This window comes from Bombus vancouverensis, chromosome 7 (genome assembly GCF_051014615.1).
Source record: "Bombus vancouverensis nearcticus chromosome 7, iyBomVanc1_principal, whole genome shotgun sequence".
Taxonomy (NCBI): Eukaryota; Metazoa; Arthropoda; class Insecta; order Hymenoptera; family Apidae; genus Bombus; species Bombus vancouverensis.
The window spans coordinates 1231687-1301005 of record NC_134917.1 but is presented as its reverse complement, the minus strand read 5'-3'; the positions used below and the strand labels follow the sequence as shown (position 1 = coordinate 1301005).

The 69319-nt window shown below is 42.1% G+C and overlaps 1 protein-coding gene across 1 annotated transcript; it reads right to left on the bottom strand.

Annotated features, from left to right (window-relative positions):
- Positions 1 to 22923: 22923 nt before the first annotated feature.
- Positions 22924 to 67701, bottom strand: LOC117158234 (retinal homeobox protein Rx1). Its single transcript, XM_033336901.2, has 5 exons — positions 66675 to 67701; positions 48208 to 48440; positions 26612 to 26709; positions 25775 to 25953; positions 22924 to 25437 (listed from the first exon to the last, which is right to left on the bottom strand). Exons 1-5 carry the CDS (start codon positions 66847 to 66849, stop codon positions 25274 to 25276), a joined length of 849 nt encoding a protein of 282 aa, XP_033192792.1. The 5' UTR covers positions 66850 to 67701; the 3' UTR covers positions 22924 to 25273.
- Between the last annotated feature and the right edge of the window lie 1618 nt (positions 67702 to 69319).

Here is a 69319-nt window from a genome sequence, read left to right as displayed (position 1 = left end):
TCGGTGCTATTAAATGCACACCTTGTTTTGTTGCAACTTTCTAACAACTTGCTAAAGCGACTATCGTATTTCTACTTTTGCATGTTTTATAAAATGATCTAGAACGTAAAACAAAACAGTAATTAATGTGTTAGAACAATAATTATGACTTAGTATAGGGACGTTTTTGAGGAAAAAATTTTAAGCCGAAACTCCTATAATCACAGAAGCGAAAGTTAATAAAATCAAATCAATTTTAGGCTTCGCGAATGCAAATACGTGATAATTTATCTTTGACTTAAGTAAAATTCTAAATGATCTCGAACTAGAGAGATTAGATCCAAGAGATTGACAGATTTAATTAACTCGTTTTCCTCCATTAATAGATTAAAAATTGCTTTTATTACAAGCAATCAAGACAAAATTTGAAACATTATATCTGTAATATTAGTACACAACCTCCAAATTAATAGTAACGAGTTGGGATTTATTCCTGGTTAAATCGTGGTCCATTAATCCAGCTCGATTAAGAGCGCAAGAAGTTATTACAGTAAATCAAGACGTGCTAAAAGGTTGTACCCTGATCCAGTTTAAAAAGGATCGAGGTTGATTCCATCAAAGACACTTTTCATGACGAAAAAAAAAAGAAAAGAAAAAAAGGATGGAGGAAGGGAAAAAAGAAGGAAAAAGAGCGGAGGAAGAGGGGGTCCGACCGATCGGATGCTCTAGCTCGTTGAAAAGATCAAAGCTCACGGCATTCTAATGGATCGTGGAACGAGGTCTTTCACACTCGATCAATTTTCTCGAATGAGGCGGTTTTCGCGGGATAAAAGGTGCATCAAGCCATGCACGTATACGACGCGCATCGGGGGTCCCCCATCGTCTCCCATACGAGGCCGTGAGGTGTCTAAACGCGACGAAATTTCATAGATCCGGAGAACAAATTTTACGCCATGTATCGTGCTACGCGTTCTTCGAACCAATCTTCGATAGTTTATAACTATTTTATCGCGTTACTAACCCGATTGCTACCGATACTTTGCGATCAAAGGAAGACTGTAACAAGAAAAAGTGGAGAAGATATTACATCAAGAAATACGTATTGGGTCTAACAGGCAAGTTTCACAATGTGTACGCCCTTCATCGTTATTCGCCGAGGGAAAAGTGTGCCGGAGAGAAAAAACGACTTTGGCGTATTTTATATGTAGTCATAAATTAATCGTACTATTAATTTCCAGCAGGCGGCGTGCAATCTAATAAAGCGTGAGACACGAAAGGCTGCGGGTACACTTTGATAAACCATCCGTTCCCCGTCTCTCGGTTCGCCTGTAATATTATATTACATTAAGCTGATTATCTGTGTCGCGCGGTTGTACATACTTTTTATCAGCCGGCCTTAGATCGCACCGTAATTCACTCGTTTCTTTTTTTTTCTTTTTTTTTTTTCAAATGCTCGCTACCCAACGTGGAAAAATCGGGTTACGCGAAAAGTCGCTCTGATTCTGCGGTTTGTTCGCGCTGTGTGTATTGTTCCATATTGGTCGATTTAAATGAAGGAAAAAAACCAAGATCTGCGGTCCCTTATATGATAATCTAGTAATTTATGCAACTAATTATATCATTGAACCGATACGTTACAAGTTGTATGTCAAACTTCTTTTTTCCAATTGCGTAATTCCGCGTAAAATAGGCCAATCGAAAAATTTGTGATTTATAAAATCTATAGATACAGTTTCGTTTATTTTATTATCGAACATAGACTATTACGTAAGAGAATTTACTGGTAAGTATCGGTTACCTAGACGTAACTTATGAAATCTCGTTATTATCCAAATTATACGAAAATATCTTGTTATTTGATCTTGGTATCACGTTAGAATACGAAAGTAAGACGTTACGCTATTTGATTAACGCTTCAGGTTCTGCTCTTCAGAGAATGTTTCAAGAAACGGAGAAGAAAAGAGGAACGTCTCGCTGTACCCTGATCCCTTTCTTTTGCTAGCGAAGTTATTGACCGTCGTCTTGTCCTCCACGAAACTTAGCTGGCTATTAAAAAATCGAAGACGTCCTAATGCGTCGTTTATGTCGTCGAAGAAACACGAAGGCCTGTCGATATCGAGGAAACCGTCGTTTCATCCCTGAAGAATTCGCGGTAAGAAGTCGAGCGACATTATCAAACTCGGTAGCCCTAGAGCGGTAGTCGCGGCAAGGTAGAGACCTTGCAAAGAAAGATGAAGAGAGACATCGAGCAAGGACCCGTACTGTACCGTATCCGTTTAGTCCTAAAGTGCTTTTACGGCCGTTTAAGGGGCGGGTTTAATGGCCGTTTAAGGGGATTTCGGTGGATAATTAGCGGTACTGGATAAAAAAGAAGCGTCGTCCTGGTATGTACGCGCCTCTCGGTGTGAAAAGCCGCGACAAAGGGGGTCGGTTACACGATTACACGGAGGCAGGGGAGCACGGTGGCGAATTCTCGTTGACGATTGGTAGATCCAGCACGAATTCGTCGTTCTTATTGGCGGTACAAAGGCGCTGACGATCGTCTGGACTCGAAAATACAACAGGCTCGTCCGCACGGAAGCGTGGAAGGAGATTTTTCGAGGGCCTTTCTCCTCAATGGGGTCCTATGACCGACCTCCTGCGGCGCCGCGGCAGATGTAGACACCCGGTATATATGGATATACATCGTCTCCGGTGTGTACGTCCGCATATATACGTCGTAGGGTCGTATAATAATCTGTTCGCGCAGTGTTTGGCCACAGAAGTATCTTTTATTGTAATTTCAGTCGTCCCAAAAGGAGATCCCGAAAAAGGGACCCCTCGAGAGGTGTAAGCTTACAAGCTTCTGTCTGGTCTCTAGCGCCCGTGCTAAATATGCCCAAAAGGAGCGAAGGAGAAAGCAGTCACAACGGCTGATGCCGAACTAACCGGTCAACACGAGAAAAGATGCACTACTTTTACGCGCTTTTTGTTTCGTGCCACTAGGTTTCGCGTGCTTCGTTTCAGCGTTTCGATACAATATCTAGCGGACGATTTGCGATACGAACATTCTGTTACATGAATGTACAGATAAATAAATGTCCCTTCCGGTTACGCTATAACGCGATCACGCTTTATTTAACTCAACTATAATTTTTATCCAAGATCTGATTACCTTGCAACATTCGATAACGTTCGTAACGTGGATATCGTTCGTGTTTATTAATTTCCATAGAATTTCTCCTTGCTACTTTTATCGCGTTATCAGCTTACCTTTTTAGGTAGGTAAGAATCGACGTCATTGAAAACCTTACTTAATACACTCCGTCGGCTAGCCCTTAAACCCTTTTGTGCTCGAGCAGCGGCGCTTTGAACTCGTCGAATTCGTCGAGAGAAATCGAAAGTATTCAGGAGCTGCCATTCCTCTGCCACCACCCCCGACCCAACCCTTCGCTTCAGCCACCGTTCGCTATCGGAGATCGTTTCAAGATTCGTGAACAGACAAAATGTAGGACGAGGCAAAATGCGGCAACCGGTCCCGTGTTATTGATTTCATCTTAATCAGATCTCAATATCTCAATTACGTTTTGAGCCGGGCTTTCCCATTTGTTTGCCGGAGAGATTTTAAAGCCAGGGCCCATTGTCTGCACGCCACCCCTGAGCCTTCTGCACGGGCTTAACTTTTCATTCTCCTGTAAATTGCAGGTTCTGTATTATGGGTATGGAGCACGGGTGTAAATCGAATGAAACAATGGAAGCTGCCGTCTACTGCGATCCTCGAATCCTGATTATCCGCCTAACGTGTCGTCGAGAGAGGGAATTTAATTTTAGCTCGAATCAGCTGTCTGTCGTCAATTATTACCCCTTCTTTCCGGTTTTTTTCGGAGTAAGGATGGGCTACTTATACAGTAACTCTCGATTCTGATCCCTTCGCTCCATGTTTTCTGCCCCATGTTCCGAAATTCGGGTATTCTCGCTTCTATGAGCTAGACGATCGATCGATGAGCTATAAGTGGCATCGATAACACGATTACAGAATCATCGAACGATCACCGAACATTAGTTTCTTCGCGAGTTCTCTTTCGAATCTTTATAACTTTTCTGCGAACGTTCCAACCTGAAAGATACGATTAACGAAAAAATTAATTTTTAACAGTAATTCCACAAGAGACGAACCTTGTTCCTAGAAATTCTTCCAACTTAAATATTTTAAAAGTATTGGATATTAGACGTACGAACTGTCTAAATTAATTTGGTGCTTTCTTTAAACGAAATTCAAGCTTCATTTATGAATCATGTAATATAAACTCGATTAGCTATAGCAGGAATATTACATTATACGATGTCCTTTTGCTTGCACAGTTAGAATAATAAATTAATAATAAAGAGTAACGAAGTTTAGAGAGAATTTAAGCAATGATTAAGATTTACGCAATTTAACTTGCAAATAGGAAGGAAATATTATGAATAAGGGACTTGTATCCGAGTTGGAAGATAAAAATGTGTAACATCATATCGTAATAATACAAATTTGAAGAAAATTATCAATATTAGAGAAATATCGATCACAACGTTTTGTTACAATTCGTTTTTCGGCAAATTTTCTCCTATTTGCAGCTTTATTAAATTGCCAGGCATTCTATCGAAAACATAGAAAATCTGAATAGTAACAAGCAGTGACCGCGATGAAACGGAGAACGCCAAGAGCGTAAACCACGGAGTAAAGTAGGAGTAATTAATGATCGCGGGATCGTTCCGGACAGACGGTCGCGTCTGCGGTCTCGACGCGGGATTAACGAGCGGCTATTGTTATTTAATTGATTCCTGAATCTGTCCACGGTTCCCAAACTAATATATATCGCATTCCACGGACTAATAATACATTATAGGAAACGTAGGATTGGCCTTTGGGGGAAAGGCGTGCACACGTGCCGACACGTGCTCGCGTTATGCACGACCGGCAACATTCTCATCCTCCGCGATCTGCCTGTCCTTTTATTTAATTAGCGCAACTTCATGAATGCGTCACGCGTTCGCATTAGCCGCCGCTCCATTTCCTGCCAATTTGACGGATCAACGACCAACCAATCTGCCAACTATCCCGGCTAACCAGTCGCTAATAATAACAAAATTGATCGGCCACCGCGCGTTTAATATTTTCTTTCCTCGATATCCTTTTCAGCTAAATATCATAGGTTATTTGAAATTCTTCTTCGCAAGCATAAATCCGTTTTGGATAAATTTGATCGTGTCTAACCGATTTCCTATTTACATTTATTAGCATTAATATTCATCAGCTACTCGATATCGTGCATAATCAATGCCTACTTGGGTTAAATTCCACGTAAATTGGATGAATTATATTATGCACGATCGATAGGTGGTTATGAAATAAATTCCTGTAAATTAAACGAATTACAATTAAGCATTAACGTATAATACGACGGAAATTCCTACGCTCGACGAGCCTCCGACATAAACTGCAATAACATTCTCGTAATCAGAGTTTATGCTTCAAGTAAATCTCGGAAACCACTACCAACGTCGATCTACCAAAACATCATCAGAAACCAATCCTCTGCTTCGAAAATCTCCTCTCGAAATACCGGCAAACCTTCCAAAGAACCGTGTTATTAAACTTTCCGTACGGCCGATAGAAAGCACGAGGCAGCGATCGCCAAATGTAATAACTCGGTTCCGTGATCCTCGCGGTGGCAATTTCTCGCGGTTCGTCTTCCTATCGCTACTTACAGAGCAGAGTGGGCATACCTACCTACCCTTGCGTGAATCTGTGTCCCGAACCAAACGCCTTTTACCAACAGAATCTGCCAAGATTAAGGATGGATTGCCTATCAAGGGGGAAACGTTTGTCGAGGCGTCCATGGAATTTCCTTAAAAAGCCGCATCAACGACACGCGCGACTCACGTTGGACGAGGAAGCGCGCCACCGCATAGGTAGTTTCATCGACGAAGAACACAGGATAGCGCGAAGATAGACAGGAACCGCACATAGGCGGACGCGGCGACCGCGGCAAGTTCCATTCACGCATACACTCGCTCGCAAACAGATTCCCGGCTTGAGTCGAATATATTGAAATAATCTGGGCAAATACGACAAGTTCGGTTATGAAATTTGCCGAAGGGCTTGTGAGCTCTCTGCTCCTGTCTCTGCCTCCGTTCCACCCGCCCCCTCGCCGCTCCCCATCAACCCACCCCCCCTCCCTCCCTGGCATCGCACCCTTACCTCTTGGTCCCTTTACCACCCCCTCCAAGTCCCTTTTCAGCCTCCTCCTTCCTCCCTTGCTCTTTCAGCAACCTCCAACTACCCCCGTCACTACGGCATCGCGAATCTCCCCGACCTGCTTCAAGTGATATTTGCTCAAAATCGGTTCAATAGCAACTTGGGTATTCGCCTGTTCCTCTTATACGTTTCGGGTACCCCCTCACATATAATGTCTACGCGGCTATCTATGTATACGTATGTGTACGTAGATATCCGTAGCGTGTGTATGTATGCGAACGCGAGCGAATATGGTTTGTCGATGGGTACGCCACCGCGCCGCCTGCCGTTTCGTCATCATCGCAAACCAAGCGAATCGTCGCGAATAACCGCACGTTGCCCCTTACCGAGGTTTTGATACTATGCGTCGAAAATCAGTTTTTCAAGTGACTACGAAGATAAAAGAAGACAGAGGAATATCGAAGAGTTGGGATAATTTCTTTGAACAAGGACGCGTTTCTTAACGATTCTTGGCGAGAACAGGGACAGTTGTAATTTCTTCGGTCAAACGATACACGAAGGAATTTCGATGAAATTTCGATGGAGAATATAAGAGCAATTGAGGAGAGAAGTGACGTAACAAAATTTATTACTTTTCACTTGCTTTTTTTTATCGATGATGGAAGATTAATGGCGATGTCTTACGTGTAACAATAACTGAGCGCGGATCATGTATAAACGTGCGAAACGGCGAACGTACGTGGATTTATAACGCGCGTAGTCAAGCAGAAATCGAAACCTTTGATACACGGGGTGGGACAATTAAACGCTAAACTACCCCTCGAGGGCACGAGCGCACCCCTAATGCGCTCTTTATGGCGACTTAATGCCCCTAATATTGCATGCGACCCTTGTTTATACCAGTTCAGCGCTTCCCATTTTCGTCCTGTTTTCACTTACGTACGTACCACTACATACACTTTGCGTCGTTCGTCTACACGCGCACGGAACATCCGTGTATCCACGAATAAATCCAGGTTCTTCTTCCATAAACTCCCTGCCGGATGACCGGACTCGGTGATACACGGTATCGCCCGGTTCATTCCACTTGGCCGAAAAGACTTCGCTTTTAACGTCTGCTAATGAGCTTCAATAATAATAGTGTAAGCACGAGTAATTACAAGCAACGTGAAATTTGTATCGGATAACTGCGGTCATCGCGAGCGCTGGTGTGTTCTGTCTGAACGTTTAACATACCTACAACAGGCTTTCTAGGGAAAGCTTTCCTTACCGCAGATGGAAAACCACGAAATATTTTAATCATATGGGCCGTCGTTTTCGTATTAGGAAAAATATCCGTTGTTCCAAAAAGAATGTGCCGAAAAGACAAGTTCTATTGGATTACTGTATTTTCTCGCACTGCCATATTTTAACTCAACTTATTCCAATGTTAATGCCTTGTTAATAATTAATTATTGCGTGCACTGCTTTCTATAATCGTATTCTTTCACAACATTTTTGAAATCCCTTGGGAAAAATAATCCAATGGTATGTCTGTGAAATATGTAAAACGAGAATGAATTTCAAATATTATAGTTCTTATATATTTAGTCCAATAGTGACATAATCTATATTATCTGTTAAATTCTCGAAGAAAAACTGAATGTAGTATAAATCAAAGACATCACCGTGATAAACGACACATAATGTATGATACGTAAGCTGCTTAAAGCCAGCATATCTTAAACAGTCAAACAATGAAATTACTTTCTCGCTGATTCGACCTATTTCAAGAAGATATGCACTTATCTGATATCTCAGCATCTCACAATTACCTCGTCAGAGACTTTACCAAATGATAATATTCTTAATTGGCGGAGGCCAAAGACCATCGTCTTCCGCGAGAGTAGAGCAGTCACAGTCGAAATTCGATAAACATACCCGGTCGGAATCAATGATTCCTCCTGTGCGTCACGTTTGTCCAGAGGGAAGATTCTCGCAAATACAGGGTTGACATCGAGAGACAGGCTGGTTAGAAAGGGGCGGCCAGTGAGAACTACCCTTGTGGAAGCCTCTGAGAACCCCTGCCGTGTGGAGGGAGGGCTGCATGGGAAAAATTGATGTTGTGTTTGTCGTAGAGATCTACCAGTCGAATAATGTGTAACGCGGCCTCCTCTATTGAATCGTAGCTAATATATCTGTCACCATTTCCGGAGGCTGTACGTCGATTTGACGTGGCCCGCGGGACCTTGGTATCTTAATTAAATTATGCCAAGTTACGTATTATAAGTTCGAATTGTGTGAGATGAAAGGCAGGAGTGGATTCGGCTTGATCGATACTTGGAAGGTGCATCCCATTCAACCGTGGTTGGATGGATCTTTCCGTGAAAATTAAACACGGCGCATCGCTTAATTGAAAAGCGAGCAAGACCTTCCCCCGGCTAAGATGGGGCCGCCTACAGAAGTATTTAAGGACTTCTTTGGTTAGCACTGATTAACTCGGACGCGCGTCGATATACGCCCTTGTTCGTGTCTGCCTCGGGTCAGCGTAGAATGGATTCCTTCATCATCTCTAAATGAAGAATTTATAGGAACTTTTTCCCCGGTTCCCAACCTTCGTCGAGTAGTTTGAATTAAAAATGTGGAATCACCAGCGTTTCATAAAATTCAAACAAAATCAACTTAGAATGCCCTTGTCGATAGTTTAGCTTCACTATTGACCCGCGATACTTATTATAAAGATAGTCAGCTTGGAATTCCTCTATCTTGGAACAAGCGTTCTAATTAAAAATTCATCGAACTAAAAGAAGTTGCTACTAATTTCGAATCGATGACGATTAGTCGGAGACTCGGTAGAAGCAAGCACTTGCAACGGTTCCTCAGTCCCAGGTTTTTTTTCTGCCACTTCACATATCAATTGGATTTGTCTTTTAGTTCTAATTGGCACAAAGATTTGTCGATACACGCCGATGTTTCTGATTTAATGTTATAATTTAAATAATTTAATATTTATTTTAATCGTTTAAAACAAAGGACGGATTTCTTTATTATCTCTGAATTAGGTACTTGCTGGAACATTTCGCTGTACCCGTGAGAATTGTTTTCTTTTTCTTTTTGGGGAATTTACAACATTCGTTAAAGACGAAATCAAACCGCTATTTATTCCCTTTTAAAATTATTTTCAACGTTACTATACGTAAATTATTGACAGTAAAATGGTAAACGACGGAAATCTGGCTTTGCTGTCATTAAAAAACCAAAATAGTACCTAACACTTTCACAAAGAGACGTTCGCCTCATTGAGGCGCCGTTTAATTGAAAAGTGAAAATCGAGCAAAAACCGAGTCGAACCAACGAGGGAAGAGACGAAATCGACAACGTTTCGTAGAGAAAGGATTCCCGTCAGGAAGGATGGAAGATGTTTGAGGATTTTTTGGTTGATCAGGGCGCGGCGTCACTTTTACGTAACTCGCACTCGTTAAAACCGTCATACGAGGAAGCTTACAAAGCCGTCCGACCGGGTGCATTGATTTCCGGCTTAAAACTTAAGCTCCCCGGCTGGCAAAACTAATAACTGCTCGGCAAGGTCCTCTCTCCTTTTTTCTCCGGCGTTAGAGGATTTTTTAGCTAGTAATTTTTGATCCTAGATCGGACTTCGAACGGTGTCGCTTCTTTACCGCTTCATCTGGATCGATCGATTGATGGAAATTGAACGTATTAAATTATTCGCCGGGCTAATTGCCACAATCATTTTGGTTAACGTCTAATTTCGCGTTCTTCGATCATTATTTTTAGCAGCTTTTCATTCCGTTTTTGTCGCATGATAATTGCTCTAAGAACGTTTCGATACGGATTTGTACCTTTATGAACATTGACAGAGAAATAAAACTCGAATGAAAAGATGTCTTATGATAATTCATAAATTTCTGTGTTCTCGGTAGTAAACGGCTTCAGTCTAATCGTGATACTCATTTGACGAATGATTTAGATATACGTATGAATCACGGTGGAGTTTAATTAAAATGTCCGAAACCTTTCTCCAAAAAATGTCAAAACGCGAATCAAACACAAGGATATTTAAAAACAGAAAGGCGATGTTTCCAATACATTGGAACGATTGTCGACGATCATCGATGTAATGTTCTTTAAAAAAGAATTCTAAGGCGTTAATGGAGGCAGGTTAATTGCTGTCATACAGACGAGGGATGATCGATTTATTCAAATATTTTTGGGACCGATGCGAGATTACAATCGGCGGACAGGTATCGCGTTTTCGATTGCACGTGCGTCATCGAATTTGCATCACAATTAATATTCCATGATTCCATCAACTTTTCGTTGAAACGCGTGGATGATTAATATATCGTTCGTTCACGCACCCGTACACAACGAAGAAGTCGCTCATCATGCGTTTTACGATTCGATACATTATAAATCACACGCGATGTTTTTCCGTTTCACTGACCCCCGTGCGCGCGCACACCTACTTGATAAGGATCGTAATTACTCGGGTACGACGCTTCGTCTAAAAAATATATATTTTTCCATTTTCCTTTTTTTTTTCTTTTTTTTCGTCGACACGTACGAAATTGTTTGATCATCGTTATTACCATTTCATGCTCGTGATAAGTAATGGCTTGCATTTACGATCGAGATACAACGGAGGATCTATTAAAACGATGTTCGCGCACGCATTTTATTTTCTGGAAATACAAGAAAAGTCGGCTAATTCTCAAAGAGATTATTGAGTCGAGAACATTTTACAAAACGTTTATAAACACCAAGTAATTCCGTTGAAACAGTCGGAACTGGCTAAGTAACGGCAATCTAATCACTGCGTCGTATATCGTACGAAGAGAACAATATGCAAAGTTCTAATCTCGTGGCCAGTTTAATCGTATTACCCATAATTTACCGAACATCAGTTTCGCGGCATAACCATAATCGTGTCACCCGCAAATAACTCGTTTCCAAATTCATATCGTCTGATCGATAACTCACTCTAGTCTCTGCTTCTCTTCCTCGATTACCGCTATCCGAAAAAGAAAGTAAGCTCATCGTTTTGACGCGAATTGATCATTTTTCTCCCACACTGATAATTCTAGCGTTAATATCGCAAATCGTACTTATGCATCTATGTAGTATATATTATATCAAGGATATAAATTTCATTACGTGTGAATTTGATTCAAGCCGTAGCAGAAATTTCAGGAACGAAGATCAAAAAATATATCAAACGCGATACCTCGAAACGGAACGAATGAAATGTTACAATTCAACGAATGTCTGCCCTTTTCCGACAAAACTTCTTGGTGTATAGCAGTTCTGACGAAGGCAACCGATTTCGAAATCGACAAACGACTGGGTTTCGCGCGGCGCGGCGCAGACACACAAACGCATCACGACGAAGAAGGTGCGTGTCAAGTGGTGGCTGGTCCACCCCTGGCTGGTTTCGAGATACTCGTCGGTAAACTTCAACGTTCTTTGCCGCGATTTCTCCGCGTCTATCTCCGCCGGTTCCACTCTCTCGATCTCCTCGCGTACCTCGAACCCCCACCACCTGACTTGCTTACTCTCGTTCGTTCGCTCTCTCTATTTCGAGAGGGTCTCATTTCTCTTTTAAGCCGCGTACAATGCGGCAAATGAACCGAATTTGCGAAACTCAGGGATCCAGGGAGCGGCGAATGGCCCTCCACAACGGTCTTAGTGGCCTGTCCGGGCTGATCTGCAGGCGTTAGAACTAACACCATTCAAGGTGTCACGGAAAAAAGAGGTTGTGGGTCACAGGTACTTACGAAAAATCCCTCGAGATCCTGAAGAGTTCATTACCGGTACCTGGCTATGCGCGGGCGTCTCTCCTCGTCGAGGGGATATCCTTGCAGAAACCTCTGAAGCGGACGCCACTGCGGACTCTTTCTCACGGTAATTCCTCCTTAAACGCGGATCCCGCTTCAGCGATCCCAGCCATTATCGTTCCGCGTTGACTTCGATTCTCCAACAGAACCGTTTCGAGAACCGTCGCGATACAAACAACCTTTGGATTGTTCGATGGATTTGTAAACGACCATGGTTCGTCATTCGGAAATGGGCGAAGAGCAGCAGCTAATTTGAACTAGAGACGTTCCCGTAAGGTAATTCGAGTAAATGTTTTCCAATAGATCAAGAAATTCTATTTATCATTAGAATGGAGTAAAACCTGTACCAAAGATAATATTAATTAATCTGTCTATTAGACGTTCGACTATACTTGTATTATGATCGCTTCTTATTAGTTCGATCTTTACGATTGGTAATTCAAGATTTTAGGCCTGTTGGAAAAACTCGTTTATCGAGATTAATAAATAAGTTAGTCCGAGAAGAATAATATTCACAGAAACGTTCAGTGAAGTAATTATAGTACGCAAATGGATTGTTAATCAGTGGAACGATATATAAATGATAATACATAACGCAACGTGAAAGATATGTTTTTTTACTCATATACTTTATAAATTATTATCAACATTTCTAAAAAAATCATAACGAAAACGACAATAAATCTATAAATTTCCATGAAAAATTACGAATTGATCGTTTTAATCACTCTAATAGTCCCACGGCCAATTGTTAATTATGGAAACAGGGGAAAAAGGGAACTTCGATCCGCGTCTCCTCCTCACATCTAGGAAATTTCACGCGTGGCTGAATGACGAATACGGGTTTAGCATGGAGTATCGAGGACCGACGAGAAATCGACGGGAAAGAAAAGAGGCGCCGCGGTATTTTCGCCATTAGAGAGCGGCCGGGAAGCAATTCAATGGTGCGTTTACGCGGCACGAAATTGTTGGGCTAGTATTTGCGAGATTAATGAGTTTCATAACGTGCTAACGACATTCACGGTCAAAACGAAAAGTAGATTACGCGGCTGAATTGGAGGAGGGAAGGATGTGACGCGGGCTGAAAATGGCGTGGGGGTGGAGGTGGCGGCGGTGCCCCCATACCAAACGAGGGAAGGAGGGTTGGAACGCGTTACGTTTAGCCATCTGCGAGTTTTGGTGACGATGATTTTACTTGATGAGGCCGCTGCTACTATTGTCAAACCGTTCCCCTGGGTGGCACTCGGAATTTTCGAATCGTTCCGTGACGATTTAAACCACCGCCCGTACCAGCCAGCACGCGACCGTTATAATGCGGACATGGATCGAGCGTAAGCCGATCTTCGAGATATCCGTCGACCACCTTAATCCTGTAATTACGTTACGTAATAACCATCTGTACAGAAGTTAAAAACTTCTAGAAGTATTCACGTAAAAATTCTAACTTGATTGTTCGATGCACGTATTAGATTCGAAAAAGATTCTCCATTCGTTGCTAAATAATAACGATAATATACGAAACATAAGGCGATTCGCGAATAAAATGCGGTGATTCGGAAAGAACGATGAAACGATTCCTATCTGCGCGCGCGATTCCATGATTTTACCATGCGTCGGGCACCGACGAGACAGCCGAAACAAAAATCGCTCGGCGTTCCCACCTCCATCCATCCCTCGCACCCCCTCAAAAAAAATCAGAGTGCAGAGAATATAGAGAAAAGCACGGAACCGGTCGGAAAAACGTGTTGCGTACAGGTCAGAACCGCCTATGAACGACGACGTCAGCACGTTACTCGCGTTCTCCTTCTTCCCCCAGTACCGGTTCGCGATCCTTTCGTCTCTGTCATCGGGCGGACGCACAGAGAGGACACACAGAGGCGCGCAACACGCGCGCATTTTTTTCTCTAATCTAATCTATCGACAATTTGACGGGCGAAAAACTCGCCGCCATTTTTGCAGCACCCACCGCCTCCCTTCTTCTCCTCTTCTATCACCCATCTACTCTACTACTCGCTCGCGCCCACGAGCCTGCACCCTCCAGCCACCCCCATGGTCTCTCCTACCACCCCCACATGGCGCGGCGTAAAGCTATTAAAATTCATAACCCCGGACATACGCCGAGGGGTTAAAACGCGTAGCGTTCTACGCGAACAGGGGGGGAGGATGAAGGAGGTGGAGGAGTAGATGTAGCAGGAGGTGGTGGTGGCGGCGGCAGCGGTGGAGGAGGCGCTGGTAAAAGGAGGTGGGGTGGCCAGGTGGGAGTTGGGCGGTGGGCCAAAAGGGGTGGCGGTCGGGTGGTCAGGGCTCAAAATGAAGTAACCGAATTTGCGGACTCGTGCTCCATGCCTGTAGCAAAACAAGAGACTCCGTTGCCCTGGCAAGCCGCCCGCGGCTGGATTTTGAATATGCATTGCTTCCCAGTGCAGTGTCGCATCCATATACATGGGAACACGTCTTTGTGCTCGTGTTTTATGGATATGGTGGTGTAGAGCGGAGAACCGAGCGGGATGAGAGCAAGATAGATAGAAAAGGAAGGAGCGGCAAAGAGGGAAGGGGGGAGGGAGGGTTGGTTATGTCCGGAGAACGGGCAGACAATGGGGCCCTATTGGATTATACCGACCTCTTTGGACTGGCCGGGCGGTGCAAATCTCTATTAAAAACTTCGAATTGCAGGCTCTGCTCGCTTCGCGTCTGTGTTACGTGCAGCGGTCCACCCGTGACGAACGTGCCCTTACGTCGATCGTTCGTCGTCCAAAGAGACTTCGTTTGGTCTGCTAAGAGCCAAGGATATCGATGAGCCTAGTCATGGCGTTACGAAATTGCCGTAGCTATTGAACTGATTCATGCTGCTTTCACGCAATCGTAGTTGGTACGAAGGAAGATGAATATGACGAAACATCGAACGTACGATCTCTATTCATTTACCATCGCTTTGTTTCCCATCAAAAGCTTTTATTTATGAAAAACACGACTTGCTTTTAATCTTGCTTTTCGATGCAGAAATCGGACAGTCCCTTGGTAGATAAATGACGAATAAACGACGGACGAAAACATGATATCGGAGGAATTTTTTTAAGTAGCACGTAGCACGTACAGCCTGATTCAATTTATTCGAGATAGAAATATCAGCGAATACCTATGCAAGGTATTCGGACTGTTGGAGGTGTCCAATGGAGAGCCATCAAATATTTGCCAAACGGAACGTGGATCGCGCAAAGCCGCTTGTATATACATTTTCTAATAATTGGTACAAATCCGACCACCGGTTACGTTCTACGGTTCGATGAGTGGCTAACCGTTGGCTTAATGAAATTCTATACAAATTCCCGAGCCTCTCTCACGTATACGGGACTGGAAATCATGGCGAATTAATGTTACTAATTGTAAACAGCGCGATTATGGTGGATGTGGAGAGGGAGAATGGGAGGCGTTTCATTAGAACCGTTTTAACGAGTGGGATCGGAACTACCCGCGTGTCAATAGGATTAATTTCTATACGGATAATTTCAAATAATTGGAGGCATGGACGTTTGATGTAATAATGAATATGCGGCAACGCGGAATTTTCGCGACTAATGCGTTTTAATGTCCTTGTAACTCGTTTACGGAGAAGGTTCGTTTATCTTATTCGTAATTTAATCGGTTTATCCATAGTTATTTCCGTTTTACGTTGAAATTATCGCTGAAATTGCGTGACATCAACTAGAATTTGATAAAGATCGAAGAACATTTTGAACGTACTTTATTCGCAAATTCAAAAGTAGGTACATACATAGTTTATTTTTTATCGACGAGTCTTTTATCGATGAAACTTTCACCGACAAACAGCATATTCTGTATTATCCAACGCTAGTACAATGCTACCGACAGCGGTAAAATTTTGCCGACGTTCTATCGATCCTTCGACAAACGAAACAGTTCGTTCGAGTCTCCGCTGCTATGCGTCAGCACCTGGCTCTTGGCCTTTGAAAAAGAAGGGGATGAAGCTCCAGTTATTCCCCCGATGTCCGTCATTTTTACCTTTTTCCTTCTACGTTTCCCTTTGCACCATATACATCTATATAATCTGAATTAGAAGACAGCACTTCGGTTTGCTTAGAAAGATTTATCTTTAACTTATTTTTTAACCTACTTATCCTTAATTTATTTCCCGCCAAAAAGTCGCATTTTTTATTTCCAGCTTTGACGAAACAGACAGCAGTTGTTTCACAGAAACTGTACACTTTGTACCAATAATCAGTTGCGTTGTACAACAGTTGCAAGCATCCGCTTCTCGATGCTTGGAGGTTTCGATACCGGTGTCTGTCAGTGCACCGTTATAATTACGGAGTAGCAATCAATTAGTACACCAATCATGCGTTGATTAAGGGGTCGATTGGAATGTAATGGGACTGTAGCTGGTCAGTGATAATTAACGTTCGTGGAAACCACCCGACGCGTACTGCGTAAAATCAAATACTGAACGGCCACCCTGCGACGTAGGAAACGAAATATTCGTTCTGCGGGGATTGCCATTTCAGGTCTCATCCTGACCGTCCTTCTCGTCTATCCCTTCGAATCTCCACGTTATAAAATTGATCACTTAACTCGATACGTATTCCTTTTGCCATTTACCATTTAAAAATATATCGATCGAAGAATATTTGAATATTCGTTCGTTCTAAATACTTACAACGTTTGTTCGACCATTTGCGACGACTATTTCTGACAACTCGATATATTCGAATTTCGATTAAACTCCGATTTCGCAGAGATTTGTCGAAAAAGGCCCCCCCCCCGAGTCTCTTTCAACGAAGCAACCGATCTCAAGGCGGTCGACCATTTATTATTCCGTTATCCGGAAACGAATCTCGAGCAGAGGATGCGTGGATACTCGAGGAGAAACATTATATTCGCGGATATAATCGTAGGCGGTTCAGCCGAATCGGCGCTAGGCAAGCGGAAAAAGCGCGAATCGACGTTGTTCCATCGACGGCTTTAATCCGGCACGAGTTTTATACAATTTGTCGTTCGCAAGCGGCCTGGGCCGCCGGTGTGCGTGAATATACGTAGAATCGTGGAAGATACACGTATCGGGCACGCACACAACGCCGCTCGCCGCCGCCAGTCAACTTTTAACGGGGCGCATTTTATTTTTATGCCGGACTACCTTTGAAATGCAAATCGATTGTTGGCCGAGCCCCTGCAAAAAACCGAGCAATTAGCGGCAGAAACAATCCTGGCGTATTTGCACGGGTACTCATTTCGGAACTTCTCCACCGACCCCACACCCCACCCACCACCCATCGCACCCACCTCTATCCACCCACTATACCACCACCAATTCCCTTCCTCCCTCCCCCTTTCGTTGGTGCACATTCTCCGTCACCCAACCTCTCCGGTGTGCTCGCGACCAAACCCCTGCCCAATGGCCGTGATCCGTGGCCGGAAGTCGCCCTTCGATACCGATACCCGGTTCCGCGGACTTTTTTCCAATTACCAACGGCCATCCACCTGGCGAAATTGTTTAATTAAAGCGCCGATGCGACGTTGTCTCCGCGGACTTTATTATCCTTTTATTATGCTACGTCGCAATTTATGACGTTCGACGAGCAACGAAATTGAAGAGCCAGCAGCGGTGGTGTCGACTAACAGGCTACGATACCATGTGGACGCGTGTGCGTTATACGATGGTGTGCAGCGGAAAAATTACGTCGACGAGAGCTCGCAGCCGCGCGCAGCGACAACCTTTTAACGGATTATCATTCGGTAGTATTATAATGATAAATTCGCTGGAAATGTAGATTTTGATTGCCGTCGAATGGCGGGCAAGTGGATTACATTTATAATGGTAGCGCGCGAACGAAAAATATATTTTCCGTTCGTTTGGATCCTGTCGATGCAACAACGGCGTATGGAAAAAGCGGCGCGCAAAATTTTTGCTGCAACGAAGCATGAACAAACGGATCCACCGTTTTTATTCCCTCGTCGCGATATACTCAGCGAACGAGCCGCGTTTATCCACGGGATTACATCCGTTCGCGCAAATTAGAACGTTCGCGTCGATATTTATTTATTTTATTACCGCTCGATTCCCGTTTCGTTCATCCGCCAGCGGATGGAAGTTTTCGATTTTGGTAGAAACAAGATATCCTCGTTCTTCAAGCCGTTTCATCCAATCCACTCTGAGATAGTTTTTTTTTTTTTTTTTTTTTATTTCGTCCGATTAAATATTGGTTCATCAATTTGACACTACGAGTTAAACTACTCGGGCGGATTTAGTCGTTCGATTTCTAAAAAATATATTTGCAAAATGTATTCTGGTAGTCAGATTAGGATAGCTTCTAAATATCAAATCAATTAGTTCGATTACAGAAACTTTGAACATCAATTCCATGGAGTTTAAAGAACAATCTATCCGTAATCATGTATTATTGATATTAAAATCGAGAAGTTTTCAGGAAACGGAGTTGATCGATTTGACTTCTGAATAACCGAAGTGAGATTCAGAGGAAATTTATCTCTAATCACGTACCCATTCCGATACTAAAATGTAGAAATTTTCAGAAAATCAATCCGTTCGATTTAACTTCCGAGTGTCACGATTAATCTACGCTTTCGTTTGCTATTGCTTTGTACTTGTTCGATTTAGCAGAGGACTTTTTCGATTCCAAAAGAATAAAACACAATCGACACTAGAGGAAAAGCAAAATAAGAAGGGCGATAGGAAACGGCACGTGTAACGTTCGTAAACGGCGTGGTAGCTGAAAGTCATCCTCGTTTAAATTGAAACTTGATAAAGCTGCCTCTTCTCCGTCGCGCCGTTTGCGAAACTCGTCTGAACTTTCTCGCGCACAGTTCTGCATGGGAAATTTCCGCGAAAACTCAGCCCGCAATACGGTTCCTTCAGACGCAGATTCGCGCGCCACTACCTTTTTAATCCGCCATGCGAGGAAAATTTATTTTCAGTCTCTCGCGACGGAGCGCGAAGAGGAGGCACAACACGGAACGAACGGACGCGACGACGGTGTACACGTCAGGTTGTGTTCAGCCGCAGGTGATGGTGAAGCTAGAAGCAGCAGAAAAATCAAAGGTGAGCGAGAGAATGACCAATTAGCGTGGCCAGCAGCGGCAGCAACAACGTCGGGTATTACATTAATCAGGGTGAAAAAACGAAATTTTCCCTGAGCGTATTTTCGCGTTAAGGGGGTAACCGCGACTTTCATTTAAGTTACCTAGTGGTAGCCAAACTACCCCGTAACTCATTCTCCCCACTTCAGCCGCTCGTTCACCCCTTCCAACACCTCTGTTCTTTCTCCTTCCTGCGCTGTCTTCGTTTCGCTAAATAACGATGAGAAGGGAAAACGGAGGAAAAGCGGAGACACAGAGAAAGACAGCGGAGAAACGAGGAAGGGATAGTCGGGTGGCTGGCTCGTTCACTTTGTTCATCCCCTCCTTTTGTCGTTTTATTCTTTCCGCTTCTGTTCTTCTTTTTGTTTCTCTGGCGTCTCTGTCGCTCTCTTTTTGGTCGGTGCCACGAGCGAGGTAGGCTGCCGCCGCGCAGAAGGACGAGCTGGGGAGGGGGGGGGGGGGCGGCGAAAAGGAAAGGCAAGGTTATTTTAATGAGAATCCAACCCGTTTGCGGCGCCATCCCGTGTCCTCTGCCACGTCTAATGAACGCCCGTGCAAATATTATTTCGGCTTATGTACTTGCCAACTTAGAATGACTTTGGCTCTAATTAATAACGCTAAATGGTAGCGGCCCCGAAACGACGAGCTGAAACCTTCCTTGCCTCTCCACCCGTGTTTCTTAGCTACTGCTCCGCTTCTTTCTTCTTGTCTGCCTGACAAATGCCGCGGGTGGCGGGAGAGGGGAGAGGGAGGATATTTATCGAAGATACCAAAGTTTAGGGTTCGTTTCTCGCGTTTTAGAGATGGAAAATCCGACTCTGCACTTTCCCAAACATTATCTTTATTATCAAACATTAGACATATATGTTAAATCTCACTTGTTCCGCTTCGATCATAATCTCGATAATAATTCTATCTCAATTATAATTTGCTCTAGTCGCTGGCGAAGGATCGTGACAAACGACATTTTAGGAAATCAGATCTGCAAGCTCCGAGCTAAACTCAGGACGATGTGTAATGGTAGCCCAACATTCTCGACGGCTTGGTATCCATTTCCATCGTAGCCACCGAATTGTCTTCGGGACTGTTTGAGCATTCCGCCCCGTTGGTTTGGTGTTTCATTGATCTGCTTGGCCCTAAACTGGTCTTATTCGAGTCCCTTGTCGGTTCTTTACTTTGTCGAGGCAATAAGGTTAGGTAGGCTAGGCATCGAGCAATATTAGACAGACGAGGACGGTTCGCCCAGAATCTAGGTCCTCCTCGCCAGCTCGCTCTTTCAACTGACTCACCTAACCCCTCCAACCCATCCCCTTACCTGTCCCTAAACAAATTTAATAAAGCCACGATTTCCGTGCCAATTTCAGCCCTTAAAAGATTGCCGTAGAGACTGCCGCCTCCAATCTCGACGATGTCTCTTAACACGATATATACGTATTACCGACCGATGACCTCCAAGATAAATCAATTACCACGCAGGTTTCTTGGTTACGATGCAATCAAAAAACAAATAGTTGTTCTAATTCTAGTGTCATTATTATGAGACGGCAAGTGGCTGACGCGTTTAACTTGTTCTACTTACATAAACAATTATTGATGATTCACGTCGTTAAAACATCTTTGCATAATCGAGGTAATGCTATTAGCGAAATACTCGAGTCACAAGCTACAATTTAAATATCAGTAGTGATCGATCGCATAACAACAACAAGTCGCGTAACAAACGAATCAAATTTTAGAAGTAATTTTATAAATTTTAGAAAATTATTTACAAAATTGTAGAACTCGTATCTTGTCATTAATATTTATATCATTTACATTATTCACTAATATTGTTTAGTCGTAAATAACTGTGCAAGAATTTACGACATTAATTTTAATTCATTTTTTCAAGCTGTTACATTTTCTAAACGAACGCTCAATGTAGTCGAGCAAGTTAAGAAAATAACGTATTGTAATCATAATTGTTATTTGTCTGTCCATTGTCTCAGCCTGAAAAACAGAAGGAACTGAAAATACTATTTTCCCCTATCTTGTCTTTTCGATCTAAAGTCTCTGTTTGCCCTCTCTCTCGATTCATTCCTTAATTTTTCCACCGTGTCACATCCCATAATTTTTCATCCGCGTGATACACACACACTTTGAAATTTCCAACGAAAGTTCCCGAGATAGAAAAGAGATTCAAGATCACGCGGACGTACGCGATTTCACGGGGTTTCTTCCGTACAACTATATCACTGTCGGTAGCTCACTTCTCGGCCCCGAGAGTATTATTAGTCTTTGGAGTTAGGGAGTACGCATGGACTCGAATCTCCAGGCTCGCTCGCATGGTTAACTTCTGCAAACAGGAATTACCATTTTATTGGGCGAGTTCTGCCACCCTCTTACCGCCGCCCCCTTCCCAGCCGCCCTCTCTCTTTCACTCTTTCTCTCTCTCTCTCTCTCTCTCCCTCTCCCTCTCTTTCTCTCTCTCTCCCTGCTGCCGCACTTCACAGCGACCCCTAACGCGACGATTGGAATACCTAATCGTTCAGGGACCATTCAGCACCATTGTTTCAGCGAGCCGGCGTTGTTGGTGCTGTTAACGTCGAATCCTTTCACGCCCCGTCACCGCGCCCGCCCTCGCTTTTTTCCCCAGTCACCCTCGAAAAAGGTAACCAGCCAGAGCCGCGTCTCACCACCTCGCGCCTCCCGCTGATTTATGCAGTTTTTCAGATTTTCCGCTTTCACTTTTTTGTTTTCTATTATATTTTTCGCTCTTTTTATTTTTGTAGAAGCGGGTTGATCCTTTGTAGCCCCTGTGCACGATAGATGAGTTACGGGGTGGTAGACGCGTTTTTCGATTATGATTCTACCCCGCTGGTGGTTTGAGAATACTGTCGAGATCACGCTTTCGATTTTTAGGTGGCCAGAGTGGACTTGGCTTCGTTAGTTTTTTAATTGGAGACGTCAAATAGCGATTTACCGCTGTTCTCAGAGATTTATGTTGGAATTTTTTTCTTTGTTAAATTTTCGATAATTTGATTTCCTTATAAATTTGCGGTTTCTGTTGGACAGAAAAATATTACTCGATTGATTTCCAAATCCAAAGCGTTTTCATCAGCGAAACGAAATGCTATTTTTCTACATGCATTCAACTGTCAACACCCATTGCTAACTATACTAATCGAAACATTCGTACAGTGATTCTTAATAATTCTCTCGATTAGTTTTTGTACTCTTTCACCAAAACGTTTCAGCTGCTAGAATTCACCAGGGCGGTTCTTCGATTTCAATTAAGTCGAAAGTAAGACGAACAATGAGGCGCGCGGCGCCAACTTGTCCCGGCATTCTCCGCGAAATTAATTAAGCCTTAATTGAAATCGTTCTTTGAAATGCTAATTCTTTAACAAATACGCGCGGCCGCGCGCGGAACAATTAAAAATCCGTGGCTCCTCTTTCCTCCCTTTCCCCTCCTCGCTGAAAATCGTCCCGCCTTTTTTCTTTGTGCGTTATTAACGCGTGTCCATCGAACGAAACGATCGATCAGAGGGACGAGTCCCTTAGAGGAGGCGCAGAAAAAGGAGAACGGGACGAAACCGGTCGATCGATGCGCTCGAAAAAAAGGAGCCGACACAGACAGAAGGGAAAAAGGACATTTCATCAAGGTTTCTCGCAAAAACGTGCAATTTCATCGTGACCCAGGCGAATTTCCTCGATGCTCCGTGGTTTTCTGCTCTCGTGGAGCCAACGGGGAGGAAAAGTCTGTTCAAACAAACGTGTGGTATGATTAAATATGTACATCAAATTTTATTTCATCACGAGCAGGTATATATACAAATAGACATTCGGGGGTGGGTAACTGTCTACGTTCTCTCTTTACCCTCTACTTAGTTTTCTCACGCCGCTTCATGGAAGCTAACTGGCAAACGAATCATCGTTACGTGAACACTTCGTATTGGAATCAAGTAGTTTGACGGATAAGACGATATTTATACGTTTCATCGAAATAAAGGAAATAGGGGACGAGTTACAGAAGTTGTAATATTTCAAAGACAACTGTTTCTGTATCCGCACAAATTCATTTTCTATATATTAACATAAAATTGGTACTAAAGCCACTTTGGCGTTTCTTTCTCCGATCAAGCCCTTTGATTCCACGGTAGATCTAGCCAGTCCCCTTCCAAGATCATCGTATCTGCATACCGTAATCGTTTAGTACGTAACTATATGCACAATTCTTCGCCTTAACGTATTAATACTGCAGAATATTGTTTATGTCAAAATGCGTCGCCTCACTTCGGATCTTTTCGAATCTCTATGCTACAAGAAATATTGATCTAGTCTGTGAGGGTTCGCCGCAATAACTCGATCTGTTTCGATCGAGCGACTCGCTAACAAATTTTGGAAGAATCTCGCCTCGTTAAAAACAAGACACTCGACGCTTTACGTTCATTCGATAATTAATCGAATGATCGTTCGCGCGAGCTATTTACGTTAGTTGTTATTCTTCGCTCAATTCCTCATGGTCTCTCTCATCTACGTTTCGAATGAGTGGCAAGTGTCGTTCGTAAAATAGCAAATATTTTTTAGTCTCGTCAACGCTCGTTTCGCGCTCGTTCTATCCGAGGTACATGATTATCAAACAATTATGCTAATCGCATTTTCGATACAAGACCAGTTTACACCAGAAAACGATCGCTTCGACTGGCACGGGCCACTGACCCTTCGCGATTTGCACCGATTCATTTCGTCGACATAGCCATTTTGCATATTTGAACGCCCACTGAATCGACTCGAGCAACTGCCACTCCACTCACGTGATTCGTCTTGTTCTAATAATATTCCGTAATCCCGGGAAACGTACTTCGAACGCCTGATTCGAAGGAACATTTTCGGTTTTCGTGACACCATGATTAAGATTGAGATGGAAGTTTAAAGGATTTCAAGTACCGGACACTTTTTAAATTAACTGGTTTCCACCGGGTTGATTTTCAACTTTTGATTCATAGCTTTCGGTGATCGGTACTTTGAGACTGCGAAGCTTGAAGTAATGCATCGTAGTGGTTTGCAAACCACATATAACCTTCCGACCGAAATCTTTGTTAACCATTAAATTTAGAACACGAGCGTAATAAATGTAAATTTCGAAATCGTGTTCTAAATTTGGCGAGCATTTAATTTCCAGTCGAAAGTACCGTCTACGTTCTTATCGTAACTCGTGGCTTCGATGCCGAATCTTTACGTCACGAATCTATACATATTTGTCGTTTGAACGTGCCAGATCGTCAATCGCATCTCAGAACGCGCGCAAAATAAAACTTTTGTCCACACGGTTCGATTGGAACATCGTTTCTCGCGGTCTTTAACCTCGTTTAAAATTATACTTAATATATTACTTACTGAATTCGTATCGTTCAGGAAGTTAAGGGAGGGGATCCTTCGTGGCTCTCGAGCTAACTGAAACGAATCGTCTTTGCATCTTACAGCTATTCTCCATCCGCAACGCACTACGAAAAGTCTCTGAACCTTTTACTTTTCTCGTTTATTGCACTATAATCCTGAACTAGTTCATACACGGTACCAAAAAACCGACCATCCAATGGAACGGGACATTCGAGCTCGATACTTTTCGATAATCAAACATCTCCTCTTGCTGCTTTTTATCTGTCATCGCCGAGGCTACTCGAACGAACGGCTCCATCGTCCCGTATCAAAGAACGATATAACAAATTTGATTTATCAATCAGCTAGGGTAATAACTTGGCCCAACGAGAGAAAGACTAGCCTTCCCCTCCTCTCGTTCTCGATTACCACTGAAAATTAGTACTCGAACGCGTTAATCGTCCCTTTCTCTCGGCGAACGTTATTCGCTCTTGTACTCTTCGGCGTATTCGATAACCGATAAAACGGCTTCAACGTCGGGATAAAAACGACCAGTTCATGAAGTCGTCCACCGACCGTAGAAAGAGGGACGAGAGGAACGTATTTGTCGATCCGTCTGCCTGTTACCGGACAGTTTCTTCGTTCTGGAAGGATCCAGTCGCAGAGAAAGCGGTAGTTTCGCTTCTCGTCACGCCCGCGGTGTTAGAAGCGCGGCCACGGCCAGCCTGTACTTAGATTCATACTGCCTTCCTGGGTCGTACGTTAAACTTCAGACCATTTGCAATCCTTTGGTAATGCTCTCGACGTGCTCCTTAGCTCGCATTCTTAGAGCCTGGATGCTCGTTGTGCGCGGATCGTGTCCTGGAGGACTCGGTGGCGCTGCTGCAACGTGACCTCCGCTTCCTATGCTCGTCATTCCTCCGCTTAGGGTACCTGTCATCCGAGAAAATCATTTTTGTTTCATCTGGCGTTCGATTAATATCGTTATAAATTCTAATAAATACTACGAGTAGCAAAATCGAGTTCACACTTTCGTCTCAAACGAAAGCGGATCGATGCAAGTTTATGTAATGATAAGCATAGAATGACGGAAATTTTAGTGTCGAAGTTGAGTTCTTGAATCGATTTTTTCAAGTTAGAGAATGTCGTTGCTTAGAATTTAGGACACTAAATTTTGGAATTTCTCAAAAACTGTGCAGCAACGTTCAGTAGGTTCCGAAGTAAGTTTCTATAGCAATTTCAGAAAATATCGTTAGAATAATAATTTTACCTGGGACTGCGCTTCCAACGGCTCCGACGTTTGGTGGTGACGGCAGTCGTCTCGGAGACGTTAGATAACTGGGATATCCTGTGTGAGGTGCAGCCAGAAAGCCAGGAAGAGCGCTTAATAGACCTGGAGGAGTGAGCCAAGGATCTCCCGGTAGACCCAAAGCCGGGCCAGCTACGTTTCTGCAACGAAAACGATATATTTCAATCGATACGTTTATTCGCCAATTTATACATATATACATTAACCCAGATATGCTTGTCATGCTTCCAGAAAGTTAAATACGTACAAAATATATTCCCCGTCTGTTTCATTATTTTTGCAGTATAGTATAAACAACAGCTCTATCGGAATTTAATCGATACATTCGATTTAAATCTTAAGCAAAGAGAAATATTATTTTGAAAAATTTTGTAAGAAAAAGAAAGAAAAAGAATTGAAGAATATTTAGATTAATTATTATTTTATATGCAAGGTGGTTGGTAAATGGTGGTACAAGCGGAAAGGGGGTGATTCTACGCGAAAAAAGAAGTCGAAAATATAGAATAAAAATTTTTCGTCTGAGACTTTGTTTTCGAGAAAATCGACTTTGAATTTTCGCTCGGTACGCGTGCACTTTATCACGTTTCGTTATAACGTTGTCTCGATGGAAAAATTTAGAAAAAAAAAAAAATAAAAAAAAATTTGTATTCTATATTTTCGACTTCTATTTTCGCGTAGAATCACCCCCTTTCCGCTTGTACCACCAGTTACCAACCACCCTGTATACATATATTACTCGGGAATATCTAAATTAATACTAATACTATAATAAATCATATACAATTATTGAAACGTTACCTCATATTGGCTGGATGATGGTATTCGCTGAGGCCGAGTCTCGCGGCTTCCATCTTCTCCTGTCTACGCCATTTTGCTCGCCTATTCTGAAACCACACCTGAAACATAAAAACACGCAACCATTTATCATACATGCGCTACACGCTAAATGCAGCTTCGCTTTCGTATTTCGCGAGAAGTCGATCGCGAAAACGTTCGGTTTCGTGGCGATATAGCGAAACGAGGTTACATTCGCCATTCGTGTAACTTTCAACGGAAAGTCATGCATTCGAATCGTACGGTTTTGCCGTCGGAAACAGAGAGCAGCTACGTGAAAAGCAGCAAGTTCATCGTGAAGTTAGTAGAAAAATTCCTCTTACACGAATCGAATGTTGGGAGCTTTACGAAGAGCTTCGAAAGGAGAAGACAAGCCGCGAGCGAGAGTAGCCAGAAAATGGAGTTCCTTTGGCGATTCACGATACCGTGCAGGCGAGAAAAGTGGCTAGCAAAGCTCTCTTATCCTCTTTCTCCGATTCCCATTCTTACACAACTCTCTTTCTCCCTCTTACCTTCTCACCCTAATCTTCTGTCTTTCTTAGTCTCATTCATCCACCCTATCCGTGGCATTCGTTTCTTCGAGTTGGCTGTCTTGCTCGCTCAGAAATGGGAAAGGAGAGTTGCGGAGAAATGTCTCTGGGCGGGGCGGTCCACCCCTGGAGGCAGCACGGGCCAAGAAAAGGAGGTAAGAAGAGAGCTCGTAGGGTGAGAAGAACCCGCGCGGGGACCACCCTTCTTCGACATCAAGAGAGTAACGAGGGTAACTGTGCGGGGCGAAATCGAAAGTGAGCGACGTGACGGCGCTCTCACCGATCCCGAGGTGGACCGAAAGAAGGGCAGGAGAGAAGAAACGCGGCACTCGTGACACTCGAGGAGGGAACGAAAAGGACGGTCGGCCATGTTGATTTCTTTATTGTAACATGGCTGCTGTTGGCAGCCCGCTAAAGTCTATCGCGATAAGTATCGGCTGCTGGCTTCTCGCCTTATGAATTATTCAGCGCCGCAGAGACACGCCGATACCCCCTATTCCGTTTTGATCCGTGACGAATGTACGGGAGCGAGGGAGAAAGTAAATTTCAAGAGGGAGACCAAGACGTGGAGAGAGGGAAACGTCGATGCGAACGATCGGTATGGACATCCTTTTTTTGGCTCTGCTCTGTGAAATCGCATCGTCACGTTTGCGTACGTTGCCATGCTCGCGCGTTCGTGCTCGTTGTGTACGAACAAATAATTGGCTCGTTAAGCATCGAAATACAAGATTTAAGGACTAAAGCAAAGTGCTGTAACACTCGTAGGTTTTTCGAAATTTAGGCAGAAACGTGGATACATTTGTTTTGGAACCGTGTTCCTCTCGAACGACGCTTATCGAGTTTCATTTTCGAGAAATTCCGATCGTTTACACGACCGTCGGCTTCCATCGGCGCGTTTGGATACAACGAATAAACCAATCGGATTGGCGCGGGAATCTGCAGATCCTGAAATCGGATTTCCCAGCAAGACTTCCGTCGCAACGAATATCCTGCTCGTCTCCGGTGGGCCACGAGGAAACGCGCGTGCGTCTCCACACAAACTATATCCTATCTCGTCGTCGTCGTCGTCCCACGTCGACCTAGACGATATCGTAGCATTTCTCTCTATCTCGTTTTATTGTGTAATCCACTTCATAATTTCCCGTTTAACTCCCTGAATTCTCTCGTCATCTCCCTACTATCTTTTCTCTCTCCTTCTCAATCTACTTCACTCCTTCCACATACCGTTTCGTTGCAACGAGGAGAAGTGTCGCGTTCGAATAATAAATAACGAATAAATTGAATGTCCCGTCGTCGTCATCATCGTCGTCGTCGTCGTCGTAGCAGACGATCGTGACGAAAGAGAAACGGCTAAAAATACGGAAGGAACGAGAGCATCCGTGTTAACGGGATAACTCTGGTAAAACAGCAATGTTAAAGGGGCGGAGGGGAACGGATATCGAGGCATTCCCGGGCTCATCAGGGCGATATTCCACTCTCGAGGACGAGAAGCAATTTTCTTTCCTGGCTCCGTAGATGAGGAAACGCCATGGACAAGATGCCACGTCGAAATGATGGGAAAATAAGCGAATTTCCCTTCGTATCTCTTATATATCCACTTCTTCCCGTCTTTCATCCTTCCACCGTCTTGTTTTCTCTCTTTGTTTCGCTATATATCCATCTTTCTCACGGTCTCCACCCCCTCGAACAACGACGCCCGTCGTGTATATAAGAATCGTACCCTCCTTCTCTCTTCCCTTCTCTGCAGAAGGAAGGTGAGTTGCTCGTTGGTGGCCGGAATGCTTCGTCTATCCTTTCTTACTGTGTTTCTCTATCGCTCTCGTTCCTCTCTCGCGGAAATATAAAGAACAGGGCTAACGCGGCTTAACCATTTTAGGTCGTAAATTTATTAGAGTAGGTACTTCCATCTTCTCCATCTCCGACCCATCATTCTCCGCCCACCTTCTACGTTTCGCTCCTCATCCTTCGGCTTTCTTCTTTCTCGGCCAGTCAGCCGAGCCATCCGTCCATCCATCCATCCATCCATCCATCCACCCACCACCTTCTCGATGCAGCGCGACGCTCCTCGGCAATGATATTGCCAAGGTAAACTCGCTTAGACGATTTAAATGCAAGAAAATTGGAATAAAATGGAAGTAATTTCGAGATTAAAATTGCACGTTGCGTTTGCCTGCGTGAACGCGGTCTGCCCGCGGGGTGCTCTTCCCAGAGCATCCACGACAACGGATTCTGCACGGAGAAAGCTGCTTTTTTCGGATTTGGTAGCTGTCGATAATTTAAAATTTCTTCGATCACTTGTTACATGTGTAGCATCTAGAACTTTAAACGCTTTATCGACAACGAACTTTTACTCCCAACAGCGACCTATTTTTGGGGACATTTTTAGAAGATGGAAAAGAACATCGATCGCTTCTATTTTAATTACTTTAAAAAACACAGTACGATTACCTTCTATAAATAGATCGCGACTTTCCATACACTCGTGCGAAATTCGAAGGAGCAAAGATACATGAAACATCCATGGTAGCATTCGCGTTGTAATATTTAGTGGGCGAAACAAATCTGTTTCGGAGCAAGACGTAATAAAGTTTTTTTGTTGGTAAACACATCAACTGAGATATTAATCGAAACATTAAATAACAAAGAATATATACATAGCTTTTAACTACAAAAGAACTACAATATTCTTCGCTATCAAGAACCGAGCGTCGTAACGATAAAAAGGAAATGATGGAACAACACGCACACATAGCTGAGATGTAATACACTACGATGGCTGCAGAGAGGTAACGGTTGCACGATTTTCGTTAACGATTTTCCCTTCCATTTCGCGCGCTGGTTACGCTCGAAACGCGGCCGAAATCACGTTCACGCCAAGCCCCGTTACTTTCGACAGAAAACCACTTTGCTAGGTTGGCGCGCTTTGCAGTTGGACCCGGAAAATCTCGGTCCCCGGTTTCGGGGAGAAAAGAAGCTAACAGAGTGGTCGTTTACAGGGAAATATCGACGTTAACGTCATTCAGGCGGCCGCGTAACAGCTTTCGTCGATCACTATCGCTATACGGTGACGAGACAAGCTCGTCGAGACCCGCGTATCGCGGCAAAAATCACTTTTCCATCCGGTTGTTGCCATTTCTTTCATCCCCCCTTCCTTATCCCAGCTATTCCCAATCATCCCGCCAAGTTCGAGAGCGCATCGTTCCGGGACGATGATCGCTTTATCCTTGCCGACGACCCACGAATTCGGATTAGCGCCGGTAAAAAGGTATTCGAGAGCCGCTCACGCCACGTCGAACTCATTGTCGTTCGTGCTGGTATTAACAGATTTCACCTATTGTTCGACTACTATGGTGGCCTTAAGTTTGCCGAAGGAGTTGCGAACTCGAAGAGGTGTCAGCGTGTGTTTCACGCGTCTGCGGTCTCGCGTTTGCTCTTTAGGTTGCAACTTTATACTATTTTCTGTCGTCACCTTCTAGAGAGTTCTCTGCAGGAAGCTCGCGAAACATCAATTAATCGATGCCGCTTTTTGCAAATTTGTCAACTTTAACTCATATTTGGATCTAGGATTCAACGTTCGTTTGTTCAATTTTTTGTGCACGAATGACTTACACAGCTTTACTCGTAATGTCATCACTTTTCGCCACTTTTCAAGTTAGGATACTAGTCAGACTCGCGTCTCCTTCTATGCTCGATATGTATATTTCACGTCACGACAGTTTCGTGCGAGTCGTAAGCTCGATACGCGGTTATCTTCGCTATATTCGTCCAATAAACTGTCTCGCACAATGGTGAGAAAATTATTATTACAAAGAAGATCAGTCTTTAGCAATCTACACATATACGATATATTTAATAAGGAGAATAGTCATTGATTTTTTAAACTTTCTAAAGCGTCGTGAACCATACGGTTAAATAGTAATCTAGATCTTGTACGTGAATATGTAATTATATATCCTAAACAAAAATTATAACTAAAGACAAAGCTCTATTTTGCAATAGAATTATACCTCAGCAAGCGCATAGAGATTGAGAGAAGATTCACACAAACAATGCATTCTCCCTACCACAGGTACTGTAAAACGGACCGGTGTTTCCAAATGCAAAAAAGGTACGTTGGATATCATTTATTTCTCCTTCGAGCATATTACAAGTTTATCAAAGCTCTATCGTGGACGTAGCGCGACACAGGAAAGGGATAGACGGGAGGCGGACACGTTTCGAATATAAGGCTAGATTCCGGTCCAAGGCACTGTGACCGTGGTATGCATAGAGAAGGGAGATGTTTGGAAAGGGTTGGAGTCTATTATTCAGCGTGCTTTTTATACCCCCCTCCCAGAAAACCACTCTCCTTCTCTACCCTCTAGTCCTATACTATTTCCCCCTTCTCCTTCGAGGCCCTGTCAAACTGTCGTGCAAATTCAATTCTATACAGTCGTTCTCATTTCGATTCGAGTCGAAGGCCGTGGCAGAAGCGTGCCGAGCAGAAAGGGCCAGCGCACAGCCTGGTCGTCTATGCACCCGCACTGCGGATACGTTCGAGGATAATTGACGATGCGGCGTGACTCGTGCAGCGTGCGAGTTAAATCAATTCCACCGGGTGGAGGGTGGTCAGTTTCTAGTTAAACGGAACGAGCTGGTTCGCTGATCGGTCCGACTTTCCTAAACGTTTTGATTTTCCACGTGATTTTCCGCCTATTCCCACGGCCATCCCGATCATCGCCTATATTTCTTTCTCGTTATCCAACGCGAATACTTTTTGCCTCCGATCGATTTCTAATTCGTGGATTTTATGTTTTAAGCTGAGTATATAGGTTTTACACACGAGCTGTTCAGGAGCCAAATTCTGCAGTCAACTCCGGAAATTGAAAGATATAAACTCCATTTTCTCGAATTTATCTTGAAATTTATCTATTCTAAATTTGATATCGTATTCGTTCGTTCCTCGAGAATTGAATGTTAATCGCGCACTTGTGTCACGAAACTAAGTAATTGATAAAAAGTGGAGTTATTCAATTTGATCCCTGAGAGATCAGAATTTATTTAGATGTAAATAGGACAGAGATTTTTGTTTAAGTAGAGAATTTGTTTAAGTAGAGAGGGTTTGGAATTTGAAGGTAAACGTGTTAGGATAAAGGATGAGCGTCACTGGGAAACTCCTCCAATAAAGCCACCCCTGTCGTTGCGTGTAATCACCCTTAAACACTCCAACGCCCCGGTCTAACCCCAGCGTACTGCGATACAATACTAATGTGCTACAAATAACATCCCAAACACGAGGCGATTTCACTTCTACAATGAGGCTAAACGGTTCCATGTACGACAACGACGGATACGAAGGCATCGGATCGTTCGCTCGTTGTCGAGAGGATCCTTGTACACACCCGTTGCCGAACAATGAGCCTTGTTGTGCGTTTCTTTTCAAGGCAGATCATCGAGGATCGTTTTTGCCAGGAAGTCAATCGATGATGAAACTGTAGAAATTATGTGCATATATTTCCTGATTTCGTGGTAAGAAATAGAATTGAGAATTCGATGTTTAACCCACATGTAGGCGATCAAAATGCTGCAGCTATCCAACAAATGCATAAAAAAGTTTGAAATTTTTGCACAAGTCGACGTAAAAATATATACAAAAAAAAAATAGAAATTTAGCACGTGATATTATAAAAATATAGAGAAAAACATAGGAATATTCGATTTCTTGGAATTTCCTATATCTCGTTCATCTCAAATTTTTCAACGGTATTTGAATCAAGAGGATATAACCTATGGATTTTAAACTACAATTGCTAATCTATCGTATTTTTATTTATAACTCTTACAAATAGATGCAACAAACTTTTTGTATCTGTATATCCACGCTAAAGTTGACGAAAACATAGTATCTGATCGAAAGATACACAATAGCAAAAAATTTCACGATAAATTTATTAGATACTTAAAATTTTTAACGATGCCGGAGAGCCGTGTTTGCTTACGCTGTTCGCTGGTATTTATCGAGCTCAAAAATAAACAAACGAATATTCTGGTTATTTGATTAATTGTAAAGAGAGAGAAAGAGAGAGAGAGAGAGAAAAGGGGAGACACGATTATGTAAAGTACCAAAACGATATTAATCGCGGTTAAACAGTCGCTTAATCGATGCGCTTAAAATTGTCCTACTTTGCTTTCCTGTTCTATTTGCGACCCGTTCCGCGCCATTTGTACAGTTGGTTCTTCTATCTTTTTAATGGCGAGTCAAGTACCGAGAATAAATGTTATTAATACGCCCCCAGAGGACGCGGTCTTTTCAGATAACAAAGGATTATTAGATTGCAGTTAATCTAAATATAGAAGGACGGAAAGTGAAGGCAAATGCTGGTATAATTCTAAAGGAAGAGGAAACCGTGCGAGCCAATGAGAATAATATACTGGCAATTACGTGCAAGGGGCTTGCTCAACGTTTCCTTTTCCTTTCTTTCCTTCGTATGCATTCCTCTCCTTCATTTTTTCGTTCAAGGATTATGAACGATCGACTTTCTCAATGATCGGAGAAACACGGAAGTGTCAAGAACACGAATCATGCCCTGAAATTCGATCCTTCTTATTAAGACCCTGTCGACGTCGAAAGAAAGAGGGGTTTAAATCGAACGCAGAATACAGGGGCTGGCCGTTACCGAGGCAAAAATAGTTCAAAAAACCTGTGAAAATTCTGCAGCTTTTCTGCTTAAGAAAATACCAATCGATTCTGGCATGTGTTAAGCATCTGTATACACGTTATTTCGATCAACACAGGTAACCTTTTAATCGTTACATTTACATACTACGAAATAGAATTACGCTTTAGTAATTACACTATATGTTCTACATTAATAGACACATAATAATATTCTCGTTAGTATTATTCGTTTTGTTAAGATGTTCGTAAATATTAAAACTGGTTTCATACGAATAAGAGAATATTCATTGATCAGGATTTTGTACTTGTTCCAGAAGATTTAATACATTTACCAAAAGTAAAGTTTGTTGGAACTATTTACAAAAGTTGCAATAGAAACACAATAGATTAATAAGTATGTATTGAATTTCATAAATTGATTTAAATCCTATTAAAAAATTTGGTAAGGATTAAATGGATTCCAGAAGATTTCTGCAACATCTGGATCTGAATTGTAAAATTCGAATCGTACATTTTGCAATACTTGCTATCTAAATATCGCCGCTTGTATTAAGTTCTTTCTCTCTAATCAAATCTCCACGATTTAATCGTCCCCACACGAATGTAATTCTTACATTCACAATCGACACTTCTTTCGTTCGAGTTTACAAAAACCACCGAACATCCGGCACGAGCACAGCTATCAACGTTCTCGTTAATTAACCATCCTCCAAGTTATCCGGGCCGTTTGAACCGCAGTCGAATCGCGGCGAAATCAAAGCCAAGGATCCTTTATCCGACGGCGGAGCTCCGGCTGTCATCAGCCTCGTGGTCTCGTTTTAAAAAGTCGGTCACAATGCGAGGTGGCCGAGACAACGGGCCGCGCCAGACTCCGACCTAATCACGAGGGTGTATCGCGTGAATGAGCCCCGCAGAAATTCGGCAAATTAGCCTTATGGCCCTCGTATTTTGACACCGCGCGTTCATTGTCCCGCCGTGGACTCCCTTTCTCGCTTGCCAGCCGCGGAATCGGATTCAACTGAATGCACCCTTTGTCCGCGAACCTATTTACCAAGCAATATGCTCGTAACCCCGACACGAGACCGACTTCTCCCTTTTTTACTGGATACACCCAAAGACTTGGAATTTTCTCGATGGCTGCACGCGCACGTTGGACCGTTTCGCCGCCATTACGGAGAACCGACGATCACAATGTCGATCGACTTTCGCGGTTGTCTACCATTCTTATTCTTTTTTTTTTTTTTTTCACCCTTATTTTTGAATGGAAAATTGCACAAAGAAAGGAATACGATTGTTCGTATATGGCACAAATGAGTAACAGGATGCCGCATCGTTGTAATGTTGTAACATTTGTGTACAAAATATGCGAAACGTAGTGTAGAAAATATCAATTTTCAAGGTTAATGGCGGACAAGTTTTCAAAAATCGCACCTACCATTCATTGACGCAGGAGTTTGCGAAAAATATCGCTGTCAACGCGACTACAAAGGAAATTAACGGCTACCAACCGGTGAACCACCCCCGATTACGATAATTGGAAGCGGAGAACGGAGCAAAAAAGTGGAAAAACCGCGAGAACGGGCTGAATAAAGGAACTCTTGCGCAGCCGGGTGCAGCGTGGCTGCACGTGAAAATCCGTCGCCGATGTAATAACTCTAATAACTCGTAATAAAGCCCGGCTGGAGTCATATTAGCGTCAGGAGCACGCGTGGGCGCACAAAGGGCGGCCGCCCTCGACAAACACTGTGACTTTTGATGATTATTAACTTCACGGGCCAGCCACGTCGACCAGGAGATGAGTAACGGAGGGAAAAGGTGAAAGGGGAGAGGATCCGTAGGCCCTACACAGTAATCTGTTGCCCCGTAGGCTTTTCTAGTCCTGCTTTCTACCCTTCTCTTCTCCTTCCTCGTTTCACAGAGATCCCTATCTCACTCGCTCCCCCTTCGTCTCTCTGTTTCACCCTTGAAGAGCCAGTCAGCCCTCCTACTACCGCCTGGGAACCAAATTAATAGTTAGTTCTACTGGATATATCTCGAATTCGGTGTATTCCCCGGTGAGTGACCCACCAGCTTCCCTTTCCTTCCTCCTTGTCTCTGGCTGCGTTTGACATCGGTTACTCGTTAAAGGGCCGCGCGATATCTCGATCAAACGAACCTCTTGCGGCCCTCGAATGGGGTTAATTGAACGGGATCGCAGAATTGATAATTTACGGTGCCCTTTGCACTGACCAACAGTTCTTACTCGACTGTTTTCGGTAAACGAGTATGTATACACATATGTATAACGTATGTATACACTCCCGGAAATTTAAATCGGACTATGGTCATATCCTAGTTTTTATGCAAAATTTAGTTCTCCTTAAGTTATTAGTGTATATATACATATGTATGTATAATATGTAAATAAGATCGTGGGCCATCTATTTAGAAAAATATGAGTGAAATAACATTTGAGAAGGCACAGAGATAAGACGAATATTCCCTTATTATCATACAATGCTATACGATTCTACTTATAGATACGAAATTATTTTATCATTTTCGTAATTGTAATGAATCTACGAGATGTAGCTAATCAGATCTAACTTCTTTCCGACAGCCTTTTTTTATAGCGATATTTATCAGCACTCATTACGACTAACTAGGTTTCATTCTTTCAATCATGTCCGTGTAAATACGAATGTCTATAAAAATCTATAGTGCAAGTAATATTCGAGAGAGATTACTTTTTACCCGAAAGCATTGTTCTAAATTCCCTTCGTTGTGCAAACGCCGTTCTGTTATCTCTCTTCGGAGAACAAAGTTTTCCTCGTTTAAGAAAACGGAGGCTTCTCAGATCGTTTATCTCTAGCCGATCGTTCAAACGATTCAAGGAAATCGACGGATACGAGGCGGATCACGGGACAGTTTAGTGTTACTAATCCCTCAGGGGCGCGATTTCCAGGTTGCGCATTCATCGTTCTGCTCGAGTCTCGGCTGCCTACCTGGCGATCCACGTTGGGACGTTCACGGCCAGAAATCTCGAACTCTTGAAACGGATATATTTTCACGAAGTGACATTCATCCCCGTCGGAGAGAGTGGCTCGGTTCTGCCTTTGTAAGGGATCCCCTCACGGTTGCATTTTGCATCTATGCGCCGGTGTCCCGGAGATCCGTGGAGAGCCGCGCATGCAGCGGCAAGAAATTCGATCTTAAACCACTCCGGAAAAAAAGGAGACGAGCCAATGAAGGCGAGGAAAGGAGGGGGATAGAGAAAGGAGGAGGAGGTGGAGGGAGAAGGGGGTAGAGAGGGGGAGGGGCAGCAGCAACCAGTGGAATTGAATACGTTTGTACCTGAGCCCGACAATGGGCTTCGTAATTCGATTACAAGGACCGCCAGCTAATTGTTAATTGCTGGCCTCAGGACCATATGCCGACAAAGGTTTCATAACATTATATGGAATATTAAAACGAGCAGGCACATGCGTGGATTTTCTATGCGTGTGCCCTACATGAAGGCCCTTTGCTGGCCTCGTAACGCGGTTAGGCAAAACCACCGCCACTGGTTCCAGGATCCAATTCCTTCGTGGGAAAAGCCTTCTTTCCTTTCTTTCTTCTTTCGCTCGTTAATGTGTACAAACTTCGGCTTCTTTCCGTCCATCTTTCCTATTGATAATCCCGATTTTAGAAAATTTAGCACGTGTTAATAATTAATTCCTCTAGATGTACAACTTTTAGAGAACTGTTGCTTCTCTTATATCATGTCTCCTACTACTGATTTTAATCTTACAAAATTTCTTCCAAACACAGACTTTTCGAGGACCACGTAGTAACAGGTTAGAAACGAAGACTTTCTGTAATCTATCGAGGATATTATGTCGGTAGAGAGGGGCGGGATAAGGGCGCGATAGTCTTTGGGGAAACAAAAGAACGCAGTGATACGATAACTTTCTTCTTGTCCGCAATTAGCAAGATTTAATCATGCTCGCGTGTCATGCGGCATATCGTTAGAAGTCTCAACTTATATGCATGCAACGTCGCTCTTATCGTCTTCTTTCCATCGAACTCCAAACGCGTAGTCCTCTTTTCTGAACTCGTTAACCAACTCTCAAGGACCGACTCCGCCGCAATTAATTATCCTCGTAATTACATCTGTAATTTGCGTCGAACGACGCTTGCTGACGAGTGCAGCCTTTTTCCAGCCAACTCTGTCTCTTTCTCTCTCTCTCTCTCTCTCTCTCTCACACACACATATTCACTCTCCTCGAGGCTCATCCCGCTTAAACCCGCTCGCGCATTTCGTACCCTTGGTGTTTAACGGCTAATCTGCCAAATGAAGTGTTTTTGTGTTTGAGCACAACACTTCGTCTCAATAGAGGAGCAAAACCGCCCTCGGGAAAAGGGTTGCTCTGACATGATTGATGCTCGAGGGGGCAGAGCAAGGGTCCGCCAACCCTTTTTAGTCAAGCGCTAAACGGAGTGCTTAATTGAGCCACAGACCTCAGAACCTCGGACAGCTAATCTTCCGAACGTATTTACAGAAAACGATGGACCTTTCCTCTTTCTTGTTGCTCGCATGCCACGTTTCTTTCGTCTTTCGACCGTAACTCAGTTTTTTTTGTCCTTACTGTTGGCTATAGCATTTTAGAGCATTATTTTTATTTCTAAATCACGAGAGTTATGTTTTTAACGGCGCCATTAACTGTTATCGGTTTATCGAATAGTAATAACGGTAAGTCGTGACAAGTACAGAAAGAAATAAGCAATTGTAATTCTGCGAAGATGTAGCTTGATTATTGAAAGGTAGTAAAGAAATTTCAACCTTCACCTGGTATCGTTCCTGGTATCGTTCCTGGTATCGTTGACTCGTAATTCTAAAGACGATAAAGATGATATTAAGACTTTGATCTATTTCGGAGAAAATAATTATCATAAGGTGTCCTACTAACGATATCTATACTTAGATAAATTTTCTATTAAAGAAGTTGGCAACAGCCATAATTCAAAATTCCATAGAATCTCGCCCATAATTCTTTCAGATAATAAAAGGTTTGGATTAAATTCCTTAGTGTTAAAATATTTTATTCCAATTCGCATTTTACATTTGTTGGATACAAAAATATGAATTAAAATTATCCTAAAATTAAACTAATCTAACTCAAATCTATTTCAAATTCGCAGGTCATCCGTAGCTCGATAATACCAATTGAGGATTAAAGATACATATATATATTTTCAGTTTCACAAAACCATAAAGTTTCTTTATATTTCACTCGGATTGATAGCGTCCTAAGGATCGACGAGGAAACGATGAATGCTGGCGCGCATCCCCGTCTGAACGCGCGCGCGCACGAACGAAAGGACGAACACTGGCCCGTAATGGAGTTTCCAAATATTCGGGGAGCCCTCGCTCAATTTCGAACAATTTGCATTTAGGGTGAAGTGCAATTAATAGGAGCGGGGTGTTGTCCCGTGCCATTCCACGCCTATTAACACTATATTCCGCGGGAGTTTAGCATATCGAGGGGGCAATATTGAGTTACGCGACAGTAATTATAATACTCGTTAGACGGCGCTGCAAGAGTTTACCCACTTCGCATGCTCTCGCGAGCCGCAGGATCGAAGGATGTGTTTCTGCGCCGACTTAAGGGTCTTGACAGTCTGTTACCGTGAAAACGAACCACGTTCTCAGATCAATTCCCCCTTAAAACATTTAAATTAGAGATGGAAAAAAATGCCTCGTCGATTAATTCGAAAGCGTTAATCACTTAAAGGGTTAAACCTATGTTGCATTCCTCGGGAATTGTTTTCTTAGGAATAAAACACGACAACCTTTATCTGCAATTGTTTCACGAGTTTAAAACGGGAAGTTTATTATCCTTCTGATGGAAGGTTGCTTAATGAAACAGCGGTAACCCGCGAGTTTCGTGTAACTTCGATTAAAAAAGGGGGTTGATCTTTCCGAGAAATCTACGAAGGGCTCGTTCACGCAACTGACGACGGACTTCTACTTATTTTTAAACGAAGAACTTGCGGAAGGGGCGAATCCAAGGAAATTATATCGGGCTAAGTACCGGGAGGTGTTACGAAAAACATAACAAAATGCGATAAGAAAGTTGAATGTTTCTTGCAAACAGATTAGTAGATTGTCGATGTAAAAAGATGAACGTGCAACTCGAAGTGCTTGATTACTGAATATTTTTTCGTAACACTTTTGCGCGTAGTACTATGTAAAAAAAGGTTCTCGAAATTGATCGATGAGAAATGATGAATCTTAGTCTTACGTGGTATATTTTCCCAGTTATCGGAGGTACATTTTCCGAAACATCTTGAAAATATCTAACCGATAATTTTAACCATTAACGTTAACCATTAGAGAGAATCCATTATGCATACAATATCCATATACTTTTACAAACGACTCAAACATATTTTCTACCTATCAAAAAACTTTCTATTCTTAGAAAAATTCTTCGAATTTCCCAATTACACGTTTCATGCTCGAACTCCGAGTTGAGCGAATTCGTCTGACTTATTACGTCCGTTACCACTTGACACTCGATCGAGCTGGCGCAAGTGGACAGACAGTAGTGCTCGACGTTTTTCTGCTTTTCGCTTTCTCGGTGGACCAGGGGGCCAGAAGAGTCTCTCCGACGCGTTCCGTCGCATTATATTCTTTTTCGTTCCTTCGTGACGGCCTCCGTCGCACAGCAGGTGTCCCGCTCTCACGATCTTCGCTATTTCCCGCCACCCCATTTTCTCTCTTCTCCGGACGCCGGGACTGCTCTCGCGCCTAGCACGAGGCCATTATCTTATTTTCCGCCTGGAAACATCGCACCCACAAGAAAAACGATCTGATAGGGGGAAGAAGGCCGACAGAGAAAGCCCATTGGCTGTTCACGCGGAAGATCAGAGGTGCTTGCGTGTAATAACATTTGTATCTGCGAGCGTCTTTCTTTCTTCCCGACGATATCAAGCGCAGTTCGAGATATTCGAGGCCATCAGCCTACCATGATTGGATGGATAGTTCGAATCGTTATTAACGTTGTTGAGTGATGATTTTAAGCTGCTTGCTAATGGTAAAACGAAAAGAAAGACATGAACGACGTGAAAGATGGAAAGAGGTATTTTTCAAGATCAAAGGAGCTAAAATCATGTTCGAAGTCAGGATTATTTAAAAACTATGACGAATCATCCGAGTCGTTTTACTGGCAGTCGAGAAAATTTGAGAGTCATGGAGGATCATCGAGGTTATACTAGTAGCAATCAAGATTGATGAAAGGGTCGTAAAAGTATCACGTTTAAATCATGTCATTGTCACTCAGTCTTATTTTAAGGTCATTAAAAGTCGTCCCATTGGATTTCAAAGTCACTTATTTCCATTTACAAAAGTGTACAATGATGCTCATTTAAAGAATATAATTATTATCTAATAGTCTTGTTCCTCTCGAGTGAACGGTTTGAATCTATTGAAACGGCCCTTATTATGGGACAAATCTACTTAAGTAGATTAAGATATCAATATCCTCCTTCCTGGTTATTATCGTAGTTACGGCAGGAAAGAATTACGGTTGCACAATCATATGTCTTTCTTCTCACGGGATATACCGTATATTATGATACGTTATAAAAGGCGTACAAATAGTAATGGTAAAAGTAGAGGAAGTAAGACACCACTTCATCAAGACATTATTTTGATTTATGTATGTTCGCAATCGAGCAACCTATACGAATATCTTTATCCCGGCGCAACCTGGTGCAAGAATTCTCACTGCCCTCTGCTAAACAGCTTTACGGTGCCACGCATGGGTATTAATATCACGACGCCAAGCTTATGGTTCTCGGTCTACTGACCACGAGGGGTACGAGCAAGTCGGTTGCAACCAGGGAAACAACTATATCCGTTCTACGCTGCCAAACTACGGTACACAATACGGTACATAATTAAATCCATAAAACAACGGTAACTACAAAAAAAAAAAAAAAACGAAGCCATAAAATTCATTTTAATTCAACATCGTCGATCAAAGTCCTTTTCAAAGAAAAGGGAAGGCAATTATCGTGACATTCGCTAATTAAACAAATAGAGATCATTGAACGCGCATAATAATTGAAGAGCTGAAATGTTAAAAGATCTAAATGCAACACAGACAATGATTGTCAATAAATATACTTTTCAATAAAAAAAAAAAGCAGGCCGCCGGCGCATGAGCCACGGCTAACGCGTTCGTTAATTTTCTCTACGCTTTTTCCGCATTGCGTGCGCAATTGCGTCGGGAAGCGGCGCGGAGCCGTCGTGCAGAGATATTCGCGGCAGTAGCCATGGTTACGGGCGTTGATCGCCAGCCCGCTAGGCGGAGGCGGCGTGCGTGACTAATTTGACACCCCGTAGATATAGGTGCGCCTAACCCAGACAGTCACCTGCGATTCGTGCCGGCCTCGTGTCGGTGCTAACGATCACGATTTGGCCCCTTAATAAAACCGAATTAAACGGGCCGACAAGCGCCGCCACCGACTCGCTTCGATTCAAGTTATTCAGTCTAAATAATTGTAAATATAACCCTTTTTAATAAACCGTTACACGCATATTTTCTGATGAATCATTTCCTACACACATATATGTATGTATTCGTGTAAACGGAAAATGCACGACTACCTGAAGCTGTAGGGATAAGCGTGATTGAACGTGTTTTGAAAATATTTATGTAATTTGTCCAAAAGTGAATGAGAGAAATTATGAAATAGAAGAATCGCATGTAAGATGCCTGAATTAATTCTGAAGTGTTATTCGTTGACTCTCCTTCCATTATTATCCGACTATGTAATTTTATTTCCTTATCGATGCTATTCCAAACTAAACTTCTATTTTTCTAGTCCTCCAAAGATAACGTAATAAACATTCTTACGTTAGGCGTTAAAGCAATTGTACTTTTATCCCATAAACGAACGGTGTGTAGTACGTTAAAGATCAAACGATGTGTTTCCCGAGTAAAATAGACGTGGAATTATTGTTTGGAACGAGGGTTAATTGTTTAGGGAGTAGTAAAGGTAGAATATTATTAATGCAGTTCGTATGCAAGAAAATAGTTGTAGAACGACGCGTGTCTCTTGCCTTTGAACGGGGTTTCCATGCCGACGTGACGGTAAATAACGTCAAGCACCGTAGAAGCCCCTTTTATTTCGTACATACGTTCTTGCTTCCTGGTAAAGATGATTTTCTTCCTAGAAACTAACCCGTTTTCACCCTTCCTGTTCTTCTTGTTGAGTCAAGCAGCTCGTACAGGGGTCGCACATACACAGGTATTTCGAGGTTTTCCTCGTACATACGCATGCAAATTACTTTCGCATGATCGTCGAAAACATTTTTCAACGGCGTAAACGCGTACGGCGGTTCCGATTTTCTTTGTAAATGGAACGAAAACAAGGAAGATCGCTTTTAAATTGCGCTCTCAAAAGCTTTCAGAAACGATTGCAGCTTCGATATTAGTTTCACGTCCCACCCCCGTGGTGCCTCCATCCCCTTGCTACCCACGCCCATCTATCACGCTCGACGAATGTATTTCTCGTCGTAGGCGAGAGCGGTTTGAAATTCTTCCGCGACTCGGTGTGCGAGCGGACGAAAAAAATTGTAATCGAATTGGAGTATTTTTCCAATTGGCTATCGTCGAGCGGTCGAGCGCGTCGAACGATCGACCATCCGGCCACGGTGGATTCTTTCTCTCTTTCCCTTTCTCTCTCTTTCTCTCTTCAAATTAGTTGGCCTACCGCGAAAAATCAATCTGCCCGCTTTTTTCCGCCCGTCTCTCCGTGCCTTTTCCACGACGATTGTCGATTCCATTTTCTCTTTTTCGTTCGCTTCGGGAAAATACGCCGGCCATCGATTCGAATTCCCCATGGCGAAATGTCATAGACTCGTCGCGATTTCCGTGCGACGCGTTTTCTTAGGTAATGAATTTCAGCATATAGATCCGGGAATTTGCCCTCGTTCTTTATTTGCCAATTACATTTAGGAATAATTCTCCTAGTAACTTGCATCGAATCGAGAGAATTGCATACATTTAATTTACTATTTCAGGTCAATTCGGCCTTAGAATTTACTTTCTTTGTGCTATCTTTTTCAATTAATATACCAATGAACGATCAAACGAAGTTGATGAGTCTGGCTTTTGAGAAGCTCAGTTAACTTAATATTGAATATAATGTCTATATATTTGGCACGATTTTCGTTTTGCATTATATACCTTATTATTGAACGACAATCACCCTAATCAGCAGGTGTTTCATGATAGAGCCAATTTCGATGAGTGTTTCCAGCGAAGTTCGCCCCTATATCGATTCCAATTCTACCAAATCGCTGGCCTAAGGCATGTTTTTTAACAACCGAACTCGCGATCGCGTGACGGCAAAGCGAAACGCGCGTCGACGATGCGCCTAATCGTATAATACGCAGCAGTAAAATTTTGTTATTCTCTGATTAAGTACGTTGGCGAAGAACGAAAGGTGATTAATTATCTCGTAGTGAAAATTAAATATCTTTCAGCCATAGAAAGTTCTAATGTTAAGCTCATTGATCCTGTTACCGTAAGACAGTAATGAACGGAAACTGCTAAATACAGAATTGAACTTGTGGAATAATCATGGAAGACACTTGTACCACCAATTATCTTTATCTTCTCAAAAACCTCGTACCTTTTCTTTTCCATTCTTCCCTAGCTTCATCCGCCTTTAGTTCGCCCACCTTGTTCACGAGTAGTTCAATTTCCAAACGTCGTCGCGTCGCTCATGAAAATTAATGAAATATCAAGAACAAGAAAATGTAATGGGTTAACCAGAACCGTAAATTCGAAGAATATTGGCAATTACAAGCCATGTAACCTTCTGTAACGAGTATTTATTCAAGAAACCATTTTAACTGCGAGGTTGTCAACGAATCTTTTCCTTTCACGAACCGATTACGAACGTCGCATTGAAAACGATGCGTAAACCTGAATTACAATAACAAGCTTAACAAGCAATTCGACGTTTCGATATCGGCCGAGGCGGAGCGTAGTTGTGTATCCAATAAAATCTCCGCACTCCGTGAACGATAATTATCGCGGGAAAACATTGTTAATCCCCGCAATCAATCTGCCAGTACGTATATACGCACGCACATATCCATATATTATATATACATATATACACACATACAATGTGTATATATGTACATACAAAAATATATATATATATATATATATATACACATACAAATATACGTATCTTTGCGTGTATAGTATATATACTCAAGAGGCAGAGAGGATGCATGGAAAATCTGGAAAACGCGTTTTCCCGGGTCACACAATCGAGGCTATGGTGACCACCGACCGGGCCCCCTACCACCGAAACAACCCGGTTTGTCCAATAAAAGCTCCGTTTCCCTTCGCTATCACCCCCTTCCAGCCCTCCGCAAAACCATCTCGTCGAGCGGCCTAATAAATCCGACAGATAGGATTGGCGTGCGCTATCAATTAAAAATGATGAAACCGAACGTGCGTCCGCCTCTTCGTTGCGCCTATCATCGTTCTCTTTTCCTCTTCCACCCTCCTTTCTCCATCCTTTCTCCCACTCTCCTTACTCGTAGCTTCGCGGCTGATTCCTTCGCCTTGTCTGTTCGCGTAATAAGCTTAAGCGATTAGGTGTACCTTAGGGGCGCGCTGGCGTTCCCCTCTTCGATGTTCCAGCTCCTCGCTTTCCAATTTCTCTCTCTTCAAGTTGAGAGAAGTAGCGAAAGGGGCAGCATTGTAAGCGACAGAGAGAAAGGAAGGATGGAGAAAGGTCGGCAAACTCTTCTACAAAAAATTGAAAAAAGTAAAACGACGACGGCGGTGGTGTGCACGGCGACAGCACCGGCAGGTTTTAAATGCAATTTAAATTTTTAATTGCAACTCTCTTCTAGAGACAGTGGCGCCGTGGCGTTATCTATCATCCTTCTGCCACGGTTCCTCTATGGCGTACTCCCTCTTTTCTTTCGGTGGTTGTTATTAATTGCTTTGCCTCCTGATGACTAGGGTTGTTTGGCTGCTGGTGATTGAAATGGAGATCTTACTTTTCCTTTTAAAGCTATGAAGCTCTATGAAAAATTTTGCATCTTCTTCGTTTATATATTCGTTTTTCGGCTAGCCAGGTTATAAGAATCGTCGACAATCTTGTAATCATCGTTCGTTGCACATAGTAAAATCGCTCTCGGTAAAAATCGGATAAAGAATAAATTCATCGTGGGATCTTGTGTTTTTATCGCTTAAAATAATTAAATTAAATCCGTAAAATTACACGATTTATTCTTGAACGATCTGATGGAAATACTAAAATCGTCTTAGGCGAATAGTCCGACAAAAGGAAAGGTAGACTTTCTACTTTCTCCGTTTTAATTCCTTTTAAAATGACTTTAATCCCAAGGATCGTTGATAAAATCGCGATGATTGTTATCATACCAGGCATAATGAAATTCTAAAGTTATTAAACGATTTAAAAAAAAAATAGGATGAAAAATCAATTTAGCCGTTTCGATTTGTAAAAAAACGCAGGTGCACCTGAAAAGCTGGCGTACTGGCTGGTTGTTATCTGGCAAACTACGTCGCTCGTATATACTTTTGTTATGTGGCACGGTCGGAAAGCGTGCCCCCGGGAGCCTAATCGATGCGTCGTCGCATGCGACTGCGTGCTTTTATCGCTGTCACGCACATAATTAATTTAATTTAGTTTAATACGTCGGGGCCAGCGTCAGCCGGCGATTGCTGTTCCGATTGTTTGCACGGAAACGCTGCCATTAAACTCGGCCCGCTTGCTGGTCGCGCGCACGGCACTCGTGTCCGCTTGATTTCAATGGAACAGAGAAAGACCAAGATTGACGAAGGAAAATATTAAATCGCTTGATTCGTGCTCGAGTCTTAGTGTCTATGAATCTAACGCATCACCTTTCAGACGAGAAAATGGTAGTTTTAGGTTCTTTCGCATTATCGAAGTTATATTATTAATGAAATTGCACGAATCACAAGTTACAAGTTGCCAATAAAAACATTGGGTGATAATCTGAACGAAATTTTACAGGTCTGTAAGTTATAAAGCCTCTAATTGTTGTATTTGATATAAGATTGTGAAGGAGAAGATTGCAAGTCGATTGCAAATATTTATGCAAAGTTTCATCAACGCGACTAAAAGAATAAAACTTAAGAAGAGATTATTTCACTTACTGAATAGATATTAACCTATAATTTGTCAACTCTGTGGCATTATTAATTAATAAATTATCGTGTAAAACAGTTCGGATCGAACGAATTGGAAAATTGTTTGTTATGTTTTCGTACAATAATCCCTGTTGAAGAGAAGTTCTTTTTGTCTCGTTTTCTTTTTCGAGTGACGTTTTTTTCCAGGCTGTAAAGGTAAAGAAAAACATTGGATCAGAGATCGTTGTTTTTTTCATTTTGTTTTTTTTTTTTTTTTTGCTTTGGTTTTCGATAAAAGAGCGAGGTAACAGAGACGGTGGTTGTTTAATAAACATCGTTGGAAGTTATGGCAGCACAGTACGATGCCTTTCTGACCGTTCGTTTATTCCCTCCCTTCTTTTTTCGTGAAATCGTTAAGGTAACAGGATCGCGCGCCGGTGTCGTGAGGGTTAACGAGTTAATACCTCGTTAGTCGCGTGACTCCGCGGTCGGGTGATTATTTAAAAATGTATGAATATTCGTTTTACCCGCGAGAAAACGATCTCTCGCTGTATGCCGATTAACAACGCGATTTCAGACAATTATTCTTCCTAATCGCTGATCCACCGACAGGATCTCCGATTCCAAGCGAACCCGCCTTCGCATTTGCGCAGTTAATTCTCGAAACTTCGTGAAGTTATGTCTATGCACACTATTTAATGACAGGATTACTTTTTATAGGATGAAAGAGCAATTAAAATTGTTCAAAACAGATTGCAAATTATAGGATAAATTTTAGATCTGCGATCACAGACGGTAAAAACTACCTACGTCCTATCGTTCCATCCAAAATCTCAATATACACATTTCACTTTCTAAATTTCTAACTTTCTAAGCGACTTTCCAAGTTTCTAATGTTTCTAAGCTTCTAAGTTCAAAACGACCAATTGATCATCGAAATTAGCAAATCATAATGTTTCTTCAAAAATTATTATATATGCAACGATACATTTGCATGGTTTTGTCCGATTTTAAGCAGAGTATTTGTATTAACGAAGGCTTGATTTTTTCTTGCCACTATACACACTATATATACGTTCTCTCGTTCGGATTTCTTTGGTGTACATTTTATACTCTAATGTATAATCGGTAGTTCTGGAGATAAGTACTAGGTATCCTCGTGCACACGAATTAACTCGCGTTTTAACTCACCTGGACGCGCACTTCCGGAAGATTGACTTTCATAGCGAGCTCCTCCCTGGAGTACACGTCCGGATAATGAGACTTCTCGAAGGCTCTCTCGAGCTCGTGCAGCTGGTAAGTGGTGAAGGTCGTCCTGTTTCGACGATGCTTCTTCTTGCCACCGTTCCCGTTCAAATCGTCCCCGCAGCCTGCTCCGAGTTCCTCGTCGCTGCCACCGCCGGTGGAATTGCAGCTGTTCTCACCTGGAACCCACGGGAGTGGTCAGGTCTCCTCGGAAACGGTCGTTACGGTTAATAGGTACGGTAATGGTGATCGATTTATCCCAGTCTCGGCTATTACCTCTATTATGCGCGTATAATGCTAGCTATTACAAGTGTTGTAACGCTCATCACTCGGAGTTGGATCGTGCTCGATTTTTCGCGTTCGCGTGCACCTTTCGACTTTGAGATTTCCGTAGGAATTTCTCGCATTTCAAACTCTTGATAGGCTAGACAAGAGTTGCAAATAATAATTGTTTGTATCTACAGTAAGTTTAAACATCTATTTGATATTATCGCAAATATGACAATTTAGATTTGTGATAAACGGTATCAAATTAGTCAGCTTAAATCCTCGGTTCGTTAGAACACAGTTTAAGTGATTTTTAGTTTCAAAAAATCTAAATGTCTGTTCAACTAAATTACAAATACACGAGAGAAAAATAAACCTTTTCGTTCAAAAATTGCGAGACTTTTAGGTCATTGAATATTTTTTATTATTGATATTACTTTGATATTAATTCGTTTTCTTGATTTTAAATTTGAATTATTGATTATTTTATGATAATAAGTCATAACTACGAATGTCTACGTTCTTATCATTACTGTGGAACCGTATGTAATCTCTTGAAACATTTGATAGTTTTATTCATTAAATTACTTCTAGCATATCTATTCGAATATTCATCTTCTATCGCTTTCTATTCCTGTCTGTTTTGCAAATATTAAGAAGCGATAAAGAAAATGAACTTTGAAACGATCCAGTTTGTTTGGATTTTGAAGATGGTTCATTGCCATTTAATTTCATCAAGGACGTAAGTAGGCCGCGGACCTTGACTTTAATCATCTGCGATTTCTTGCAACGGAGGTCATTCGTAGAAATCGTATCGACTTAATGATGTCACGTTTTTACGTTAACATAGGCAAAAGTGGTGTAAGACAAATCATTTGAAAGGGCTTGGCAATTCCACTTTTGCTGCGGAATTATTTCATTTTACTAACGTTTTCGATTGCCTGATTATCGACGCTTATTGATTTACACGAATTCGTAATTATTACAATATCTCTAATGGATTGAACGCGAACGTGCGACAAATTGCAACTGTATTTCCCTGAATCTTACGCGAACAATTAATTATCCGTTTCAATATTTACGAGATCGTAATGAGTTTACTAAACGAGCAATTTCGAATCTGTCCGAAATCAAAAGTTCCGCTAATCGAACGATAATGGATTGTATCAAAATGACGTTATAATAAGTCGCTGTCGCGTGTCCTTGTTCTTTTTATAGAAGCAGCATTCGAAAGTTCAGTGGACGAGACAAGATTTCCGCGAGAATCACACCGTTCATAAAAGCTTGTCGCTTTGGCAAATGTTGTACGCCAACGTGGATCGACGCGCGCGTTTATATACCGGGTGGCAGGCTAAAGATCGCAAGCCAGATTGCATTTGCAGGCTGCTGTATTAAATGAAACGTAGCTTATCTGTCGTTTCACCATGCGAGTACAGTTACTTTACGACAAGCTTAGTATATTCCGCTGTAACGCGCTATCGTGAAAGGAGCAACTGGAGAAAGGGAAATTTATGAGTTACGATATCGTACTTATCGCGACAATTTTATTTGTCACGGACAATATCTTTAAGAGATAGGAATTTAAAAAAAGAAAAATACCAGCCTTATCCCAGATTAGAGTATTTAGGGAAACCGATAAGTTTTACGCGGGAATATAATTAATTGACGATAATAGGGCTGGTTATCGGGACATATTGGGCAATCGAAAGCGGCGTTCGACATCGAGACACGAGGATACACGTGTCGGTAAATTCCGTGACGCACAATACGGCAATTTATCCGTAGAAATCAACGCTTCGACGCAATTTGCTCGGCGCGATGTTCAACGCAGTGCAACGGAAATTAAGAGGTCACCTGCAAAAAGGGAAAACCAGGATTTTCGTTGTTTTGCTCAGCGCGTCGGTTCTTTGACGGTTGTCCAACGTGCTCCGATTAAGGAGAAAGAAAGAAAGAAACAATAACCAATTAACGCGTCTTTTCCAAGAGGTTAATTTTCAGCAAAGTTTTATGTCAATCTTTTTCAATTTGATAACCCATAAAATCTCTACCGTTACTCGAGTAGCTGGCGTCTCGCTCGACGACATTTCGTCGTCGCTAAACAAGTTATAACACGTAACCGCGTAACCTGCACTTCCGACAAACTATTACATGCTCCTTTTCGCTGCAAATTACCGCCATCTCCCGCATTATCCGTCCTTATTATAGTATCCAGGAACACGAGCGCCGTTATCGAGGAAGAAATTGATTGCGCGGAAGCACACGCCTCGTTCGAACGAGTGTACTCGCGGCCACTGGTGGCGAATAGACATTTTCGTCAACCAAACTCTACACTCTATACCCACCGTTCTACGTTGCTACCACTGCACCGAAATTCACTCGAGGGCCGAGTCAGCCCCGGTCTCGTCGTTTCATATGCATATTTATACCTATCGCTTTTGTACGCAAACATAAAACGCGAACGCGGGTTCCATATCAATTTCGAGGCAATCAAAAAGCACCGAGTTTTCGCCGACTGTGCCAGGCGTTTAAACACCGACCTCGAACGTTGTAACGCGATTAATTTAAAACGGGAAGGGAATGGAGCACCGTTTTCCGGCGTTCTTCGACCATAACCAAATTCAACAATCGAGCTGGAACGGGATCCAAATGATCCTCTTTTCGCCGGGACCATCCCGACACCCCGTAGGGTATATATATTCAGCCTCTCATTAACTGCATAATTAACCTTCTCTCGCATCGCAGCGTAGCGCATTAGATCGAATTGTGGGGGGTAATCGGGTGGCTCAATGGCGGCGCGCACACAGACGCATACACGTAACGTAGCCACGCACAAACACACGGCATCCTGCATACGCCTACACACAGAGGAACGGACACCTGTGCACGTCGTGTACAACGTATCCTGTGCGTGACGGCGTGTGTGCATTCGTGTGTGTACGTGTGCCATCGGGCCGGTGCTAACCAACAGCCTAATAACCTCGCCTTGCCTCGTGATTGACGCGCCTGTACCGGCTAATTATCAACAACAATCAATAATGGCCCCCGAGAGTGCCAACACCATCGTTCTCCTTCGCCCCGGGCCCACCTTCGCCCACCACCCTTTTCCTCCGTCCATGCTACCAGACAGAACTGCGCACCCTTCTTCCTCCAGGCTCTCTACTCCTGAACTGTCTAAGCTACGGCGAGCAACTTCTGTTTTAGGATGCGACCTGCTCCACCGCCGCACACAGCAGAGCGATGAAAGGGAACTGAGAATGCTGCGGATAGAGGTTAAACGATGACGTCGTGCTATGGAAGAGGTGAAAGCTTCCGAAGGTTGAATTCACAGGCTGCCTGGGTAATCACGAAGTTTAAGTGCACAGCTTTCGCTTGAACTTTGCATTTTTATCTCGAATGGAATCAATGGAATAGAAGCTTTCTTCGTTTTCGTAATTAATAAGAGGTCAAATCTTTGTATTCTATGGAGGATAAATAGCGTTTTGTATTTACAAGACGTACAAATATAAATTGCGTTTACCGATCGTTCTCACTACGATACTTCTGGTAATTTGAGTGGGAAAAGTGATTTTTGGTGGGACCGCTTTAAAATATGAAGTTTGCAATAGAAAATTGGTAGTCAAGCCACTTAACAAGGAAAAGATTGTTTTCTTTTATGATTCAATCTTCGGAGTTCTTTTTATTAAAATCTAGGTACAGTTTATAAACCTAACCCCTTCTTTTTGTTAAACAATATAATTTCGTTAAGTCTAATGACACTTTTATTTCAGAAAATATATCACGCTTGAATGTAATTTTTCCAGCTATCTTAAAATTGATAATTTTTAAGATTTTTTCCCCGAAACGATACAAAGTATTTTCTGGTCTCGACAATGGATGCAGAAAAACAAAGTTTCATATAATAAAATACCGTATGCTGTAGCTCTGCGATAATACACTCCCGGAAAATTTTGTGTTTAAAATTATTTACAATTTCCATTTTCATCATTCAGTGAAAATCACAAAGTTTCTAAACGTTGAACGAATTAGTAGTGATGTCTGCCAGTAATAGAGTAACATAGCCGGTGGTCGGACATTTTGGTGGGCGACAAACACGGAATCGCATGCGTTCAGAGGGAAATTAATGCGGTACATTATATCCATTCGGGGATACGGAGATTTATATAGGTGCGTAGAGAATGTCCGCATCACAGGCAGTGTAAGCGCGTGTGTGAGTACGTCTGCGCAATAATTGGTTTCGGTCGGACAGAGTAACCATCGTGATTAAATTCTGCGAGGTGCAGGTGCAGAGCGTCGCCGCGCCGTCGCTGTTACCGCGTGTTACGCCGTTATATCGAGAGCACCCGGTATATATCCCACCAAGTGGCTCGAATTTTCCTCGATTAAAGGCGACACCGTGTCGCGAACCGGAAGTTTTCCCTGTCTAATTTTAGGTTCATAATTGATACCGTTATTTCGAGCAAATTTCACTCTTAATCATTGATTTCCTACCTACTTTGGAATCGATATCGCTTATCTTTGATTTTTATATTTTTGCCGAATATTTAAACTAATCGAAATTGATTTCTACAGAGGAGTCCTCGGAAATTCATTCGATTCACTCGTTTCTGGTTTAGTTCGGACTGTGGATCGCTCACTTACTCTTTGTCTTCTTTATCTTCGAACCAATAACGTTATTTGTACATAACGTTATTTTTTTAACCGCTATTTTAATATTAGCCGATAACGATAACGCAAATTGCTTCACGTGACGCACACATCACGTTATCGGTCAGATTGGGTAGACACTGCATGAAGTATGTAAACGATCTTAAATGGGTTAAAAAACAATATTTACGAAGAATATGTTTATGTCAGCGTTCGTATAGATATAACAATGTGGACGAATATATTCACGTGATTTTATTATCCCGCTTAATCGACTCTATAGGTGCAGGTCCCGGCAGAAGAATCGAATGGTGGCCCGTGGCGTTTTGAAATTTATCAACGATCAGTGTTGGCCCATTAGAGCCGGTGCTCGATTCAGGAGGAGGCTACAATTCCTCGACCACTTCGTCCATTATACTATCTTCTCGTGTCAATCTCTTAAGTAGCTGGAATGGACTAGAACCGCTTTACACTGACATGATACAATCTTGTTTCTCCCCCGAATTTGGAATACCAACGCGAATACCTTCGTTATTTCCTTTCTTCTTTTTATCCCCAGATCGTTTGCAATCGTTTAGATCAAACGATTGATCGCGAGAAGCAAGATTTTATTTGGTTTCCAGGTTAAAAATTTCAAAGTGACGAAATAATCTCAGTTACGATTGCGAGAGTAAACCGACTATTTCGATAAATATTAAGCCATCAGTCTTTATTTGTGGCGCGAAAGTTTGGATTTCATCAAGCGCATTAATAATCGTTATCTCGTATAGCTTTTCAACCCACGAAACGAATTTCATTCCCTTGAAATCGTGGTCGCGTTTGATAAACGATTGACAGCGGATTAATGAATCCGTCGTGACAGTTTGACAGTTTGAGAAGAGATTTCGGTTCGCGCAAGAACTGGGACGAGACAGCTCTCTCGTTCCGCGAAATTCAAATATCCAGCTAGACATTCTCTCTCTCTCTCTCTTTCTGTGTATCATTTCAACTCGTGTACCTCTTGTCGGCTAATTAAATATCACTTAACGCTGTTTACCCGACTGCTAATTTTCCAACCAACCAAATGAAGTAAAATCGAGCAACGATCGGTATGGTCATCGATCTTACTACTATAGGACAACGATTCTTTTTTTCGAGCAAAAAGTCGATATCTTTCTGCCTCGGTTTGTCTGCTGTGAATTCCTGTTTCCTCCTCGTTCGGCGATGTCTCCTCGTCGTTTATACTTAAGCACGGCTGTCGATTCGAAATCTAATTTCCTTGATCGGCGTGGGAGGACAGGGGTAAGACAAGGAAAAGCAAAACGAGACGAGGAAATAAGAGAAAGAAGATGGTATGCCGTCACACAGAGGGCTTAGCTCGCCGACCAAAGAGGATTACAGAATTTGTCTTCTCGTGGACCGTCACTGGTCCCCTGTTCTCCTCTCTTTCTCACTCTCTTCCTATCTCTCTCTCTCTCACTTTCTCATATACTTTCTCTCGTTCTCTTTCGCTCATCTTCTCTGATCTTTATTTTCTCCTGTCTCCGTGGGTTTCTTCTGTTCGCTCCTGCCGGGCTCCACGCCACGGTTTTTATCTCCGGAACGAAACGCAATGGCCACTTTACGCGGCACAAAGTTTCAACGGAAATTTCTTCGTAAAAGCCACTGTCAACTGTCGCGTACCTTAATCTGACGCACGTATCGGCCCACGAAAATCGCCCGTTCTATAAAGTTATCCTGTTTTTCCACGCGACGCGCGAGTATTTTTGGCACGTCAGCAATCAAATAATCGTAATTCATCGGAACGAATGGCATATCAAAGTAAAACTTCTAAATCGACATTCTGTACGATCAAAGCAGCGATTGTTACAGTTAATAAACAGATTAGATACACTCCTCGAACGAGAAGTATGTAGTTGCATTTTCCAATGACTGAACCTCAGACGCGGCTACCGTCGAATCAGAATCGTTAATTTACGCAGCGCTTTGCAGAACCTGGTTCCAGGCCGAGAGCCGTTACTCGAGTAAAAGTCAGCCTGATCGGATAATCATTTTTCTGTGGACTTGGTTGACGGTTTTAGCAGTCGTGCGGGATGAATTTTATCGCGCGTAAGGGACGAAGAAAGCGTCGCAGATGTCGAGAGAGAGAGAGAGAAAAAGAGAGCAGAAACATGGAGAACATGATCTCTCGATCCTCTCGATTGGCGAGAGAAGAGTATCAGGTTCGTCGATTATTCGCGTACCGGTATCGAATTATTAAATTGTCAAAGCGGCAACGAGAACGCGAACGACGAGAAAGAGAAGGAGGCGAGGAGAGGAGAGCGAGAACGCAAGGAGAGAGAGAACGTGCACGAAGCGTGTCTTAAGAACGCCCGGCGAAAGGCTCTTAAGCTGTCATCAAGTTCTTGCAATGGGGATAAAATTTCCATCTAAACGGGTCAACGAACTGCTAATCATCTCGAAGTGCGTTAATTGAAACGATACCGGAGTTAGAAATTGTTTAATTGACTGGGGGTCTCGTGTGAGCCTAATTGAACGCCATCATGCCGCGAAATCTCGTTGAAATCTCGCAACCGGAAATGGAAACTGGTCTTAATTTACTTGGTTTTTTCAGATATCTACAGCAGTGAATTATATATTTAACGAATGTATTTAAACGCCTACCATAGAAAATTTCTATATATATTTCCTGATTTGTTTCAAACTTTACCAATATAAACGCGAGATACACACAGCGCTAACGAAACAGAGTGTCGTAATAGCTGTTTACAAATGTTTAAATTTGTTCATAAGTCACTATACTTTTTAGTACTTTTACTAAGTAAAATCGTGAGAAAGTTTTCGATTATATAGCTTTCTTCGCAATACATTGACGAATTTCCTGCGTCTACATAAATGAATTTATTTGCGACGAGTAATCGACGATCGTTCGATAATGAAACATGGTAATATAGCAAGTTTGGCTATATAAATCACTGATAACGTTTCTTGTATAAAAAGAAATGTTTTCCTAGTAGTATTTCAAAGGCAACATCAGTGTCGATGCAGAAAAAAGGAATTAACATTACAAGACTGCCCACGTTCCGTGTTCTCGTTACCATAACTCGTTTCTACATCTAAGATTTTGTAAATGCAGTGCAAGAAACGCGACGAGATCAAGTAGCAGGATATTTGCTTGCCTTCTCCTGCGAAAGTACTGCGATTCGTTGTGCCTTTATTACAATAGTATTCAACGCGGCCCTCGTTATCGTTACTACTTAATAATTTAATTGTTCGCTGGCGTGCAGCTATTATTGGGATATCTCTGGCTGCATCGTATGACGCTCGATCATCGTTGTGTGCGTTCGTTCGTGCATTTTAGTCTTGTATTTTACGAACACGATCTCAAAGAAACCGCAAAGATGTTGCAATTAAACCAAGAAAATAAACGTGGAATATTAAGCTTTTCCTTGCTCTTTGTTCCGAATATTATCTTATTTCATAAATTGAAGGGACCGTTGCAATAAAGACACACCTTCATTTTCCAGCAACTTGAGCAAACCAGCAAAAACTAGCACGAAATCGGTCAAAACCAAATCAATTTTTCAAACGTGCTATAAATTTATAGGGAACTAATAATAAGCTTCGTAATAATAAGCTCCTGTATCATTAGATACAAAAATCATATTCTTTCTTTCCAAGTAAATACAATTTAAATATTAAAGTTGCCTGTCTACCGCAACCTCTTCAATTGGTAATCGTACCTTTTGCAATTTGAAAATTAAAAGCCTCGAATGTAAATTTTCTATCTGACTGAAAATGTGGGGAAACGATTGAATGAACGGACGGAACCAGAATGCGTCATGCAATAAAACACCCCGCCGTGCACAATGTACCTACTAATAATTTAATTGTTCTCCAGCATGCGAGCCTTATTACAATCTCTCCATCGACGTCGAGCAGGCACGAATACGAATTCTCACATACATATACGAGCTTCTAAACGAATCGACCTGACCAGGACGGTTTGCGTTGCTTTACGGTAGCGGAGTAGTACGTTAAGAAAGAGATATCTTCGTTGATTGGAAAGCTTGAACATTTGACACGTCCAAAACGGTCGATGCGCACATCTTCGGAATTTCAATATTCTCCGTGTTTCTTGTCTGTTAATTAGGAAGTTTGAAAATCTAGAATAACTTAATTTGAAACGTACGACAGTTCAAAGCATTTAGCACGAAGTAAGATTCATCTAAATCTTTAAATTGAGATACAAGAGACATGCGGGGAATCCATAGCAGTGCACTGATAAACCCTATTTCCTAAGAAACTATTTCACAAAATTAGCGTATTATAAATTTTAACTATGGGTCTAGTGGGTAATTCTGACATAAATTACTCGAATCATCTTACGAAGATCTTCGTACTCTAGTCAAGCACCACTATCTCCATTATAATCGCGATTTTCAATTATAATCGCGATTTTCAATTATAATCGCGATTAAATCTCAACAACGTCACCCCAATCCTTTCTCACCCTACACACGAACGTTCGAGATTAATCGCTTCTAATCGCTAATCAGCGCGCAAATCACAGGTATATCCTGCGTCGAGCGTCTCCGCTTCCTTTGTTTCCGCCAGGCTGTCGGTTCGCCCCCTCTATCAACTCGTTCTGTCTCTCTGTATCGTCGCTCGATGATGTGTCTCATTGGATTCGTCTAGGCACCGCGTCTGTTCGTCCTATCGATCACGAAACGTTTCGGTATCCGAGCGAAATAGCTTCCCCGACGGTCGGTGTACGATTGATCGACGACACCTGTGCACCAATTACCAGTCGCAAGCTTTGATCCAACGGTAATTCGGTTAAATCGGCGCCTCTCTCGCTCGCACGTTCCCGCGAGATCACCTCGTCCCTGTCTTCGACCGGCTTGAACGAGATCGACGAACGCCCGGAAAAAGAAGACAATTTCACGAAAATTTCACGAAAGAGACGCGACTCTGTGACTTTCTACGGCGATGCTAGAGGAATCGATGAAATCATAAAATCGAAAGGGGGTGTTGTTTAAGAGCAAGAGCAAGTTCGCCGTACGACTCTGCGACAAGCTTTCAGGTAAAATCGATTAACGAGATTGTCTTTTGTTAGAGTCTTTTAGGGGTTAGAAGTGTAGATTTTCGAGGGATGAATATAGGTTACAGTTTATAAGTACTTATTTGGATACTTTTGTGTTATTGGAAATATACAGTGGATATTGGTGGAAATAATAGTTGATATTTATTGGAATAAATAAAATAATGATAACTGGAGACGAATGAAAATTAAATATGTGAATATTTAGAGGTAAGCGACAAATATTACGAAGAATCAGCCATTCATTGCAAGTATATTCCATATTTCGGGACAGTATCTGGTTTCGGTTATGCTGAGAAACAAGGAATCAACGGTAAAGAGAAATTCGTTTACCGTAACTTTGAAAATATAACAAAGGTACGAACCATTCGATAAAATTGTATCAGATGCTGCAATAATGCTGTTACTTCGTAAAAATTGAAACTGAGAGCTCGGAATTTTACTTGAGGAAAGAATTAGTAGGGAAGTTTGAGGCCATGAAACAAATTACACTTAACGGTAAATGGTACCTTCAAAGTTTTCAGGTCCTCCCCGATCTCTATCGCGTTAAAAATCAATATTACCGAGATCATTAGTCACTGGAACTTGGCGCTATTTTGTTCTGCGCTATTTAACGAGCGGGTTATTATCACGAACACGCGACACCGTTTTATTCGACAAGGTAAAATCGATTAATCTGACGTAGCCAGCTCGTTTCGAGTTCTCTCCGCGCGCCGATCCGAGCCGATCGCCGCTGGTGAGACTCGAGAAACAGTCGAAAAACGAGCTCTCCCGGCAATAAATGGGTATGAAATTACACGTAATTGCCCGTGCCTCCTTCCACCAGCTCTATATTGCCGTTGTCACGCGATCGAAATTACTCCCCCTAACAAAGCACTTTTACCTGCGGCGTTCCAGAACGCCGCGACGCTGTTACCTCTATCTGGAGACCGCTTTAATTCCACCGTTCCTTTCAATGCGAACATTTTCTCCCTATTAATAGTTCGTCCTCCACTTGTTATTTACATTTCCTTCTCGATTACGTACGCACATTCTATTATCTCGTAGCGCCAGTCAAAAAAGACATATTCTTACTCTTCTGAATAATATATGTACTATGATTAACGTCATACGAGTGTTATTTACTATGTTAGTGGATAATACACATATATTTATGTATCGGTTTATATGCATTACTTTCCTAGATTGTGGGAGTTTATGTACTTATGGGCAATTCAGTGGCGCAAGGATGCACATAATACGCAAAAATATCCACAGTACGATACTCGTTATGACATTTAAGAGACCAAGCAAATCTTTACGAAAATTTCATATTTGCAGCTTTGCTAATAAAAATTTGTGAAAACACTCGCTGTTTACTTATTCATGGCTTCTACCCTTTTTACTTTCCAAATATTCCAAGTTATTAAATCCTTCTTCAAATATAATCTGGATCGTATTTTATGAATTTTTCACTTGAAATTCCGTTCGAAACTAGACATTCGTCCGTAACGTATTTTTAATCAACAGAAACATCTTTTACCATTGCGTTTGATAATTTTCAAGGATTCTTGATTCCCTCTTTCGTGACGAGAAAAATCAAATACAATATTTGGCAGGAACGGTTTTCTTTTCCTTTTTTTTTTTTTTTTTTTTGTCAATTATTCGATTTTACTTTGCTGCTACTCGATCGTACGTTTTGTTTCCATTTTTATAATTTCTCTTAAAAAAGAAATGTTAATGACCTATACCAAACAGAATCTCGATAGTCTTCTTCAGAATCGTCGAGTGCCCCTTTCTACCAGCTTCAATGGTGTTGTACCATTTTGAAGTACCGATGCTTCGGATTGAGTTCGTGCAGCTGCTATCAAAAGATCTCCTCGCAGTGAAAGTCCAGGGTTCACCTTCGATTTTGCTGTGCCTTTGAAGAACGCCGACTGTCACTGCAGGGATAAATGCAATCTTCGAGTAAGCAAAACACGATGATTGGTTCTTAATTGATCGCGCGTTACAGGCGTGTAATTCGAATTGAAGTATCCTGTACTCGACGAATAATCTTTTAGACGCGTTTAAGTCACAACTATCCATTGATCGTGAGTCGAAAATTGGCCAACGTGGGAATACGGAGAAGCGTACTCTATTCCTTCTATGATCTGCAAATTTAGATGGTAGAAGGATCAAATGTGATCAAATCTCCTTCTAAAGTAACGAGACTGTATTTATAGGAACTTTTCTAGATCACATTTTTAAGAATCAAAGCGTTTGCCTCCAAAGCAGACCTCTTGGGAGGTGACAGAAATCATTGTCAATAATTATATATTGTTCTTATTTACTTTTTTCTTATCAAAGTTACCGTTTTAATTTCTACAGCAAACAATCCATTCGTTACAATTCTCCATTACTTCTGGAATAAATGACATGCATGTGCATGCATATTTTTAAGATTATATCACGAAACGTGATCTTCTTATCGTGTCAATTAATAAAATCTATATTCCTTTTTCTAGTCAATCGTTCACTCGCGAAATCTACTTTTCCCACATATCCCATTACATTTGATAATGACCTCGAAGTCAACAAGTTATGCATTAAGTTCAACGTTGCAAGAAAATTACCAAAGGTATCTCGGAGATCAATCTCGAAGCAAGTAACAGAGTCGAGGCTACAGTCGATCGTTTTGGGTCGTGTCTCGCACGCCGGGATCTCCCACAAAGACATCCGATTAATTGTCCTGATTCGTAGCAACGACATACTTTAATTACGCGGAGAGATTCGTGGAGGCCGCGCGTGATTAATTGGAAGCGTGCTCTCGAGCAGTTAGCTCGGTGCTGGCCGGAAAATCAGAAAGGATAATTGTGCGAATTACCAACGAATTGATGCAATTACAGTGCGGAGGTTCTCGGCGGCATTATCGTGGCGTTAAGGAAAGTTATTCGTTCGCCCCGCGGCTCATTATGCAGCGAAGAATTAATGAAATTTGAAAGTGCATTAATCTTCTGCCGCGCGTACAAGGTAAGATTGATTGCGGCACACTTAACGCTTCTCCCGCGTCCGTTTTCTTTTTTTTTTTTTTTTCTCCCCCTTGTCCATTTTTATTCCTTCTCTTACCCTTCTTCTCTCCCCTACGCTTTAATTCACCTATCAAACCGCTTTATCTCGACAACGTGTCACTTCGAATTATATCCTTACGAGAAAAACTTATCGAACAAGCCTAACTAGACTGTAATTTTGTATATTAACGGAACAGTGTGTTCTCGAATTCATTAACACCGCCAGAGCAAAAGTGTATATTCGATGATCTCGATGAAAAAGAGAAGGTAGGAACGAAAGCGACACGGAATGATTAATCTCTGGTCTCTAACTGAAAATATTAACGATCGTTTCGTATGCGTCCGGAGGATTGATCTCGCTCGTCGCACCAGAGATTCGTTTCATTAAACGCACGACCGGGAGGAAATTAAAACGGGCGACAGGCGACGCAAAATGTCGCGTTATATGAAAATGCGAGCAAAAACGAAGCTCGCTTAATGTCCTTCCGCTGTGCTTTTTTTGTCGCGAATGATTGTATCATACAGCACGTTTGTGCAAAAGATAATCGCGATACTCGCTGAGGAAAAAGATGGACAAATTATAACATGTATTCTCAGCATCGTGAAAGAATACAATTTGAAATTAAGGTAAATATTACTAAAATACGTCTGATAGTGGCACTCCATTTATCCATTTATTAGAACGAGATTTTAGGCAGCGTCTGATTAAATGAACTTCTGTCGACTGAATTTACGTATGTAAACTAGCGAACATGGATTATTATTTTAACGAGGAATTACGTAAGTACTAGAACGGACAATTAGCAAACTCCTTTTACATCGCCGGTTCATTAAATAAATGACACAACTAAAAAGAGTAAATTTTTCGGAAAATGGAAAAATAAGTTTAAAATGGAAAATTAGAAGTAGAAAATTATTTCTACACGACCGAACTATATTTAACGACGAACAAGTTTTCATTCCAAATTCAAGCAATAATTTTTAACTTTTAAAAATCTGCAATATTTCTTACTCTATGAATTGTTTACCCCCAATGAATCGAAGTAAATTATTAAGTTCTACTAGTATATCATTTACTAGTGAAACATATCTTGATAAATCACAGATTTCTTATCAAAATGTCTACTAAAATTAGAACGTGTCGCATGAAAACGGAGCATTTTCCATTTTCAAGAACATTCCGAATCCGCTGAATGACTGTACTCGCGTAGAAACCCTCTCGTCGAGGATATAACAGATCTGTTTTAAAGCTGTGAAAGTAGCCGTGCCGGTAATAGTGGCGGTACACGAAGAAGAGGAAGAAGAAAACGAAGTCGACGAAGAAAGAGAAGAAGAAGAAGAAGAAGAAGAAGAAGAAGCAGATGAGGTAGAAGGAAGAAGAATGACGAAAAAGAGGCTGAAGAAGAAAGTAGATGGGGCAGGCGCGATCCATTAGTAGACACGTCAATTCAGCTCTTAAGAAGCGACTGACTTAAAGCCGCTTCCATCTATCTCTTTTTTTCGGTCATTCTCTATCCTCGTTCCGCTTCCATCCCTCTGTCGTACTTATTAGCAGAGGCTGATCTTGTCTTTTACCTCTTTTTTTCTTTCTCGCATACAGTATCATAATTAATGATAATTCGATTAGCGGAACAAGACTCTGGCTAAGCAGCCTCCGTTCTTTCTACCCGTTTGTCTTCTTTTTCCTTCTTTTCTTTTTAATTCTTCCTATCGTCCTCCCACGCCTTCCTCGTATTACTTCTCCTTTCGATCTTCTCGTCATGAGAATCGTCTTCCCGAATCGTTCAGCATCGTGAAACCGAAAATGACTCGATTATTATTAACTTTTATGGAAGAAATTACCTACAGTTGTACACATTCTTCTGCAACTCTTATCGTTTACATTAGGAATTCTACGCGGTATTTCATATATATTCACATGGTGACTAAATTTTCACCAAAATGGGATAACGTTACGTAAAAATAAAGTTCCATTCTTATTTATTAGACTTTCTGCACGTTTCTTTCATACTGTCATTAATACATACATCCACCATTCGAACGTTCAATCGATTATCCTCCATAAAGATGTCTTGCAATCTCGAATTCGATACTCTTCGATTCAGCTTCAATTTCGAATTCGACGACGTTCCATCCTTTGCCAGTCTCTCCTCGCGCCGATCCAACTTAACATACGATCAAATAAAGATAAATCGAGTGCTACTTAGTTGCTACCAAACGCCAGCGACTGACGGACAACTCGAAGCGATCTCGCTATCGGGGCGCATTAATCGGTGCAAAAAGGGACTACGGGCAGGGGGCCAAAAACGCGAGCCAAATAAATCAGAGAGTCATTCCACGATGACTTTCTTTCTTCCCGCGGTCCTTCGAGGATCGATCTGTCCGATCACCTACAGGGAGAGCCTGTTACAACGAACCGATCTACGCTGCGTCGGTGACAAACGACAAGTACATTATGTAAAAGCGTTTCGGTTATCGATTACGGTAATCCATTCGCGACCAATGAGATTACACAAAGCTCAGCGATGCAACAAACTGAATATCGAATCGCAAACCGGAAGTCGAATAAAACCATGCTCAAGCCTGCCATTGCGTTCTGTCGATCGTTTCTGTGTTTTACTAATTCTATGTTTCTAACGTTAAAAGATATCTGAAGTCAAGTTAAACATTGTTATTAGTATGCATGTAATTTCTTGTTGCAATTTTATATTAAAGTATCAAAAATATTCTTCGTTCTCTAAAATGAAACCAAAATTAAAATGTAAATATTCGAGGATCGCAGGTTTAATTCCCCTGGATTTTCGTGCCGTACCGTGTATCATCGATTGATACTCTTTCTCTCTCTTGCTCTTTGAGCCGGTAATTTTTTCGTTAACGGTGGCTTTCGATGACGCAGTGGGGGTAAAAAAGGAACACACCAGTGCCTGTACGAAATTGTTTTGTCGATTTTGACCCTTCCAGGCGAGAGTGTTGCGTCGATAGCTTTCGAACCGCGTGCAGCCGATACAGAGTGACATTATAAAGGACAGTCGGTGGCTAGAGCGTTTTCGCGACGACAATCGACGACGATCAAGAAGGACGACCGTTCGTTCTCGAAATTGGAATTATCGGATATACGTTCCGACTGGCCGATACAGCCGACCCGGACGTAATTAGCCGCGTGCACCAGTAGCATACCGCTACCACCAGCAACCAGATCCTAGCGATACTAACGATTTTTCAATTATAAGCTAACGTTGCCCGTTCCATCCACCGCGAACCTCGTTCACTTCCGAATTCGCGAAAGAATCGAGAACGGTGATCCGTACGATGCCAATTTCAAAGGTTATTGTGCATCAGTGGTCGAATACAGTAGAATCGTAACTGTGAAAGGGAACGAAGCTAATAAAATTCGACAAACTAGAGTATGTAATTATATCGGTGCGTTATAAAAGAATAAAAAGTACAATTATGATAATAATATTTTTATCAAATATTAATTTATTAAAAGACATAAAATGACAATTATATTTTTTACGTGTTTAGAAGTGTTTATTCGTTTAGGTTAATGGAACAAAAATTACATTTTTTGCTATTTTCGAAGACACTGTAATTTTTCCTAGATAGGCCTATTGCATTGTGCCTTGATGCTTTTGTCATCGTCAATTATTTTAATATTTTTCTATCATCCTCGTAGAATTCTTCTTTCAAAAATATAAAATAATGCAAAAGGAATTGCGTTCATACGTAATGTTGATAATAATCGAACACTCCTAGCTTTCTATAACTTCTGTAATGCGTTAAATAAAATCTACGGGATACGTTTCGATCAGTGAATAATTGTACCATAGCTGGTGAGATTAATACTTGTATTTTAGAAAGCAACAAAATATTTATGTAACCGATTAATCTCTTCTTACTTTTACGTAAAAGCATTAAGAATTCCGAACAAGATTAACGTGATAGGATTTGTATCAAATGGTGAATTCAATTTGTTGAATATATTTTGACTGAAGCTGACGCAGTGCGTTAGGGTAGGTATTCTGTTTGAGAAGTTCTCAATAATATTATCGGATTCAGATGTAAAATCGCGCAGACGTTAAATGATCGAACGATCTCGTAATTGCAAAGAAATCTTGTTCGAAAATGTAATTATATAGGTCGATTGGACGTAACAAGATGTAAGAGGCAATTAGATGTAATAAACAATCTCGATCTAAAACAATTATATTTCCCGTTTCCTAACCACGATGAAACTAGTTGATCCCATTAACGCATTACGATCATTAATGTTACGAGGAACGTAATGCGCATTAAGGTTTTTCAAGAGAAAATTATAGCGAACGTCGTCGCAATTTGCCTAACTAAGCAGTATCGTTAACTAGGCTGATCGGAAGAATATTGTCACGCACGCGGAACGGCAATTTATTTGTTACGCTAATCATGACAGGCGTATCGAAGCAACTAGTGTATCGTACCTTAATTGCACTAAATACATTTCTGCCAAAGAAATTAAAAAGACGATAATAATATATAGTAAAATAACATTTCGTACCCTCAATTTCCATTTAATAGTTTCCCAACCATCTTCGTATTATTTGATCAATTCATTTCGAAATCCTATACCGGCAGAAAATATCACGAGATGTTACTAAAAACGAAGATACTTGGCTAGATGCTTGCTCGTTGACGTACGATTAAATCAAATTCTCGAATCGAGTGCAGGCTAACCGTGAAACCAGTAATTGGATGAAATGATTGATCGAAGCTGCTTTATTAGTAAGTCTCCAAGGGTAACTTGAGCCGTTTTGGGATTTGGGATCCAGCGTACTAGATCCGAGATATTCAGGCAACGAGAGAAACGCTCGAGACCCGGTGGTTCGTGAGTATACCAATCCGACGGGTGGAACGTGCCACGTTTGTATTAATTATATCTCGTCAAGCAGTTAACTTATAGTAATTTTAATACGCGATATGTTAACGATGTATCCGATGTATCGAAAGTTTTGGTACGCATATATTTCGGTGTTCGTTTGAAGAGGTTATTTTGTTAGTTAGAGGTAAATTGACAATGGATCTTTCCTTATAACGTACAGTACAGTTTTAATTAAGGTAGTTTTAAAACTTGGATTATAGTTTTAAGAACGATACCAAAAATTTCGAAATTTAAATTTAAATCGCATTCGAGTCTAAAATTACAAATTCAAAGTCACTCTAATTAAATGCAAGCCGATTACATCCCTTGATTAAATTCTCCAATTTCTGTTTCGTGAGATTTTCCAAAATTCATTGCAAAATATTCCGAGAAAAGCGCATCAGAGTGTAACCAAACGACAGGTGTTAATTTCATCGTTTTTCCTCTTAACTGAGATAAATTAGGCATCAAGACGAAACGTAACAACGAACGTTACCTGTGTTTTCTTGTGCGTCGCGAGCGTTATCCTCCATTTCCTGATGAGTCCTTTTGTTGTTCGCCAGTCCAAGGATCGCATCGATGCTGTGCCTAGGTGTACTGCTTGCTGGTTTCGGTAGGACGATGTCCTGGCTGTTCTGAGATGCGGTATCGACGAGCTGCTGCGAGTCCATCGTGGAAAATCCAAAGTACGATCCTGGATCAGACTAGCGTTCGATTTGCTCGTCGTTTCGGAGGAAAGAATCTCGATGGTGAACCTTTGTAAACACACTACTGCTTGATCGAGACACGAAATGATTCTCCGGAACACGTGAATTCAATTTCAAAATACATCTTGTGAAAGGTTACTCCATCGCGCGATTGTCTTATTTCTTCTTATTGCAAGATGTCCTTGGATACACTTGGATTGCTAACTTGCTATTGGAACATCACCTTAACGATTCTCATGCACAAAGCTCGACGAATAAAGTTTGTCTACTTATTCAGTGGATTATAATATCTACACGGAGATACACATGATTCTGACAACAGTACCATTGATCGGGGACACATCTCATGATTGATCCTTGTCGCACCACAACACTAACTTAAGTTTCATATGATATCTACTTCCCAGTTTCTTTGTCACTCTACGATGAGCAATATATTTCTCTTCTTACTCTATCGGACGATCGAGTCCAACTATGTCAGTAATAGAATTCCCATGAACGTTATTTACGCAAGGTACCTCTAACGATACTTGTGACATCGATAGATTCTTTCTGTCTGCCGTATATCTTCGACAACCTCGGTCCAATAAAATCCAATCTAACCGCTCCAAATTCTTCCCATCCTATCAACTTTCCGGATCATCGAGTAAAATTCGAAGCTGGCCAAACGAGAGATTCCAGCAACGTCCATGCAGCGTGTTGGATGACTCGTGGAGGCAACGGCGGCGAGCTAAAGGTGAAATAAAATTGTCGCCCCGGCTAAAGTCGAAGTTGTTGAGCGTGCGTCGTGCCAACGAGGACTAGTCGGTTGGTCGAACAGCGGGGTGGCCTTTGTTGTAGCTGCACACAACTACTCGCACCAAGACGCTCGCTGGAAAGAGGTGGTCCAGGAGTTGGCGTTCGAGGCGTGGCTTGGCTCGGCGAATCCGCTTCTCTGTTCGTGGGATTTCGAGCCAATCGGGCCTTGGATCCGAGAACATGGCGAGACAGTGGTGCTCAAACGCCACTGCAAACCGCTTCACCCTCTCCCTTACGGTGTCTAGGTGGGGATAATTCGCAGGGGTAGAAGAGGTGGACTCGAATCGGGCTTCTGTGACACCGTACATCCACCGATTCAATCGTCTTGTACGTGTACACGGCTCGTTCGAGTGTGTGCCGACTCGAGGGATGGATACACGGAGCGGTTGAGCGTGCACACGCGCGACACAGTGGGGTGGCTCGCGTAAACGGACGCAACGCGCACACCTTCACGTGCACACGTACATGTGCACACGCGAAACCGGTGTGGCTTGATTCTTGCGGCGGATTCTGGCATCCCCTGTAATTGCCAGAAATGAGGTAAAGCTTACCGCTTACGCCAAACCTCCTACGCTTCTGGATGCTTGAAGCGTTCGGGCCGACTTGGCGCGCGCGCTACCTGACCGTGTTACGCGCGCATTACGCGTGCACCAGAAGCCACGATTTTTGCCAAGACGTCCAGTTAAGCCGTTTAACTCTTCTCTGCCTCGCCGACCGAAGGACCGCGACCACTAGAGGGACGATAACGCTTGGACGCAGTAATTACTTCGTTTCGATCCTATTCTGCCTCCGTTCTTGGATAATATCGTTGTTCCTTCGCCATAGAGTTAGACAGTTTTTTCATTGACAGACAATGCTTCTCGAGCAAAAATTGATTCTCAACGATTCTCTCATTCCTTGTCTCTTAGTTACAGCCAGTACGATAAACAGGGATTGAAGATTTTTCGAGTAACATTTCATGCACCGCCTTTGACACACACAAGTTTTATACCATTTCTGTTTCACGGTTGCTGCAAGGCTGGACTATAATTGTACGGCCAGTGTAAATATTGCATATATGAGAACGTTTATGAATGTCAGTCTTTCTCGATCCTTAAAAACGTAAAATAAATTAGACTTTATTAGTTTCTGGACGAAAGAAGGGAAAATTTAAAAGAAAATGAGGAGATTTCCTTAGAAGAGAAGATTTCTTTTCATTTTAGAAGAGAAGATTTCAGAATTTTCGGAATTAGCTTCGTGACAAAGGGACAAGGTTTCGTGGACGATTATTTTCGGTCGTTTAGGACAACGCGTAGATTGTTTCTCTTTTTCATGGTTCGCGCACCGAAAACCGGCGCGCACAAAACAAATCCCCGTTTCCCATTCCGCATTCGATTCCGCGTATCGTCGTTACCATTTGGCGTTTTAGCCCAGGGGGAAGTGTACGCCCACAAAACCGCGGCACAAAAGATATCCGCCTGTAGCGAAACAGTAGCTGCTCAAAATCGATCCGTCGAAAATCGAGGCAAATTATACGTTTCACGTCGATTCACGGCCCTTCCGTTATAGAAAATCCCGCCCCTCCAACCCTCTGGTCCACGCGTCCCGATTATAATTGTCCTGCGAAATAATGCGTCAACGTTTCACATCATGGACA

Bases quoted from the DNA above. Each gene is read 5' to 3' on its own strand.
- LOC117158234 (XM_033336901.2), bottom strand. From the start codon at position 66,849: ATGGACTCGCAGCAGCTCGTCGATACCGCATCTCAGAACAGCCAGGAC. The intron at 48,441-66,674 runs GTAACGTTCGTT...CGTGGGTTCCAG, and splicing joins CGACGCACAAGAAAACACAG to GTGAGAACAGCTGCAATTCC. The intron at 25,438-25,774 runs GTAAAATTATTA...CTCGGATGACAG, and splicing joins CGTTGGAAGCGCAGTCCCAG to GTACCCTAAGCGGAGGAATG.